At 39.1% G+C, this 72,089-nt stretch overlaps 1 protein-coding gene across 2 annotated transcripts; it reads left to right on the top strand.

The window, feature by feature from the left end:
- Positions 1-30,906: 30,906 nt before the first annotated feature.
- CDC7 (cell division cycle 7) lies at positions 30,907-57,317 on the top strand. Of its 2 annotated transcripts, XM_043460677.1 has the most exons (13): positions 30,931-31,033; positions 31,400-31,600; positions 31,686-31,880; positions 40,329-40,412; positions 42,147-42,282; positions 45,646-45,739; positions 45,825-45,967; positions 46,970-47,222; positions 47,859-47,954; positions 48,734-48,912; positions 49,727-49,809; positions 54,138-54,287; positions 55,556-57,317. In XM_043460677.1, exons 3-13 carry the CDS (start codon positions 31,766-31,768, stop codon positions 55,951-55,953), a joined length of 1,731 nt encoding a protein of 576 aa, XP_043316612.1. In that variant the 5' UTR covers positions 30,931-31,033; positions 31,400-31,600; positions 31,686-31,765; the 3' UTR covers positions 55,954-57,317. The 2 variants fall into 2 exon arrangements, with proteins under 2 accessions (XP_043316613.1, XP_043316612.1); XM_043460678.1 differs by lacking the exon at positions 31,400-31,600 and having other exon boundaries at positions 30,907-31,033.
- Positions 57,318-72,089: the final 14,772 nt, after the last annotated feature.

Genomic DNA, 72,089 nt, shown 5'->3' with positions numbered 1-72,089 from the left:
GAACCAGAGATCAAATTGCCAGCATCCGCTGGATCATCAAAAAAGCAAGAGAGTTCCAGAAAAACATCTATTTCTGCTTTATTGACTACACCAAAGCCTTTGACTGTGTGGATCACAACAAACTGTGGAAAATTCTGAAAGAGATGGGAATGTCAGACCACCTGACCTGCCTCTTGAGAAATCTGTTTGCAGGTCAGGAAGCAACAGTTAGAACTGGACATGGAACAACAGACTGGTTCCAAATTGTGAAAGGAATATGTCAAGGCTGTATATTGTCACCCTGCTTATTTAACTTCTGTGCAGAGTACATCATGAGAAGCGCTGGGCTGGAGGAAGCACAAGCTGAAATCAAGATTGCCAGGGGAAATATCAATAACCTCAGATATGCAGATGACACCACCCTTATGGCAGAAAGTGAAGAAGAACTAAAAAGCTTCTTGATGAAAGTGAAAGAGGAGAGTGAAAAAGTTGGCTTAAAGTTCAACATTCAGAAAACGAAGATCATGACATTCGGTCCTATCACTTCATGGCAAATAGATGGGGAAACAGTGGAAACTGTGACAGACTTTATTTTTGGGGGCTCCAAAATCACTGCAGATGGTGATTGCAGCCATGAAATTAAAAGATGATTACTCCTTGGAAGGAAAGTTATGACCAACCTAGACAGCATATAAAAAAGCAGAGACATTACTTTGCCAACAAAGGTCCATCTAGTCAAGGCTATGGTTTTTCCAGTAGTCATGTATGGATGTGAGAGTTAGACTATAAGGAAAGCTGAGCGCCGAAGAATTGATGCTTTTGAACTGTGGCATTGGAGAACACTCTTGAGAGTCCCTTGGACTGCAAAGAGATCCAACCCGTCCATCCTAAAGGAGATCAGTCCTGGGTGTTCATTGGAAGGACTGATGCTGAAGCTGAAACTCCAATACTTTGGCCACCTGATGCAAAGAGCTGATCATTTGAAAAGCCCTGATGTTGAGAAAGATTGAGGGCAGGAGTAGAAGGGGATGACAGAGGATGAGATAGTTGGATCGCATCACCGACTCAATGGGCATGGGTCTGGGTAGGCTCCGGGAGTTGGTGATGGACAGGGAGGCCTGGCGTGCTGCAGTTCATGGGGTCTCAAAGAGTCAGACACAACTGAGCAACTGACTGAACTGAACTGATCCTAGTAGATTCAACAGAAGACTCAGAGTCAGAGATGGAAATGTAATGGTGGAGGCAGAGATGAGGTAAGGTAAGGTGAGATGAAGGGGAGAGGAGGGGAGGGGCAGGAATGAAGTTCAAGCTGTCTAACCACGACCAGAGAATGTTTGTGTGATATCGACAAGGTTCATGTTTTGTCCTGACATAAGAATAGAGTGGATTTGTTTTTGTCTTGATATATCCTGGTCACAAACTGGCCTCGTCAGATGTTGCTGTTTTGTGAAATTGCTTATGTTGAACAGGAGAACAGAATGGCCTCGCCAACAGTACAAGGCTAGCTCTTGTATGTTAGGGGCTGCTTCTTTCTTCCTCATTTTTTACATAGTTTGTACAATCACCCATTTGATGTTTCATTCTTTATTTAACCATGCCTTTCTGTTGAACATATAGGTTGCTTCCAGATTTTCAGTATGACAAGTAAACCTGTAAATTTAGGCCTCAAACTGTCTTAAATAATAAAGAAGATTTACTGGCTCCTATTACTTATACATCAAGAAAAGGAAAAGACTAGCCACATGCTGGGAGAAAATATCTGCAAATCAAATACCTGATAAAAGCCTTATGTCTGAAATACATGAAAAACTCTCAAAACTCAATAAGAAAACAACCTAATTGTTTTTAATGAACAAAAGGTTTGAACACATTACAAAAAAGATATACATTTGGCATACAAATATAAACATATGAAAATATGCTCAGCACCATAGGTCATTAGGAAAATGGGCAATGAGATACTACTATACACTGATTAGAATGACAAAAATGAAGAAGACTAATCATACCAAGTCCTGGCAAGGATGTAGAGGACCTGGAATCCTTGTAAACTATTGGTGGCATGTAAAATGGTACAATCACTTAGGATAGTGGTTTGGCAGTTTCTTAAAGTTCAACATATACTCACTGCATTATACAAGCCTTTCTACTTCTAGGTATTTATCTTAAGAAAAGGAAATATATGTCCCTAGAAGTGATCATAGCAATTTTACTCATCATAGCCCAAAACTAGAAACAACCCAAATGTTCATCAACAGGTGCATGGATCAACAATTGTGGTACATCCATACAATTGCACACTACTCAGCAATAAAATGGAATGAAATTTTGATATACACTACACGAACAAATTTTTTAAATAACTATGCCAAATGAAAGAAGCCAGATCAAAAAAGTGCACTTATTTATATAAAAAGTACATTCTATTTATATAAAACTCAGAAAACACAGCTAGTCTACAGAGAAAGAAAGTGTATCAGATGTTGCCTGGGGAATGAGACAGGTGGGAGTGAGTGATTACAAAGACACAAGAGAAAACTTTTGGAGGGAGAAGTTCACTGTCTTGTTTGTAATAATGGTTGTACAGGATACACATACACTCATTAAATTATGCAATTAGCTTATTTTATATCACTATACCTCAGTAAAACTTTTTTTAAAGTGGGGGAGGGTAGGGACTTCCTGGTGGTCCAGTGGTTAAGACTTTGCCTTCTAATGCAGGGTGTGCAAGTTCAATTTCTGGTCAAGGAGCTAAGATCCCACAGGCCTCGTGGCCAAAACACGAAAATGTGAAATAGAAACAATACTATAACAAAGCCAATAAAGACCTTAAAAATGGTCCACATCAAAAAAAATCTTAAAAAGTGGGAGGGGAGGGGTAGCATGGGCTTTAATGGAGCCTGTGACTGTCATCACAGATCTCATTTCTTTCCCTTTCCCCACCGTGCCTCCTGTTCTGCAAGACAGAAAGCATCCCCCAATTGACAGGGAATTTCCAAGCTAGTTGACTGAGACCTGAAATTCACCCTGACTGAATATGCTTAGGTCATGTGGCTACTCTCCATTAACTACAGCCAGGGAAAAAAAAACTTGGGGAACTGGGTTCACCACTGGAGGTGGGGTCATGTATCTTTGCAACTCTGAATATTTTCTTGTGAGAATATTAGAAGGAGAATTACTTTGGGGGAAAAAAAAAGTTTTTAAGGGCTAATGTCCTGGAGAAAAAAGGAAAAGAAAAGCACAGTGAAAAGGGGCTACTGAGGGGACTTTAGTGAAGGACTATTTGCAAAGATGGGAGGAAAATTAAAGAGCTAATGAAACTGCTGGGGGCGGGGGGCCAACAGCAGCAGGAAGGATGAGGCGATGGGACAGGGAACCTGCTCCATTTTCCAGACCTGAAGGTGAATGGAGGAGCTGTTCTTTGGAACTGGTGAGAGTGAAAACTGTGGGAGAGGAGTTATGGGTTACTGTGGCACTAGGTAGGGAACACGGTCAGTCAATTTGGAACTCAGCAGGGAGGGAGCTGTGGAAAGAAAACCCCTACCTCTCTTTCCTCTTCACCCCTCCCCGGTAGTTAGACAACCTCATCCAGAGTCTAGAGGGTAAGAGACCCTGGGTGATGTGGTCGAGTCAGTAGGGATTAGCCTCTCAGGATGCAGAATAGAGTGGATATTAAACAAAGAGAATGTCCAACACAGTACTTCTTGCTCGATTGCTTTCCAAAGAGCTACCATTATAATATTGTATTTACCAAATTTATGACATTTTGATTCTATTTGTTTGACTTAGTATGAATAGAATGCTAGATTTCTAATTTACATTCATTCAAAACTTTGATATAGTTCCATGTACTTTAGCATCTAGTATTACTGCTAAAAGTCTAGAAAGTTTATTACCTTAGCAATTTTTTTAAAAAGTTTTTGAATGAGGCTTGAAATTTCTAATCCAGTTCTGAAAATATACAGAGATACTTTTGTAGAAAACTGTATTTTCCTTTCCTGGGACTTCCCTGGAAGTTTAGTGGTTAAGACTTCATGCTTCCATTGCAGTGGGGGCACAGGTTCAATCTCTGATCAAGGAACTAAGATCCTGCATGCAGTGCAGTCAAAAAATAAAGATACAATATAAAATACAAAATTTTGTGTTTTCCTTTCTTAAAATACCGCTGCCAGATGATTAATGAGGGACTTTTGTGGCCTGCTGAGAAACAGCCTTCTGTCTTATCCCAATCACCACACCATTTGCCAAAAATGTTTGATGTTGTCCTAGAAAAACTAAAGTTCTCTGAAAGGCAGGGAAGCTGGGCATCTGGTGTCACAAATGGGAAAGGGCTTTTTAAAGGAGTGTCTTGCTAGCTTCAAAGGCTTAAGTCAAAAGAAAGTTCAGATGATTACTTTCTCTAGGTTTCTACACTCTCCCCAAATTCAGAACAGAATAGTTCTCAGTTCAGTTCAGTTCAGTCGCTCAGTCGTGTCTGACTCTTTGGGACCCCACGGACTGCAGCAAACCAGCCTTCCCCGTCCACCACCAACTCCTGGAGTTTACTCAATCTCATGTTTATCGAGTCGGTGATGCCATCCAACCATCTCATCCTCTGTCGTCCCCTTCTCCTCCTGTCTTCAATCTTTCCCAACATCAGGGTGTTTTCAAATGAGGCAGTTCTTCCCATCAAGCGGCCAAAGTATTGGAGTTTCAGCTTCAGCATCAGTCCTTCCAATGAATATTCAAGACTTATTTCCCTTAGGATGGACTGATTAGATCTCCTTGCAGTCTAAGGGACTCTCAAGAGTCTTCTCCAACACCACAGTTCAAAAGCATCAATTCTTCAGCGCTCAGCTTTCTTTATAGTCCAGCTCTCACATCCACACATGACTACTGAAAAAACCATAGCTTTGACTAGACAGGCCTTTGTTGGCGAAGTAATGTCTCTGCTTTTTAATATGCTGTCTAGGTTGGTCATAGCTTTTCTTCCAAGGGGTAAGTGTCTTAATTTCATGGCTGCAGTCACCATCTGCAGTGATTTTGGAGCCCCCCAAAATAGAGTCTCTCACTGTTTCCACTGTTTCCCCATCTATTTGCCATGAAGTGATGGGACCAGATGCCATGATCTTCGTTTTCTGAATGTTGAGCTTTAAGCCAACTTTTTCACTCTCCTCTTTCACTTTCATCAAGAGGCTCTTTAGTTCTTTGATTTCTGCCATAAAGGTGGTGTCATCTGCATATCTGAGGTTACTGATATTTCTCCTGGCAATCTTGATTTCAGCTTGTGTTTCCTCCAGCCCAGTGTTTCTCATGATGTACTCTGCATAGAAGTTAAATAAGCAGGGTGACAATATACAGCCTTGATGTACTCCTTTCCCGATTTGGAACCAGTCTGTTGTTCCATGTCCAGTTCTAACTGTTGCTTCTAGACCTGCATACAGATTTCTCAGGAGGCAGGTCAGGTGGTCTGGCATTCCCATCTTTTGAAGAATTTTCCACAGTTTGTTGTGATCCACATAGTCAAAGGCTTTGGCATAATCAATAAAGTAGAAATCAATGTTTTTCTGGAACTCTCTTGCTCTTTCAATGATCCAGCAGATGCTGGCAATTTGATCTCTGGTTCCTCTGCCTTTTCTAAATCCAGCTTGAACATTGGAAGTTCATGGTTCACCTACTGTTGAAGCCTGGCTTGGAGAACTTTGAGCATTACTTTGCCAGCAAGTGAGATGAGTGCAATTGTGCAGCAGTTTGAGCATTCTTTGGCATTGTCTTTGGGATTGGAATGAAAACTGACCTTTTCCAGTCCTATGGCCACTGCTGAGTTTTCCAAATTTGCTGACATATTGAGTGCAGCACTGTCATAACATCATCTTTTAGGATTTGAAATAGCCCAACTGGAATTCCATCACCTCCACTAGCTTTGTTCATAGTGATGCTTCCTAAGGCCCGTTTGAGTTCACATTCCAGGGTATCTGCCTCTAGGTGAGTGATCATACCATTGTGATTATCTGCATCATGACTATCTTTTTTGTATAGTTCTGTGTATGCTTGCTACCTCTTCTTATCTTATGCTTCTGTTAGATTCATACCATTTCTGTCCTGTATTGTGCCCATCTTTGCATGAAATGTTCCCTTGGTATCTCTAATTTTCTTGAAGAGTTATCCAGACTTTCCCATTCTATTGTTTCCTAAGTGGATACAAATATAAAATAGCAGTCCTCTCTATTTGTCTTCAAAAAATGTAAACACATGGTAGGTGCCACTAAATGAAAGAAAAAGATGGGACATTCCACCTGAAAACAAGCCATATTAGGAAATCGGAGAGCAACTGAGGAAAGATAGCAACTTACTTTCCATTGTAAAACAGGTTCATGCCTTTACTTTCCAAGGTTTGATATCTGTTTTAAAATGATGTTATTTTCTATGAGCAGCAGTGGGCACAGTATAAACAGTGAGTCCCTCTGCAGACCACCTTGATCTGCAAATCACTTGGGCCAAAACCTATCCAATGAGGGCTATGCTTCAGGTAGACAGCCAAATGCTGTAAGGCAGGGTTTCGCAAACTTCAATGTGCATGGAAATCATTTAAGATCTTTTAAAAATACAGATTCTATTTGAGTAGGCCTGGGGTGATGCCAAGAACCTGACTCTCTAAGCAGTTCCCAGATGATGCTATTGGTCTTTGGAGCACATACTGAATAGCAAGGCTATAAGAGTGCAAACTCAGAGTCCATCCTGATAGCAGATGTGCAAACTCAGAGTCCATCCTGATAGCAGATGTGTGATGCAGGAGGATAAAACTTGTCATGTTGGGAACTGTGGTGAACTAGAGCATGTATGCTCTGCCTTCAAGCATTCAAGCAGCAACCGTGTGCTTTCCCTAAAAAAAAAAAAATAAACTGGTTGAATTCCACCCCTACCAGTTTTCAACTGCTGCACAAAGGAAAAGGATGTCAGGCAACCTTAGCCTAGTAGCAGAACCTGAATAATAAACTAGAGGGCTAATGCTTACTTGTTCAGAATTTTCTCTCAGTTTAGCCCTCCATGGACTCTTGTCTCAATGTTTCAGGGAACATGCACATTAACTAATAATGAAGCAAGCTGTTGCACTTAAAACTTTCTAAAAGATACTTGGGCTCAAGTAGTACATCTCTGCTTTCTCTCTCTAAAACACAAGAGGCTTAGAGAAGTATTCTCCCTTATTTACAGTGAGGTGATATTTTGGCACCTTGAGGGTTCCTCTGAAGTCACGGAGTGGCAAAAGTCACAGAGTGGCAAGATCAATGGAAATAGCTGCCATGGTACCAGGCACGGTGATGCTTAAAGGAAGCAGGGTGAAGCAGAAGGCGGAAAAGAACCACATTGTTACTGAGAGTGATAGTGCACCCAGAAACATCAGGATGGGATAGGATGGGATTTCCCAGGCTCTAGGAACCTACACAGATAGATTGAACAAGAATCAGCCAAACACATGGTACATTAAGATCACTAAGAATTGGTTCATTTGTCTTGTGTGGTCACTTGTGTCCATATTGTTTTATATTCCATCTTCAGTTCCATGTTTTGAAACAGATTAGACCAGAACAATCTGATACAGATATAACATGAGCCACACATACAATTTTAAATGTTCTAGCAGCCATATTTAAAACGTAAAGAAGTGAATTTTATTGTAATAATCTATTTCAATTGAGTATATAAAAATGTATGATTTCAACATGTACCAATATAAAAAATGAGATTTTTCACATTTTTTTATACCAAGTTTTTAAAATAAGTATGTAATTTATCCTTATGGCACATCTTCAGTTCAAACTAGCCATATTTTGAGAGAGTGAAAAAGTTGCTCACGTGTGTCTGACACTTTGCAACCCTATACAGTTCATGGAATTCTCCAGGCCAGAATACTGGAGCGGGTAGCCTTTCCCTCCTCCAGGGGATCTTCCCAACTCAGAGATTGAACCCAGGTCTCCTGCACTGCAAGCGGATTCTTTACCAGCTGAGCCACATTTTGAGTATTCAATAGTTATTTGTGGCTACTATTTTGGACACCATAGGATTAGAGTGTACTACATACATCTTGTAGTTTAAAACTCTCAATTCACACACATATTCTTAGTCCATAGGACTGATTTCCATAAAACATTAAATATTATTTACTATGTCTTAAAGTTTATTCTAAAATGTATTATAATTAATATAATCATTCATTTCATAAAAATGCATCCCAGATAATATATTTATTTACCAGTCTCTCTCCACTTCAAGTGCTTTAGTAGAGGATCTGACTTGGTGGGGTTTTTTTGTTTTTTGTTTTTTTGACTTGGTGTTGACCAGACACAAAGCTATGTACTAACTGCTTTAGTTAATGGAACTTAATGAATGAACAAATTTTTTTCTCGAGTATTGATGCTGTATATCTAATTTAGAGGTTAATCTAAGATTATAAAAATGGAAACAAAGTTATTCATAGTTTTAAAGAGTTTTGGGGGACCAGTGAAGCATGTTAAAATTATGTACTTTGAGAATACTGAAGTAGTGGTTTAAACAAGCTCTAACTAGAGTGATCATCTGTTCCAGTTTGCCAGGAACAATGCCAGTTTATGTCTGTTATCTCATCATAATTATTAATGATTCTCCCTTTTCACTCTCAAAATTATCCTAGCTTAAACAATTTTGGATCAAGTATACAGTCATCTTAGTTATAACAAAATGACCGTTTGTGGTAAAATTTTTACCACTTTTTTGTGGTAAAAATCTGAGCATTAATTGAAGCTTGAATTTAAATTACTAACACATATATAGCTTATACTTAAAAATTCTTTCTCAAGAAAAACAAAAACCTATGTTGAATTTTCCTATGTAAAATCTTGTATTCAGGATAAAGAAAGAATGAAGGATCCATCTATCTTTTTTACTCTTCATTCCAAGACTATATTCAATAGATGTATGTTACTACAAAAATGAATTCTAGAACATTGATCCATGGGCATCATAGAGTTCCTTTATTTTCTATGCCCTACTCTTTAAGATTAATTATTTTGTTCCTACAGGCCAACATAGAACTCTAACCAATATGTTAGTATTCAAAAGGGTTTTGTTTTGTTTTCAAAAAAAAGCTATATAGATGTATTCTTTCTGCCACTAAGGTTATATAACTACTTATTTTTAAAAAATAAGGAAAATATTTTAAGCAGTTTATATTAAATCACAACAGCCCACCTGGAATGGTCTGATATCAGGTAGGATATTCTTAATATACTACCAAGATGGGCTCGCAGTTGACTGGTGGGGAGGGAGTCTGAGCCTGCAGATAATTTGTCTTTAATTCTTGAAGCAGGTTGAAAGGAGCAGACACAGATAAGTGTTGGCATGTAGCCACCCCTCCTGCATGGTTGACTTGAGATGTGAACATAGGTTTTCTAATTCCAAGCAAGGCTTTTCTCACTTCCTTCAATATGTCAGATATTATGATGTAATGAAAAGAGCAAACACTTGGAATTTGGGGGAGTGAAATAGAGAGGGAACACATAGGCAGATATAAATTTGTTAATGTTCTAGTTCTTAGGTTTGTAGGTATTCATTATACTATCTTTAAAAATAAATAAATAAATAAGGAGATTATGCAAGGCCCAGTGATGGCAGCATGTCCACAAACCAAAGATTATACTTAATTAAAATCTGTGCTAATGGAGGTACTTTTTTTTTTGTTCTAGCACTGTTGTTGAAAGCTATATGAACTTACACTCTCCAACATAAATCACAGCAAGATCATCTATGACCCACCTCCCAGAGTAATGGAAATAAAAGCAAAAATAAACAAATGGGACCTAATTAAACTTAAAAGCTTTTGCACAACAAAGGAAACTATAAGCAAGGTGAAAAGACAGCCCTCAGAATGGGAGAAAATAATAGCAAATGAAGAAACAGACAAAGAATTAATCTCAAAAATATACAAGCAACTCCTGCAGCTCAATTCCAGAAAAATAAATGACCCAATCAAAAAATGGGCCAAAGATCTAAACAGACATTTCTCCAAAGAAGACATACAGATGGCTAACAAACACATGAAAAGATGCTCAACATCACTCATTATTGAGATACCATTACACGCCAGTCAGGATGGCTGCTATCCAAAAGTCTACAAGCAAAAATGCTGGAGAGGGTGTGGAGAAAAGGGAACCCTCTTACACTGTTGGTGGGAATGCAAACTAGTACAGCCGCTATGGAGAACAGTGTGGAGATTCCTTAAAAAACTGGAAATAGAACTGCCACATGACCCAGCAATCCCACTCCTGGGCATACACACCGAGGAAACCAGATCTGAAAGAGACACATGTACCCCAATGTTCATTGCAGCACTGTTTATAATAGCCAGGACGTGGAAGCAACCTAGATGCCCATCAGCAGATGAATGGATAAGGAAGCTATGGTACATATACACTATGGAATATTACTCAGCCATTAAAAAGAATTTATTTGAATCAGTTCTAATGAGATGGATGAAACTGGAGCCCATTATACAGAGTGAAGGAAGCCAGAAAGATAAAGACCAATACAGTATACTAATGCACATATATGGAATTTAAAAAGATGGTAACAATAACCCTATATGCAAAACAGAAAAAGAGATACAGATGTATAGAACAGACTTTTGGACTCTGTGGGAGAAGGCAAGGGTGGGATGTTCTGAGAGAACAGCATTGAAACAAATATACTATCAAGGGTGAAACAGATCACCAGCCCAGGTTGGATGCAAGAGTGCTCGGGCTGGTGCACTGGGAGACCAGAGGGGATGGGATGGGGAGGGAGGGGGGAGGGGGGATCGGGATGGGGAACACATGTAAATCCATGGCTGATTCATGTCAATGTATAGCAAAAACCACTACAATATTGTAAAGTAATTAGCCTCCAACTAATAAAAATAAATGGAAAAAATAAAATAAAATTAGCAAGAAAAAAAAAAAAAGAAAGCTATATGAACTTGGCAAGACACATAACCTCTCTGAACTGAACTTTTGTAAATCTATGTGTTTCAGTCAGGGTTCTCCAGAGAAAGAGAACTGATAGGAGACAAAGAATGAGAGAGGGGATTTATTACAGGAATTGGCTCATGTAGTTATGGAAGCCAAAAGTCCCACAGTCTGCCGTCTACAAGCTGGGAAAACAGGTGGTGAAATTCAGTCCAAGTCTGAAGGCTTGAGAATCTGGGGGTGGGAAGCAGGGGAGGAGGGGTGATGGTGGAAGTCCTGATCTGAGTCAGAAAGCCTGAGATTAGGAATACCGATGTGTAAGGACAAGAAAAGGTCCTTGTCCTACTCTCTTTTGTTCAATGGATTGGATCATACCCTCCAGAATTGGTAAAGGTAATCTTTACTCACTCTACTGATTCAAATGCTAGAAATACCTTCACAGACACACCCTCCCAAAAAATGTTTTACCAGCCCTCTGATCACCCCTTAGCCCAGTCAAGCTGACATATAAGATTAACCATCACACTGTTTGAAAAAAAAATAAATAAAAACCTGATTTGCTACCTGCCCAACAGGATTATTGAAATATTACACTAAAAAATTTTATGTGAAAAAAAAAAAATAATAATAGGCATAGTTGGGGGACTTCCCTAGTGATCCAGTGATTACGAGTCTGTCTTGCAATGCAGGGAACTTGGGTTCCATCCCTGATTTGGGAGCTAGGATCCCACATGCTGTGAAGTGACTAAATTTTCGTACTGCAAGTACTGAACCTGGACTCTGCAGTTGGAGAGTCCATGTGCCATAACTAAAACATAGCACAGACAAATAGATATATAATTTTTTAAAAATAGGCATAGTTAGTTTTCTTCTTTTTTATACTACCTGCCTCCCCTCTCAATGTCACTATCCACATAAAACCTCTTTTCATCAGTCATAAGTTGTTTTTAATTACTTTGTTTATTTTCTGTTGTTGAGACTTCAGCTCCCACTCAATCAGGTATAATTTGCTAATATCCTTTTTGACATACTCCGATTTCAGTTATGATAAATGCTGTGTACATTTAAGGAAGGAAGGGAAAATGGGAAAGTAACTATAATGGGTTGAATAGTGCCCCCAAAAGATTTGCCCAACTCCAAATCTCTGCAATCAGTGAATGTGACCTTACTGGGGAGTAAAATGGACTTTGTAGATGTAATTAAGCCAAGGATCTCAAGATAAGATCATTCTGGATAACCTGGGTAGGGCTTTAATCCATTTACAAGTGGCCTTATAAGAGACATATAAGGAAAAACAGGGAGAGAAAACAAGGCCATGTAAAGATGGAGACAGAGATTGGAATTATGCTGCCACAAACCAAGGAATACCTAAGCCCCCAGAAGTTGCCCCAGGCAAGAAAGACCCTGTCTAGAACCTTCAGAGAGAGGCAGCCCTGCTGACACCTTGATTTCAGATGTCTGGCCTCCAAAACAGCAAGAGAATAAATTTCTGTTAATTACAGCAGCCAAAGGAACTGATACAAGAACTAACAACTACTGCATGCTAGTGGTCTTATAGGAGCTTCACAACACCTTGTGTTGTTTAGTCCTCAGAAGAACATGCTCAGGTAGGATTACAGTCAATGCTTACTTTTAGATGAAGTAATTTATCCACAGTAACAGAGCTAGTGAATAATGAGGTGAGATTAAATCTTACTGCATCTGATCATGAAGCTCATACACTATCCATTGTACCATGCTAAACGCTAAGTCGCTTCAGTCATGTCCAACTCTTTGAAACCCCATAGATTGTACCCTGCCAGGCTCCTCTGTCCATGGGACTCTCTAGGCAAGAATACTGGAGTAGGTTGCCATGCCCTCCTCCAGGGGACCTTCCTGACCCAGGGACTGAACTCACATCTCTTTATGTCTCCTGCATTGGCAGGTGGGGTCTTTACCACTAGCGCCACCTGGAAAGCCCATGCTACCTGTCAAATATATTATGGTTATCAAAAGAGAATGTTACACTGAAAAAAAAAATCAAAGTTTTCTTTTTAACCATAAATGTGTGAAGTAGTCTCACCATATAAGTGTTCATAAATATTTTCCGCCTGCTTGATAACTGAACAGGCAAGAATGTTAAAGTAGAGATAAAATGCAATACTCTGTTAAGTACGTCAAGCAGTGCTATACTTCAATATTGGTTCTTATGTTTCTTTCTAATCTTCTATCTTTTCTTTTAGATGACCTTAGTTTTTCACTTATTCATTTAATAATTCATATGTGCCAGGCATTGTGCTAAGTGATAGTGATTTAAAAATAAATATAATTCCTGTCCAAGTTACTCTAAAAGGAAAATTGCAGCTTATAAGTTCTATAAAATAGATTGTTCAAATACTTCAACCATCAATAATGTAATGCTACTAAAATTTTCATACCTTCGGCTCTTTACTGCTACTTAAACAATGAAGATTTTCCACCTTGGTGTGAAATATAAATTTACATAAGCTCAGTTTTATACAGTATGCGTGGAACAAGTTGTCAATATAACATAAGTACATGTAGTTACTGGTCATGACAATAATAGGTAGGAATGGGTAAGGGTCAAAGGAGACCCATACAACTTCTAAGTTTTTTCATAGTTTAGCTCAACTCACTATGTGAATTTTCCCAACCCAGGAACAAGAGGTTTATCAGAGATGATCTCATTTAAGTTAGGTGACCAGTCTCAGAAGACTCTCAACATTTCTGTTACTTAAACCTGTTAAACTGCATTTGTATTGAACACCTCTCACACATGTCAGAAGATAATTTTCTATTTTCTATCCACTTTTCTGCACATCCTGTGATAGAATCACTGATAGCTATTGCTGTAGAGTTTTTAAGGACATCTATCCCTGGTGGCAGATGGTCGATAATTCACCTACAATGCAAGATACCCAAGTTCGATCCCTGGGTAGGGAAGATCCCCTGGAGAAGAGAATGGGCACCCACTCCAGTATTCTTGCCTGGAGAATCCCATGGAGAGAGGAGTCTGGAGGACTACAGTCTGTGAGGTCACCAAGAATCGGACATGACTGAACAACTAACACTTTCACTTCACAAAGCAAAGCTTGGGAGGACTGAAATAGTATTTCTCTCTGGAGAAGAGGGCAGATTTCTTTGTTGACCAGTGAAATAAAGATCATGTCTTTCACCAGAGAAAAGTTTGAGCAAGTTTGCTTGTGACCACTCTGGCATGTGCCACCTGCAAGGGAAGAGGGAGAACAGAAAACAATGGGGAATAGAAAACAGTGGATAAATACTTGTGGCTTCTCTTTCTCTGGGTGAAAATTTCCACAGCACATTTCACAAGCCCACTCAGAGAATTCTGCAAGATTATCCACAGGGGTGGCCAGACCCTTAACACATCCTTGCCTTGGCTTCTCCTCCTTCCTATCTTTTATGCCTGTTCCCTGGAATCACACAGTTTAATAAATGTTACTGGCCTTAAGGGGAACCCACACAAAGACCCCGTCTTATATGTCTAGGTTTTAGCGATTGTTATTTTCCCATAAACTAATGTCTGGATTATTTGAAGAGTTATTATTATCAGTGCTGGGACTAAGCTGCTTAATGCAAAAATCCTGGGTGCTAACGGAATCCAGTGCTTTTCAAATGCCTGAAGAGGAGTGGTTAGTTCTTCTCTTAATTTTGTCATAGGACTTCCTAATTCATATTTAAAAAGAGAAAATATACACTGATGACCAAAAAAAAAGCATGAAAGAGAGAAGTGGACATATTCCATGAATACATTAGTTTCTATAACTGCCTACTCAAGATTAACTTAAAAAAATAAGAAAAAAGACTGGAAAATTTTAGATGCTGGCTGTTAAACCAATCTTATAATAAAGTGTTCACTTTGTTCAAGCAAAGTGTAAAGTTACAGGAACTTATCCTTCATTTTTAATATTCATGATGACTATCCATGGGTAAACTGCAGTGGAAATGTGGTGGAAAGAATGCATTGGCCAGGGGTCTTGCTACAAGGGACTATCCTGTAAAGTTAACTTGCTTTGACAAGTTCCAGATGTGCTTCATCTGACCAGAATTATTAAGATCCCAGAGCTGAGCGCAGATCAAGGAGATGTGATTTCTTATGATATAGAAGATGAGTGTTTATATAATCAATTGTCTGTCTTATAGGATCTAAAAATAGAATTTTAAAAATTTTATCATTTTTGGTAAGACTGTTATTATGCTTTATGTGTGTGTCACATGAAAGAAGGCACTGAGCATTTTCATTTCTGGGTCTGTTTTTTCCTTTCTCCTTTATATTTTGGTTGCCACTCTCAGCCACTTTCTTAGCTACGTGATGGCTTGAGGAGATGGTAGCTATACCTTCTTAAAGTTGATAGCTCACTCCATCCAAGGATGGCTAGTAGGTAAGGGATCCTCTTTAGATCCCTCCAACATATTCTGAGATTAGAGTTACCCTTTTTTGAGGAAGTTTCGGGATTCTAAAGAGGCGCCATAAAAATTCTCCAAAAAAATTTATGGCGTAACTTATGCTGTTGCTGCTAAGTCATTTGCCATGTCTGACTCTTTGTGACCCCATGGACTTTAGCCCACCAGGCTCTTCTGTCCATGGGATTCTCCAGGCAAGAATACTGGAGTGGGTTGCCACGCCCTCATCCAGGGGATCTTCCCAACCCAGGGTTCGAACCCGCATCTCTTACACTGGCAGGCAGGTTCTTTACCACTAGTGCCACCTGGGAAGCTAAGCATTACTTACAATTTGATCCAAATTTTAAGACACATGCTACTCTCTCTTTTTCTCATGGAGAGGGAGAAAGAATGTATTAGAACGTTAGTAACAACATAAGTGTGACTTAAACTGTTAAGAAGGATTAGAATCATTGCTATTGAGAACGCTGAAATAATTTTATGGCTTTATCACAACCCATCACCAGCTATACAAGTCAGGAAGGAAAGGTTCAGTGGATCTTTGCCTTCACTTCAAAGAGGCGCTGAGTATTTGCTAGCTACTCTCTCCTATCAGAATTAAGTACCAAAGTCTTTGTCCATCCAGAGTCACACTGTTAGCAAAGACTTCCAGATATGGATTTATGCCGTATTTCTTCCACTCTGCCTTCTCTATTTTTTTTTTTTTTAACATGGAGAGGATGATTGGGGACACTCTTATCAAGGAAAAGAAACTACAATTAGAAAGTACTAATCACAATTCTTAACTATTTTAATCAATAAATACTAGAGTGTCTTTTCTTTTTCTATATTAAATAGCTGACTTACTGTATGGTAAAAATTTCCTCTGCATGCTTTAGTGGCATTTGTTTAATTTGTAGGTTCATGCCAAAATGCAAGCTGCTTTTGTGATGCTCCAAAAGCTGACAAACTTTTTCCATAAAGAGCCAGATAGTAAATATTTTAGACTTTGTGGGCCACACATCTTTTGGCAGATATTTAACCCTGCCATTGTAGAGCAAAAACAGCCACAGACATTACATAAACAAATGAGCATGGCCATGCCCCAAAGAACTTTATGGCATTGAAATTTGGTTTTTGTATAACTTTCCTAGGTCACAAAATAGTATTCTTTAAAAAAATTGTTTTAATAATTTTCAAATGTGAAATTCATTTTAGCTTGCTGTGTGTACAAAATAGGCAGCAAGCTAGATTTGGCCCAAGATCATTGATGTTCCAATATAACTTATGAGAGTTACAATTTATCATTGTGCTTACAGTTTCAGAGTGAACTGTGCTTATGCTTCCATTTAAATTGTATTTTAGTCTTTGGGGGGAGGGGCAAGGATTTACAACCTTACTGTAAAATTCTCCAAGCCAGGCTTCAACAGTACATGAACTGTGAATTTCCAGATGTTCAAGCTGGATTTAGAAAAGGTAGAGGAACCAGAGATCAAGTTGCCAACATCTATTGGATCATCAAAAAAGCAAGAGAGTTCCATAAAAACATCTACTTCTGCTTTATTGACTATGCCAAAGCATTTGACTATGTGGATCACAACAAACTGTGGAAAATTCTTAAAAGGATGGGAATACCAGACCATCTTACCTGCCTCCTGAGAAATCTGTATGCTAGTCAAGAAGCAACAGTTAGAATGGACATGGAACAACAGACTGGTTCCTAATTGGGAAAGGAGTATGTCAAGGCTATATATTGTCACCCTGTTTATTTAACCTCTATGCAGAGTACATCATGAGAAACGCTGGGCTGGAGGAAGCACCAACTGGAATCAAGATTGCCGGGAGAAATATCAATAGCCTCAGATATGCAGATGACAACACCCTTATTGAAGAAAGTGGAAAAGAACTAAAGAACCTCTTGAAAGTGAAAGAGGAGAGTGAAAAAGTTGGCTTAAAACTCAACATTCAGAAAACTAAGATCATAGCATCTGGTCCCATTACTTCATGGTAAATAGACGGGAAACAGTGAGTGACTTTATTTTTTTGGGCTCCAAAATCACTGCAGATGGTGACTGCAGCCATGAAATTGAAAGACACTTGCTCTTTGGAAGAAAAGCTATGACCAACCTAGACAGCATATTAAGAAGCAGAGATTACTTTGCCAACAAAGGTCCGTCTAGTCAAAGCTATGGTTTTTCCAGTAGTCATGTATGGATGTGAGAGTTCGACCATAAAGAAAGCTGAGTGCCGAAGAACTGATGCTTTTGAACTGTGGTGTTGGAGAAGACTCTTGAGAGTCCCTGGGACTGCAAGGAGATCCAACCAGTCCATTCTAAAGGAAATTAGTCCTGAATATTCACTGGATGAGCTGATGCTGAAGCTGAAACTCCGATACTTTGGCCACCTGATGCGAAGAGTTGACTCACTGAAAAAGACCCTGATGCTGGGAAAGATTGAAGGCAGGAGGAGAAGGGGACAACAGAGGATGAGATGGTTGGATAGCATCACCAACTTAATGCACATGAGTTTGAACAAACTCCAGGAGTTGGTGATGGACAGGGAAGCCTGGCATGCTGCAGTCCATGGGGTCACAAAGAGTCAGACATGACTGAGCAACTGAACTGAACTGAAGCACTATTGATGGGATTGTAAAATGCTATGTGCATGCTCAGTTGCTTCAGTCATATCAGACTCTTTGCAACCCTATAGAGTGTAGCCTGCCAGGCTCTTTGGTCCATCAGATTCTCCAGGGAAGAATACTGGTGTGGGCTACCATGCCCTCCTCCAGGGGATCATCCTGACCAAGGGATTGAACCTGAGTCAGCTGCTGTGGAAAACTGTATGAAAAAATCAAATAATTAAAAATAGAATTGCCACATAAGCCAGCAATTTCTCTTCTCGGTAAATATCCCAAGGAAATGAAAAGTTCTTGAAAACATATTTGTACACCCAAGTTTACAGCAGCATTATTCACAATAGCTAAAATGTGGGAAAAAAAACTTCAGTGTCCACTGATCGATTAATAGATAAAGCCAATGTAAGGTATGCATACAATGGAATATTATTCATCTGCAACAGGAAGGAAATTCTGACATATTCTACAACATGGATGAACATTAAGGATATTAGGCTTAGTGAAATATCAGGCACAAAAAGACTGATGCTGTAGGATTCCTCTTCCATATGGTACCTAGATTAGTCAAATTCATAGAGACAGAAAGTAGAATGATGGTTTCCAGGGGTTAAGAGAAACAAGGAATGGGAAGTAACTATTTGGTGGTTATAGAGTTTCCATTTTGCAAGATAAAAAAGAGTTCTGGAAATGGATGGAGGTGATGCTGCACGATGATGTGGACTTAACACCACTGAATTTGTTTGTTGTTGTTGTTGTGGTTGCTAAGCCGTGTCAGACTCTTTTGTGACCCCACAGGTTATAGCCCTCCAGGCTCCACTACCATGGGATTTCCTGGGCAAAAATTGCATGTTTAAAAATGGTTAAAATGGTTAAGGTTATGTGTATTTTAAATAAAATTTTTTGTTTTAAATATAGTTGAGGTCTAACATAAACCAAGACCTTTGTAATCAAAGAGTCCTAGATTCAAATTCCAGCTCTGCTGCTTACTAACTGGTTGTTGTCAGCAATTTACTTAGTCTTTTCTAAAGCTCATTTTGCTAGGCCATAAAACAGTTTCAGGAATTAATGAGATAGCACATATACAGGTCTTACTACAGGGCCTGATTGAGAGCCTAGTGACAGCCCCTATCCAATATAGCCTTTCTCTTTCTCTTATAGCAATAGTTCAAACATATATCAAATGAGATTAAAAGGGAATTCTTAGAGGTTTTCTCTTATTGAACTGCTATTAAACTTTCTTAATTTCTATTCAGGATGCCTGGATGAGAGGAAAGGCCCCACGTTATGTCACTTGATGCCACTACCATGTTCTTTTACCTATAAATACCCATTTCTCTTACCATTCAGGCTTCCCTGGTGGCTCAGATGGTAAAGAGTCTGCCTGCAGTGCGGGAGACCTGGGTTTGATCCCTGTATCAGGAAGATCCCTTGGAGAAGGAAATGGCAACCCACTCCAGTATTCTTATCTGGAAAATCCCATGGATGGAGGGGCCTGGTCAGCTACAGTCCATGGGGTCACAAAGAGTTGGACACGACTGAGCAACTTCTCTCTCTCTCTCTTACCATTCCAGTTTAAGACTAAGCTTAAACATTATCCACCTACCTCAACTACAGCTGGACCCTGAGGACAGGGTTGGGGTTGGAACCATTAATCCCAATTTTCTCTCAACTATCCACCAGGTTTTTTAAAACAAATTTTGATTTGAGCCACAGCAAGCAAAAAAAAATACAAAAGCCACCAGTTGTCAGCCTCTTTTTGTTATCTAGCACCTGTATACAGGGAGTATCTGTTCTGCTTGTTCATATTCTCCCTCTGCGAACTCCAGAGCAGCACATTCTCTTGTTTTAGGTGTTTTCTCACGGGAGAGATGTGTCTGGAGGCAAGTGCCATGTTAAGTGACCTTTCCTGGACTGTTACTTTGACTGCTCCTAATGCTTATCTTCTGGGAAAAGCAAAAAGCAAAAAAAAAAAAAAAAAAAGACAGAATCAAGTTTCAATCGGACACCCAGACAAGAAGAATATACTTAGGAAGTTCCTCCTGTGAGCGAGAATGAAAACTTGAAATAGGTGATCTAACCCATTACTTCATGGTAAATAGACGGGAAACAGTGACTGACTTTATTTTTTGGGGCTCCAAAATCAGGCTGTCCCCTCTCCAACCCCTTCTCCCCACAGGGCTCCACTCCTCACTAACCACTTCCCTCCAAAACGGCTACACAAGAAGAAGGGATGTCTTCTGCACTGGCTAATTTGTTCCTACATCCACACACTAAAATCACTGACCTAGTTATTCCTGCTTCAGCTCTTTTCTCCTGTAAAGGAGACCACATTTGGCAACACTAGAAATAACATTTTTGTGGTCACATCAACAGTGATGAAAGCAGGGCTGTTACTTTTGCTTTCTTGGAAACTTTTAGTTTATAAACAAACTAGCTGTGTATCTCCTTTCAACATCTCTCAAAGAGGAATAAGCACAAACAAAATAGAAGGGGCTTGAGTGAAGCATAAAGCCTCAAGTAGGAGTAAATCCGTTTTGAAACTTTTTCATAAAAAGACCATTTTAGATCACCTATTTCAAGTTTTCATTCTCGCTCACTCATTCTCTAAACATTTACTGAAAAGGTCACATTGCTTATAGCCTTTTCCTCCTTTAGTTTATCTTCTACTCTCTCTCCTAAGTGATCTTACATAACTCATTTATTTCTCTCCCCACTCCTGCCCATTCTCTTTACTAGCTCTCTATTGCTCTCATTTTGAGAATAGCACACAAGAAACCTCATGATGAGGTTCCTGTTTACTCTTTAGCTTTTCTCCTACCAATAATCTTTCTCTATTTGTGCTGAAATAATACCAAACTACTTACAGCTCCCTTAACAGTCCTCTTAGAAAGCCTAAGAGAATGCCTCTTCTTTCTCCCGTCACTGGGGAACTTCTATCGAATTTTCAAAACCCAGCTTGGACTTCGATTCCCCCTGGAAAAAGTTCTCTGATTCAGAATTAATAACTCCTTCCTCTATGCACTTATTCCATTCTATTCATTCATTTATTTGACAAATTCAATAACATTTGACAAATATTTACTGACCTACTTAATACATGTCAAGTACTATCTAGGGAATTTCATCACCATTGTTGTCATCCTGGCTAATACTAACACACCATGCCAGGCACTGTTCTATATAATATACATTTATTAGTTCATCGACCTGAACAACAACTCTTTGAAGTATTAATAGATACTCTTACTATTGTCATTGTGTAAATAAAGCAACTGAATCCCAGAGAAGTTAAGTAACTTGTCCATGCTCACCCTGTCAGTCCAGTGTGAGAGAGCATGTTCAAGACAAGCCTTGTTCATATTATAACAGAGACAACAAGTCTAATGAGGAAGACTGACATTAGCAAGCAATTATAACACAGTGTGATACAAGAATGAATACAAGATGCTATGGATGCATGCATGTGAGGCTAACCTATTTAATCTGTATATAACGATTTTGCAAGGCAGTTATTTTTCTCTCCCAAATTGCTAACTGAAAAACTAAACTTCAGTTCATTCATGGACCTTTGTGTATTTCAAAATTTCTTTCTGTTCTACTGCAGTTTCAGAGTCAACTCATGGACAGCTCTTTGAGTTTTAAATAATTTATGATTTTATTCATTTAATTTTGGCTGCACCATGTGGCTTGCAGGATCTTAGTTCCCCAACCAGGGACTGACCCTGAGCTCTTGGCAGTGAAATCGTGGTATCCTAACCACTGAACTGCCAGGGAATTCCCTATAATTTTATCTTTGAAATAAACATCTTTTCCCCAGGAAACTCTAAATGTTTTATCCTATGTGTATTTTACAGTGAATATCTAGGATTTTATTTTATAGCATGTAGGCTTATTTCACTTACCTATTTCTTAGTCCACTGGGCTGCTACTAAAAAAAATAATCATAGATTATGTGGCTTAAACAACATTTACTTCTCACAGTTCTGGAGGCTTGGAAAGTCCAAGATCAAGATTCAGACAGATTAAATGTCTGGTGAGAACACGCTTCCTAGTTCACAGACCAGAACTACAGTATCTATGTCTATGACTACTGCTCCGTGCCCCACCGGCAAAAGAGATGAGGCAGCTCTCTGAGGTTTCCGATGTAAGAGCCCTAATCCCACTCATGATGCTCTGTCCTCATTGCCTAATCACTTTCCAAAGGCCCCATCTCCTAATATCACCAATTTTGGGGGTTAGGTTTTAGTATCAACATGTGAAGAGGAGAGAGGCATAAATATTTAGTCCATAACAATTACCCTAAGAGACAATTTTTATTCATATTCAAAAGCTATGTACAGTTGACCTTTAAACAACACAGGGTTAGGGGTGCTAACCCTTTGTGCGATCCAAAATTCTTTACAGTAGGCCCTCTATACCCACAGTTCCTACACAATCATGGTTCTACCTCTGGGCACAGCACATAGCACATCTGAGGATTAAGACAACTTCAGATCCTATAGTACTGTGCATGTTTAATCAGTCAGTCTTGTCTGACTCTTTGCGACCCCATGGACTGTATTCTGCCAGGCTCCTCTGTCCATGGGGATTCTCCAGGCAAGAATACTGGTGTGGGTTGCCATGCCCTCCTCCAGGGGATCATCCCAACCAGGGATCGAACCCAGGTCTCCCACATTGAAGGCAGATTCTTTACCAGCTGAACTAAATAATCCTGATATCAGTGAACTCACACAGTTCAAATCTGTGTTGTTAGAAGGTTAATTGTAACTGCTTTATCTTCATCCTACAATGTTTATCTTTGAGAAGTTTCTAGGAGAGTGCCTCAACTTCTCAGCTTAGTAGAGGACACAAGAAAATAAGTGGGGAGAGGATAAAACTTCCCTTAACTTTTCCTTATACACTAAGCATTTCTTTCCTTTTTTTTTTTTCCTTTTTCTTTTTTCCATTAGTACGTACCTCCATAGAGAGATATGATGAACAGAATTATTTGAAAGTTGTGTTGGGAACTTATTCTGCATCAACTGTACAACTATTCACAGCTCTTCACTCTTCCCAGAAGGAGAGACTCTACTCAACTCAGTTACTAAGTGTCTACTTAAATGATGGGCGCCTGGTTTTCCCCATACTAGTTGTCTATAATCATTTGGAACCTAACCACAGATTGCCTGGTGTCCAAGAAGTTTGAACCCCGCTAATGAGATTATTCACCCTTGCTGCACACTGAAGTCAAATGGGGAGTTTAAAAGGATCTGATGCTTGAACCCTACCCCCAGAAATACTGATGTAAATGGTCTTGGCTTCCAGATTTTTAACGGTTTCTTGGGTGATTCTAATGTGCAGGCAAGGTTGACAACCTGTGTCATAGAACCGTAATAGAACCTCAAACATTACACAAATCATCCAGGATCCCTACAGACCACTGTAGGTTCTGATTGAGGAGGTATGGGATGGGGCTGAGACTCTGCATTTCTTTCTTGCACCTGTGTGCTGCAATGGAGCCCAGAGGCAGAGTTACTACTTATTGCCTGGGGAGAGATTCATTTCAGTTCAGTTCAGTGGCTCAGTTGTGTCCAACTCATTGCGACCCCATGGACTGCAGCACACCAGGCTTCCCTGTCCATCACCAACTCCCGGAGTTCACTCACACTCATACCCATTGAGTCAGTGATGCCATCCAACAATCTCATCCTCTGCCGTCCCCTTCTCCTCCTGCCTTCAATCTTTCCCAGCATCAGGGTCTTATCCAATGAGTCAGTTCTTTACATCAGTTCAGTTCAGTTCAGTGGCTCAGTCATGTCTGACTCTCTGCAACCCCATGGACTGCAGCATGCCAGGCCTCCCTGTCCATGACCAACTCCTGGAGTTTGCTCAAACTCATGTCCAGAGTTGGTGATGCCATCCAACTATCTCATCCTCTGTCGTCCCCTTCCCCTCCTGCCCTCAATCTTTCCCAGCATCAGAGTCTTATCCAATGAGTCAGTTCTTCAAATCAGGTGACCAAAGTATTGGAGTTTCAGCTTCAGCATCAGTCTTTCCAAAGAATATTCAGGACTGATTTCCTTTAGAATGGACTGGTTGGATCTCCTTGTAGTCCAAGGGACTCTCAAGAGTCTTCTCCATCACCACAGTTCAAAGCATCAATTCTTTGGCATTCAGCTTTCTTTATAGTCCAACTCTCACATCCATGCATGACTACTGGAAAAACCATAGCTTTGACTAGACGGAGCTTTGTTGACAAAGTGATGTCTCTGCTTTTTAATATGCTGTCTAGGTTGGTCATAGCTTTTCTTCCAAAGAGCAAGTGTCTTTCAATTTCATGGCTGCAGTCACCATCTGCAGTGATTCTGGAGCCCCAAAAAATAGTCTGTCACTGTTTCCATTGTTTCCCCATCTATTTGCCAAAAACTGATGGGTGGGATGCCATGATCTTAGTTTTCTGAATGTTGAGTTTTAAGTCAACTTTTTCAGTCTCTTCTTTCATTTTCACCAAGAGGTTCTTTAGTTCTTCTTTGCTTTCTGCCACAAGGGTGGTATCATCTGCATATCTGAGGTTATTGATATTTCTCCTGGCAATCTTGATTCCAGCTGGTGCTTCCTCCAGCCCAGCGTTTCTCATGATGTACTCTGCATAGAGGTTAAATAAGCAGGGTGACAATATACAGCCTTGACGTACTCCTTTCCCAATTTGGAACCAGTCTGTTGTTCCATGTCCATTCTAACTGTTGCTTCTTGCCCAGAATACAGATTTCTCAGGAGGCAGGTAAGGTGGTCTGGTATTTCCATCTCTTTAAGAATTTCCCACAGTTTGTTGTGATCCACACAGTCAAAGGCTTTAGCATAGTCAATAAAGCAGAAATGGATGTTTTTTTTTCTGGAACTCTCTTGCTTTTTCGATGAGTCAATGGATGCTGGCAATTTAATCTTTGGTTTCTTTGCCTTTTCTAAATCCAGCTTAGACATCTGCAAATTCACAGTTCACGTACTGTTGAATCCTAGCTTGGAGAATTTTGAGGATTACTTTGCCAGCATGTGAGATGAGTGCAATTGAGCAGTAGTTTGAGCATTCTTTGGCATTTCCTTTCTTTGGGATTGGAATGAAAACTGACCTTTTCCAGTCCTGTGGCCACTGCTGAGTTTTCCAAATTTGCTGGCAAAATCTTTGACTGTGTGGATCACAATAAACTGTGGAAAATTCTGAAAGAGAGGAGAATATCAGACCACCTGACCTGCCTCTTGGGAAGTCTGTATTCAGGTCAGGAAGCAACAGTTAGAACTGGACATGGAACAACAGACTGGTTCCAAATAGGAAAAGGAGTACGTCAAGGCTGTAAATGATCACCCTACTTATTTAACTTATGTGCAGAGTACATCTTGAGAAACACTGGCCTGGATGAAGCACAAGCTGGAATCAAGATTGCCGGGAGAAATATCAATAACCCCAGATATGCAGATGACACCACCCTTATGGAAGAAAGGGAAGAGGAACTAAAGAGCCTCTTGAAAGTGAAAGAGGAGAGTGAAAAAGTTGGCTTAAAACTCAACATTCAGAAAACTAAGATCATGGCACCTGGTCCCATCACTTCATGGCAAATAGATGGGGAAACAGTGGAAACAGTGGCTGACTTTATTTTTCTGGGCTCCAAAATCACTGCAGGTGGTGATTACAGCCATGAAATTAAAAGACGCAGACGCTTACTCCTTGGAAGGAAAGTCATGACCAACCCAGACAGCATATTAAGAAGCAGAGACATCATTTTGTCAACAAAGGTCCATCTAGTCAAAGCTATGGTTTTTCTAGTAGTCATGTATGTATGTGAGAGTTGGACTATAAAGAAAGCTGAGTGCCGAAGAACTGATGCTTCTGAACTGTGGTGTTGGAGAAGACTCTTGAGAGTCCCTTGGACTGCAAAGAGATCCAACCAGTCCATCCTAAAGGAGATCAGCCCTGGGTGTTCATTGGAAGGACAGATGCTGAAGCTGAAACTCTAATACTTCGGCCACCTGATGCAAAGAGCTGACTCATTAGAAAAGGCCCTGATGCCGGGAAAGATTGAGGGCAGGAGGAGAAGGGGACGACAGAGGAAGAAATGGTTGGATGGCATCACCAACTCAATGGACATGGGCTTGGGTGGACTCCGGGAGTTGGTGATGGACAGGGAGGCCTGGTGTCCTGTGGTTCATGGGGTCGCAAAGAGTCGGACACGACTGAGCGACTGTACTGAACTGAACTGACTGCAGCACTGTCACAGAATCATCTTTTAGGATTCGAAAGAGCTCAACTGGAATTCCATCACCTCCACTAGCTTTGCTCATAGTGATGCTTCCTAAGGCCCACTTGACTTCACATTCCAGTATGTCTGGCTTTAGGTGAGTGATCACACCATCATGATTATCTGGGTCATGAAGATCTTTTTTGTATAGTTCTTCTGTATATTCTTGCCACCTCTTCTTAATATCTTCTGCTTCTGTTAGGTCCATACCAGTTCTGTCCTTTATCAGGCCAATCCTTACATGGAATGTTCCCTTGGTATCTTTAATTTTCTTGAAGAGATCTCTAGTCTTTCCCATTCTATTGTTTTCCTCTATTTCTTTGCATTGATCACTGAAGAAGGTTTTCTTATCTCTCCTTGCTATTCTTTGGAACTCTCCATTCAAATGGGTATATCTTTCCTTTTCTCCTTTGCCTTTTATTTCTCTTCTTTTCACAGCTATTTGTAAGGCCTCCTCAGACAACCATTTTGCCTCTTTGCATTTCTTCTTCTTGGGGATGGTCTTGATCACTGCCTCCTGTACAATGTCATGAACCTCTGTCCATAGTTCTTCAGGCACTCTGTCTACCAGCTCTAATCCCTTGAATCTATTTCTCACTTCCACTGTATAATCGTAGGGATTTGATTAAAGTCATACCTGAATGGTCTCATGGTTTTCCCTACTTTCTTCAATTTAAGTCTGAATTTGGCAATAAGGAGTTCATGATCTGAGCCACAGTTGGCTCCCAGTCTTGTTTTTCTGACTGTATAGAGCTTCTCCATCTTTGGCTGCACAGAATATAATCAATCTGATTTCGGTGTTGACCATCTGGTGATGTCCATTTGTAGAGTTTTCTCTTTTGTTGTTGGAAGAGGGTGTTTGCTGTGACCAGTGCGTTCTCTTGGCAAAGCTTTACTAGCCTTTGCCCTGCTTCATTCTGTAGTCCCAGGCCAAATTTGCCTGTTACTCCAGGTATTTCGTGACTTCCTACTTTTGCATTACAGTCCCCTATAATGAAAAGGACTTTGGGTGTTAGTTCTAAACGGTCTTGTAGGTCTTCATAGAACCATTCAACTTCAGCTTCTTCAGCATTACTTTTCGGGGTATAGACTTGGATTAACGTGATATTGAATGGTTTGCCTTGGAAATGAACAGAGATCATTCTGTCATTTGGATAAGAGGCTTATGGACGCTTTCTAATGGGAGAGACTGACTGAGGCAGAAACTGGGTCTTGTTCTGATGGGCAGGACCATGCTCAGTAAATCTTTAAACCAATTTTCTGTTGATGGGACTTCCCTAGTGGCTCAGATGGTAAAGCCTACAATGCGGGAGACCCAGGTTCGATCCCTGGGTTGGGAAGCTCCCCTGGAGAAAGAAATGGCAATCCACTCCAGTACTCTTGCTTGGAAAATCCCATGGATAGAGGAGCCTGGTAGGCTACAGTCCACAGGGTCGCAAAGAGTGGGACATGACTGAGCGGCTTCATTTCACTTCACTGTTGATGGGTGGGGCTGTGTTCCCTCCCTGGGGCCAAACTATGGTGGAGGTAATGAGGTTAGGGGAGAAATTGGATTAGACAAAATAACTGAGCCTGAGCATGGGTTTTGGAATTGGGATAACTTGGTCTTTTCACACCAAAACACAGCTTTTCCTCCAGAAAATTTAATTACCTTCTGGAATGCTCTCATGTCTGAAATCCAAGTGTTCACCATTCCACACACCACATACCATCTCTGTCTTTCTAACTCAACCTTATACCTCCATTATACCAATCCTTACACTACAGAGAGAGTTCCAGTTCATTGTTCCCAGCACTTCTCATCTATCTATTGACTGATTGGCCCATCAATCTATGTATCACTATCTAACATCTTCCTAAAACCTCCCCCCTTCACCTCCCAAAGATTTAGTTGTGCAGCATTACAATCATTTTCTCATAAACACCTTACTCCCTTCTGTGTGATACTCATCCTTACTTAAATCTTTTCCACATCTGCATTCTCTTGACTGAAGTTTACTTGAGAAAATAAACATAATGCTATGCTGTCTGAAATCTAAACTTATGACACAAATTAAAAAACAGGCTTTTAACCCTGCTGGCAGTATCATCATCTTTCCACAGTTCACCTTCTCACCCTCAGAAGGTACCTCTGACTTTCTCACTCTTCTAACCTCTAATAGCCCCTTCTCGATGAAGACCTCATCTAATATTAAGAAAATTGATGTAATCAGGTCAGAGCTATTTTATTCTCCCACCCAAACACAAACCATTGCTTCTGAATTAAATCTTCTATCTTTCCCTCCTATTAAAAGGATGGGAATCTAGGTTCTTTTCAAAGGTCTATCCCCTCTCCTTATGGTTTGGAGCCATTCCTTCATTCTCCTCTAAAATGACATTATCACTTAGATATGTTAACAGTCATCTTAGACTTGATTATTCATTCTTGTAGGTATTTTCTTTTTCTTGAACATCAATTTTTTTTCTTAACTACATCATTCCCACAAAAAATATAAACACTTACCAGCCAACACAACAACAAAAACTTCCCTTGCTCTATTTGACCAACTATAGCCACCATCCTGTTTCTTTGATCTTCCCCTCCAAAAACAATAACAAAACTGACCAACCAACCAACCAACGAAATAAAACCTTAAGACTTGTCCCACTTGTACACCTTTTGCTCTTCATACACTTCAGTCTTTCTGTCTCACTATGCCTCTGAAACTATTCTTGCTAGAGACTAATGACTGCCATTTTGCCAAATTCATTGTCACTTCTGTGTTATCTGTGTTCTTGCTACTTAACTTTTGGGAAGCATTTGTTATAGTAAACCACTCTTGTTCAATTGTAAAACTTTCTCCCCTTGATTACTATGACATCACCTTCTTACCTCACAGGTTATTCCTTCTCAATCTCTTGCTGGTTCTTCTTCCTCTGTGGCACAACTTTTAAATGTTGGAGATTCCCATAGCCCAGTTCTCTATCTATAGTCTGTTTGGATAACCTCATCTAGTCCCAAAATTTTAAGTTTCATATATAAACTTATAACTGACATATTTATCTCTAGCCTTGACTCCATTCCAGATCAATATATTCATCTGTTTACTTGACATTATAACTTAAATATCTTAACAGGCATCTTAGACTTGTTATCAATGCCTTCCACCAAAAGACCACTAGGAACACAACTGTAATGAATAAGTTAGGTTTATTACTTGTTTCAGTGAGAATGTACAGCATGGACAATCATATGACATCTCAGTAACAGGGTGTTAGAAATTTGGATTTGTGTGAACTCTAGTGTTGGAGAAGACTCTTGAGAGTCCCTTGGACTGCAAGGAGATCCAAACTGGTCCATCCTAAAGGAAATCAGTCCTGAATATTCATTGGAAAGACTGATGCTGAAGCTGAAACTCCAATACTTTGGCCACCCAATGCAAAGAACTGACTCACTGGGAAAGACCCTGATGCTGGGAAAGATTGAAGGTGGGAGGAGAAGAGGACAACAGAGTATGAGATGGCATCACTGACTCAATGGACATGAATTTGAGTGTGCTCCGGGAATTGGTGATGGACAGGGAAGCCTGGTGTGCTACAGTCCATGGGGTTGCAGGGAGGTGGACACGACTGAGCAACTGAACTGAACTCAAATATTGTGATTTAGGGAAGGGCTCAGGGAGAGGGACTTTGCTCTGGATTGGAGGCTGTAGGAAGGCAGAAGTAATTCTATAATTGTGTATTTTAGTTGTACTACCCAGAATGATTTGAGTATCAGCCACTGGAAAGAGGCAAAAATTATAATTAGCAAAGAAGCAGCAGTCATTCATATCAACAAGGATAAGGAAATGTTTGCTCATTTTTGTGGCTTGGACAATAGTTATATTTAGTCTATATTCCGATATGATTACGGAGTAATCTTTTTCTTGCTCTTGATCCATCATGGTCAGAGTGGCCTTGTCTGATGTTGATGTTCTGCGAAATTCTCCCCCCTCGAATTTACCAAGCTCATTCCTATCTTGACACTTACTCGCTCCTTCGCCAAGTAGTCTTTTTCCCATTTGGCTCCCATCATGGTGCCTCATTCTGGGTCACTATCACTTCCTTCCACTTTACTTCCTTCTTTGGAGCCCTTACCGACATCTGAAAGGATGTTGTTCATTTGTTTGTTTATTGCTCCTGCCTCACTAGAATTTGGTTCCATTAAGGGATGGAGGTTTTTCCCATCACATATTCACCTCTGTAAGCACAGCCTAAAGAAACCAGCCACAAAGCCAAAAGCTCAAATGTATACTGACTGATTGACTGTCACTAGGTTCATTTCCTCGAATACAGCCATAAACAATTGGCAATTGCCTTTTTTGTTTGTTTATTTTAACGGATAACTAAGGCACTCAACAAAAAGAAGTGAATATGGGAGTCAAGAAAGTTAATGTCTTTTTTTTTCCAGAGTGCCCAACGTCTCCGTAGTCAGGATGTGTTAGGACTACAGTACCTGAGACTTTTGAATTATCCCTTTTCCTGAAAATCTATTAAAGCCCTAACCTTAAGTTTCATTCTATTCTTTATTAAAGGATTATTCCCGGACTTTACATCTGTAACAGTTCTTTCAAACAGCCAGAGCCTCAGGGAAGAAACCCAACCCCCTTGCGCAATCTCCTAGAAGCAGAGGCCCTAGCGCCGAGGGCCTTACAGTGCGCATGTGTAACTAAAAGCGGCGAGGCGGGAAGTGTTGCGCAGGCGCGTTTGGCGGACTCGGAGGCGGCGACCCAAGCATCTGGGAAGCCCCAGAAGTCGTATTCCCTTAAACCGTGAGTTTCCGACGGTTTGTTCCATGGCGCGGGATTGTGAGGGATTAGGAACGAATTCTAGATTGTGATTTCCCTCTCAGTAACCCCCCTAAACCCTTGCGGATCCCACTGACCCGCGGCGGGAATGTCCTGCGCCTGCGCACTAAGCATCCAGTTCGGTCTCGGGTCTCAGGGATTAGGTCCTTCCCCGCGGAGCTCGCGGGCCGGGCTCCGGCAGGGATCTCATTCATGTCCCCCTTCCCTTCCTCCCGGCGCTGCTAAGCCGTGACGTTATTATTTCTCCACCACGTTGCACTGGGCCTTGGACAAACCTCCCGGGGCTCCCTTTCGGTAGTCAAAAGTTCTCCTCCAACCCTCTTCCTCCAGGTCAAACCGTTCTCCACACTAAGGCCTCCCCCACCCGATTCGCTACCTCTGCAGTTCCCACCGCCGTCTGCTACCGGGAGACTCCCCGGGTAGGCAGTTTTCCCTTTAGCTCCTGCCGGTTTGTCTGGGAGGTGAAAGTGAAGCCCATGGAATCTTTAGAAATGGTTCACGGTTTTCCTTCCTTTGGGGATTTGGACAAAGGTGCGTTTTTAAGTATTTGCTTTGGGGACAGTAGCATTTTTAGTGGTTAGTTCACTAAATGATTTAAACTTCTCATCTTCTCCAGTATTCTGATTTTCATAGCTGCTTTGGTCCCCCTGCGGACATGACCCTGTAGCTGGCATTTTGCACCCCACTTGCTTTGTGATGGAGCCTGCTTTGGGGATTCAGATGGATAAGCCAATGGTTTTTTCTCCCCTTGGTGGCCGGTTTCAGGCGGATGGCTCATTAAAAAAACAAGAGCAGAATTTTAAACCACCAGGTATGTGTTTATTTCCAAAGACATGTAGGCAACAATTTTGTAATTTCCATTATTAAAAAAACAACCAAAACACTAAAGCTTAAAGTGAGTTGTATGTTTATATAGGAGTATTTTACGAATCGGTAAAACATAAGATCTAGATTTAGGATTACATTGCATTTTAGAAGGATTGTAGTCCAGCCATGTTTTACAGGTGAAGTTGCTAAAATCTAAATATTAGTGCTTGTCTAAGATCACAGTTTGTTGATAGCCAAACTAGAATTTCTCTTCTAGACCTGTGTTCTTATTTCTACTCACCATATTGCGTTAAGCTTGAATTTAGAAATGGACGTTGGAGGGACTTTCACTTAAGTATTCAAAGGTAGAATTCATTGACAAAAGTAAATGAAGTGTCTATAGCAGTAATAAAGGATTGTATCTCAGTGTACATCATGAAATGTTTGACTCTCACCCAGACCTTGAAATGAGGAGAGTATCAAACAGTGCCTGATCTTGTACACTATAATGTGCACCTTTATTCCTGCTGTAGCACTGTGTCTGCAACATAGTAGACATTCAATAAATATTGATTAAATAGGAGTTCCAATTAACTGTTGATTTTTTTTCACTTAAAATGTGGCTAAGTCTTCTTGTTCCATCTTTGTCTTAAGCATATTTAGTGCTTTTTCAAAAATATTAATTTTGACTTTTTGTTCATGAGATATACCTATATAAACTCAAACACTACAAAATAGACTTTAACTTGAACCCTGGAAAAATATGACATCTCCTGCTTTTGCTTTCTGACTAAAGCTTAACTCATCTTTGATGTTAAAGTACCATATTTGATAAAAGTACCCTTTGATGTCCCTATTTGATGAAAGCCACTATTATTCCAGTTAAAGTATCTGCACTTAAAACTTTACACTTAAAAGTTATTTTTGACTTTGTCTTTGTATTTGCTGCCCTCATCCAGTCCCCCAGTTTTATCTTCCCATTCCCACTTTCATTCTCTTACACTTTGCTTCTGAATTACAGTGAAGTTTCTTACTTACACTGCCACTTTTCATTTCCTTTTTCATCTTCCAGTTCATTTTGTACACTGCCACTAGAATAATCTTAAAATGCCACTCTCACCCAGTTTCATGGATACTCTCCCTCTTCCCATCCATTTTTTTACAATTATCTGTTTTTCAAGGTTCAGCTTTCCCTATGTCATCAGACACATACAGTAACAGTCATTATATTATTATTCTTGTATTATTAAGCAGTCTGTATATCTTGCCTCTTCAGTAATACTATAAGCTCCTTGAAGGCAGTATCTTGTATAGCTCTTGATGTACATTGTGCATTAGGCAGAGTATATGAATAAATGAATCTGACTTGGCTCTAGCAAATGTTCAGGTAAAAGCTATTATTCTAATATTCTTCTGAAAATCTGCTAGGAAATAAAGAGTGGGGTGGATTTATTCCACATTTCTAAAATTTTGTAGCTTTTATGTTGCAGAACATTGAACATTATAAACAGTGCTTTTTATAATTTATAAAGCATGCTGAAATTGTATTCATATGATTCATATGGTTCTTTTTTATTTGACCCTTAATAAAAACCTAATGTTATATCAAAAACATGACTTGAATAAGGAATAAAACTGATGAAGTCCAGGCACATAACTGTTTCGTGTTCTAGTATGATTTGCCTTGATAGAATAACTTTTGAATGGTGGGATTTCTGTATATCTTTGTATTCCCAGAGCCTTACTCTGTTCAGCACATAGTAGGTGCTTGAAAATATTTGAATGCATGTTTTAATGCAAAGATATAAAGTAAAAATCTTAGTATAATGGATACATTGTATGACCCTTTGTTTTGGGATATCTGTCAGCTTTTTATGTAGTAACTTTTTTTCTGATAAAAATTGTACATGCTTAGAGAAGAAAATATAGAAAGAGAATATGCCACTATCCAGATGTTGCCACTGTTGACATTTTGTTACCTTTCTTTAGTCTTCCTGTGCATATAGAGATACATTTTTAAAAAAAAATTGGAGTCAGCCAATTTATTTCTAATCTCCATTTTTAACTTAGCAATATGTATCTTGAATATTTCTAAATGTAATTATTCTGTAGCTTAGACCACCTAATGTTCCATTGCATGGTATGCTATAATTTATTTAATTGCCTTTTCTTATTGAACCTTTAGATTGTTTGCCATTTTTCCTGTTACAAAAAATACTGCAATGAATGAAGTACCTGGCATAGTTTATTCTATAATAGATATTATCTATAAACAGTAGATATATTTATAAATGATATTTATAAACAATAGATATTATTTAAACTATCAAAAGTTTATTCTTTCATATTTTCAGCAAGCTTTTATTTTTTTTTTTTTTTTGAGTGTCTACCATATGCCAAGTTTAGTAAGTGATGAAGATCTTTTCAGCTAAAGAAGACACTCTATGTTCTCCTAATGTCTCCTGTATACTGTTGAACTTTATTGGAAGGCTTGCCTTTGGTGTGTTATGTGAATAGCTGTTAGCCCACACTTCTAAAGTGGGTTATAGGTAACATCCTGGTTGCCTGAAACAGTTTCAGTTTATGCCTGTTATCACAGTGTAATTATGAGCGCCCCCTTTCACTCTCAAGAGTGTCTAGTTTAGGTGATCTCCCTAAATTATGTGATCTTCATTTACATTTAATTATGTATAAAACAAGTTACAGGAAGCATAATTTCAGGCAGTACATGAAGCCCCAGAATAAGCAAGACTTATATTCCTGGAGTATCAGTGTTACTCCATTGTAAGTAATTGAAAGCATTTCATTTATATGATAGATATTTCTTAAACCCCTGTTACATTTAACATAACACCTTGCTAGGTGCTAGTAATAAATCAGTTCATAAAACAGACAAATAAATCAATGCCCTCAATCTAGTGGATAGAGACAGAAAATAGATAAATAGTATATTCAAAAGTGATTAGTGCAGTGAAAAAAAATGTAGCAGGGGAGGGGAGATAGGCATTGGGGAGGAGATTGTGATTTTAGTAAGTGTAACTGGTCAGAGAAGACTTCAGTGTGGTAACATTTTTTAAAAAATAATGTTGTTTATTTATTTGTTTTTGCCTGTGCTGGGTGTTCGTTGCTGTGCAGGCTTCTGTCTAGCTGCCGTGAGCCAGGCCTACTCTTCCCTGCCGTGTGCCAGCTTCCCATTGCGATGGCTTCACCTGGTGCAGAGCTCAGGCTCTAGGTTGCTTGGGCTTCAGTAGTTGCTGCTCCCAGGCTCTAGAACACAGGCTCAGTAGTTGTGGCGCACAGTTTTAGTTGCTCCGTGGCATGTGGGGTCTTCCCAGACTGAACCCCTGTTTTCTGCATTGGTAGGCGGATTCTTTACCACTGAGCTACCAGGGAAGCTCTAGTATGGTAACATTTGAACTAGGACTTGAAGGTGGTGAAGGAGGGAGCTTTGCATATATCTGGGGAGGGGCATTCCAGGCAGAGCAGTCAGCAAGTGTGAAGGCCCTAAGCTGGGAGTATGCTCGCATCTAGAAATAGCTAGGAGGTCCTGTCGGGAGAAGGCAATGGCACCCCACTCCAGTATTCTTGTCTGGAAAATCCCATGGATGGAGGAGCCTGGTGGGCTGCTTTCTATGGGGTCGCACAGAGTCGGACATGACTGAAGCGACTTAGCAGCAGCAGCAGCAGCAAGAGGTCATGTGACTGCAAGGAGGTGAGTGATGAGAGTGAAGTCAGAGAGGTGAGGAAAGGAGGTAGTTCTTTGGCTTTTATGTGGAGCAAGATGTGAAACCGTTAGTGGGTTTGTGCAAAATAGTGATATGGTGACTTATGGTCACTCTGGCTGCTGTTACAAATAGATTATAGGTCCTTGTGGGTGAAAGCAGAGAGTATAGTTAAGGAGGCTGTTGCTATAACCATTTTAGATATATTACGAAACAGGAAAAAATTAATTTAAAATTTCAAAACAGAAGCCTAGATCTTCGTTTAAATAATATTTAATAATTTAAATAATATTTTATTTTGTGGACTTTTCAGGGTCTTTCCCCAATCCTCAAAGTGTATTTTCATTGGTCTCTGATATTCATTGGTCTCTGCCCTTAGTAGTATTTTCTAGCTTTTGACATGAATACTGTCTTCCAAGATCAACTCTCATCTTCCACTTCAGAATCTGGGGGTTTTTCCACACTGGGGATTTTTCATTCACTTTGATTGTCAGGAAGTTTTTCCGTTCAGAAACATCAAAGTTGTTCTGCAAGCAGAAAACCTTCATATAATCATAACTAGAATTTTGTACAGATGGGTAACTGCATAGTAAGTGCTGGTGGTATGGAAGCACATTGAGCTTGCATAATCATACACATGGCTTGTGCATTACAGTATTTTACTACTTATCTTTTCTTTCTAGTTATTTCTAACAGCTAACCAGCGTCTCTACTACTAACTGCCAGCTCATGTTTATGCAAAGGGAGGTTCCGAACGTGGAACTCATAGGAAAGTGATAGAATATTATAGTTGGAAGGTGAAGTTCATCTAATCCAACTCCTTTGTTTTACAGGTTAAAAACCTGAGCACTAATGTGGTTTAATGATAGGAGTTGACTCCAGACTCTAGATTTCAGAGTGTCTATATCAGCACTGTCCAGTAGAACTTTCTGCAATAACGGAGATGTTTGTATGTGGCTAGTGTGACCGAGGAAGTTAATTTTTAATTTAAATTTATTTAATTTTGATTACACTTAAATAGCCATATGAAACTGTATCATCCTACTGCAAAGCTATTGGTGTTATTAATCATGTGCATACAACAAAGCATACATACAAACACATACATTTAGTAATAAAAAGACCACAAAAGGTTGTTAAAATATTTCACTGTACCTGAACACTGTTGATTGTTAAGAGATACCATTATTTTATGTACTGCTCAGAAATGCTGCCAGTTATACTGTGACACAAGGCTTATCACTAGAAATGTTTTTATATACCTACTGAAAGAGTTCTTTTAGATGTAACTAGACAAATAATTACATATCTCTAGTACACACATGAAAAGGAAAATAAACATTTTGGATCTATCTCTTCTGAATCACTTTTTATATTCAGAGTTATTGATACCCTATTTTTTCCCTCCTAGTATTGTTCTCATATATTAGCGATGCAGAATTTCTTTGAAGAATTCATTAAAAAAAAAAAAAAGCCATTGTTAATGAGTTTTTAAGAAAAGCCCAGTTTTGTGGAGCTAACCTGTTTGATTTGTACTTCGTCACCTCTATAATTCCTCCCTATAGTCATTTGACTCTTGAGGGTTAAATGTGAATGTTTCTTTGATTTTTTTAAATTTTCTTCAGGTTATTGACTCCTATTCTGTAAGTTTTGATGCTGACCAATCACAGTTGTAAGTTGCATCCCAGTTGGAGAGTTGTTAAAAGTGTGTCTTAGAATCAAAGAAATGTTACAGCAAATTGAACATATTTTAGTGCCCTTTCATAATGCCTTTTCTGTGACACTGGAACTTGAAGTTGGTTGGATTTGACACTCATTAGACATGATTATAATTGACTGTGGCAACTATGACTGCTGGAAAGCCAACTTTCCCCCCAGGCCTTGGTTTTGGTTTCCAGAGTGACGGAGTGTGGTAGCTAATAGTGAAGGGATTTCTGTTGTCTTTGGCTTCACTCTGTTGTAACTTATAAACTTTTGCTTTTTTTTTTTTGCAGCTGTCTGAGTGACCATAATGATAGTAAACATTCATTCATTCAACGAACGTGCCAGACAGTGTTCTAAGAGCTCAGTGCTTTGTGAATTATACAGACAGGGAGCCTGTACTGATGGAGCTTATATTCTAGTGGGAGGAAGCAGACAGCAAACAAATAAACAGCATAATTTTGTAGTGGATAAGAACACCAAAAGACAATTAACAGGGTAAAGTGGATAATGGGGAGGAGTGTTAATTTAAGTAGGATGTCAGAGGAAACTGAAAATTGGTTTAGGCAATGTAAAGTTATAAGGGAAGAGGATTTCAAGCAAGGGGAACAGAAAGAGCAAAAGCCCTAAAGAAGTAATGTTACTAATCATAACTACAACAATAAGAATCACCAGTATAATTTATTTAATATTTACCATGTGTCAGACATTGTGTTAAAAGCTGTGCTTGTGTTTTATATGTTGTTTCATTTAATCCTCATAGTCTTTCAACAGCATGGGTACTATTATTACCCCATTTTCTATAAATAGGGAAACTAAGGCTTACAGATGTAAGCTGTGTGCTTTAGAAAGGTCATACCAACTGGAGCCAGAATTTTGATTTAGACCTCTCATCTCTAAAACTGGCTCACATAATTACTGTTATATTACCTCTTGTTGTATTGAAATCCACAAAGCTTTCCAGTTCACCTGCTTGGTAAATGGGAAGGTGTTTTAGTTGTTTAGTCACCAAGTTGTGTCTGACTGTTTGTGAGGGTAATTTAAATAATTTAAGTAAGTTCTTTTTGTTACTTAGATGGAGTGATAAGAGTAGAAAGACTTCTGAATTAGGTCTTCTTGGCCTCTTATTTAATTTTCACCTCTTAGTATTCTTCCCCTCAAATTTATCTTCTGCTTGTCATCTTCCTGCTTAATAACTTTACACGGCTCTTACTTACATCCTCTGCTTTTTCTTTGCGACCCCATGGACTGTAGCCTACCAGGCTCCTGCCTCCATGGGATTCTCCAGGCAAGAATACTGGAGTGTGTTGCCATTTCCTTCTCCAGGGGATCTTCCCGACTCAGGGATCGAACCCAGGTGTCCTGCACTGCAGGCAGAGGCTTTAACCTCTGAGCCACCAGGGAAACCTGAATTTTATCAACCACATTCAATTTTATCTTCTCTCCTACTCTCGCCTCTCTCCACAGTAATCCTTGCCTTTTTCCTTTTGCTTGTCTTTGCATACATAGTAGTTCCTTCCTGAAATGCCTTCTTGTACAGTTCTCTGTTTGGTAAATGCTTCAAAAACACTGGTTGACTGTCTCCTGAAGGTGACTGGAAGTTACCTTCAGAGATGTTATTATTTCTTTCTAGTGACTGGAAGTCACCTTCATAGATGTTCATTCCCCTCCCCTTCTACCTAGTAATATATATGAGTAGGTGTATGCTCAGTGACTCAGTCGTGTCAGACTCTGCAACTCTTCTAATATTACAATTAAAATCTTGTATTAAAAGTGAGGTTTTAACCTCTGTCTTTTCCAATAGAGGAAGCTCCTAGACGCCTGCAATGCAGGATCCCTGGGTCAGGAGGATCCCTTGGAGAAGGAAATGGCAACCCACTCCAGTAATCTTGCCTGGAGAATTCCGTGAACCGAGGAGCCTGACAGGCTACAGTCCATGGGGTTGCAAAGAATCAAGCATGACTGAGCAACCATCAAGCTCCTAGAGAACAGGATCTTCACCAACTTTGTTCATTTGTTTTTTAATACAATTGCTGGGTGTTTTTCAAAAGACAGTGTTTGTTAAATGAGTGGGTTGTTAGACTTGTCAGCAATACCTCTGTGAAATTGGGCAAGTGACTTAACTTCCCTGAATATGGTTTCCTTATCTGAAAGACCAGGATCATTATGTCTGTTCTCCCAATATCACAGTGCTGTTATGTAGATCTGAGAAAATGCTGTATCTGAAAAGATAATACATGTGTAGTTACTTTGAAAATATCTTAAACTGTTGCAGATGCAGAGTGTTGTTATAACTTTAAAAGTAGCTAATGCTTGGCTTAGATATTGTAATAAAATCTGAGAACTCTTAAGTATGTAAATATCCTTTGTATCCAGTAGTTTATCACATTTTGAATTATTGCCTTTCTGTATTTTAACCATGCAGGCTTTTGCAAAGAGCTTATATTTATTTAAAAGTAATGATTTATCTGCTTTCAGGATATAGGATACTACTGGTAATTGGGACAATTTTTAAAGAATATTTTTTTAACATTCCTGAGACCTTAAGTAGAGCTTCTTTCTAGGTTGTACTGTGAATATTCAATATATAAAACTTTTCCAAGCCTGTAAGATTTTGCATCTTTGGAGGAAGGAAATAGTTTTCAAGAAAATTGCGTTGTGTCCTTGTCATGCCATCTAGTGATCGCAGCTCAGATTGTTTAGTTATTTTTTAAACAGCTTCTTCATTGTGTTGTACTCTATGCAGTGACAGTGTGTCTGTCAGAATGTAGTTTTAGAGTAGCAGCAATTGGGTGTGAGTGATTCAGTTACTTTTCAGTTTTGTCTGTTTCTTCAAGAGGTGTATGAGTTAGAGCAACTTGATGGGGTTTTAGTATTATAATTTTAAGGTTTATTGTAGCTATTTTTGTTTGTAATTAATGTAATGTAACATATTACTTATGTTTTAGAAATTATTTTGAGACATTTTAACCTAAGAAAATATAAAATATACTCATTAATTGTAACTGAATTCTTTTTTGCCTTGATAGGTGTTAAAAAAGATATTGAGAAGCTTTATGAAGCTGTACCACAGCTTGGCAATCTGTTTAAGATTAAGGACAAAATTGGAGAAGGTAATTTGGGTATATACTTCATTATTTTTATAAGCTCTTTTTCCCTCCTTTTTTCCTTTGTATAATCTTGATTTTCATTATTATTTCTTATTAGATAAATACCCCTTTTAAAATACAAAGACCATGGTTATATTATTAATTGGCATAACAACTTTTCTCTTTTCCTTGGAAAGAAAGGAAGAATGAATAAATACATACAGTAAAATGAACAGTCCTATTTGAAACTTTATAATTTTATACTGTTAAAAGTATTGATATCAATATGTAAATAATTATTAATGATAATTATCTATAAAAAGTTTAAGATTTAAGTGGGGGGGTTTGATCAGGGAAAGCCAAATCTTTTTTTCTCTTTTTCCACTGCAGTTAGGTAGAATTAAACATATATGAAACCTAAGATGGCAAATTGATGAAAATAAACTGGTACAATATTTATAGGATGGTCAGTGTTTACATAAATATCATTCAGAGACACAATCATATTGACTGAATGAAGGGCAAATTTAGCAGACAAATGTGAAGGGAATGAGAAGATAAAAGATAATAGAACTTTTTGGTGACTATATTGAGAGATAGAAAATAAAAACTTAGTAAAAAGAAAAAAAAGCAACTTCCATTTGTTCATTGTTTGCTTTTCACAGTTGTGTCAGATGAGAAAAGGCTGAATCAGTGAGTGCAGAGAAATAAGATGATGAGATGATTTGCGATATAAAAATCAAATCTTTACATCTTTTTTCTTACCTGTTTTTGACACTTAAGTCAATTTTCTTACCTTTTTTCTAGCACTGACTTAGTATTCAAAACCTTTGTTTTGAACAACTCTGGTGTCCTCTTTGTTCTTACAGTTTACTTGCTAATTCATGTCCGACTCTTTGGGACCTCGTGGACTGTAGCCCGCCAGGCTCCTCTGTGTGGGATTTCCCAGGCAAGAGTACTGGAATGGCTTGTCATTTCCTCCTCCAGGGGATCTTCCCGACCCACAGATTGAACCCATGTCTCCTGCATTGGCAGGGTTCTTTACCACTGAGCCACCAGGGAAGCCCTTCTGGTGTCCTCCTAACAAATAGCTAACTACTCTTGGGGAGGCAGAGGGATGAAGAGGCTAATAAGTTTGAAAATTATAGCATGTATACCACCTTTTTGGTTATTTATGATGTACTTCAGTACATTAAAGGTCTAGAAAATTTTGTAATGAGAAATCTATCAATTTATTTTAACTCAATATTTCTCAAATTTAATTGACCACCCAGTCTTTTTTTTTTTTTTTTCTGTTTAGTTTCATGGTAAAGTTTAAAGTTTAAAAAACTTTTTAAAATGAAAAGTGTTGTAGGTTTTCCTCTCCTAAGATTATTATAATTTTTATTTCTAACAAACTGGAATCCAAGCCTTAAGATAGTAATTTCAAATGGTAATATTGTAGAAAGATACTTACTAGAATGGGTCATACCATAGAAATACCAATATTTTATGCTGACCCAATCAAACAGATGTACTGTATAGCTTTACTGAACTAATATACCACCTAAAGAAGTGACGACAGTTAAGAATGTATTAAAAATTGAAAATAAGTTCTAATTATTAATACAAATGTATTTGCTTTTTGTGTTCAGTATCATTAGAATATTAATGATTAAATTATGATCATTTTAGTTTCCAGTTTTTAAGAATTATTTTAGCATTGTCTCATAAACATTTTAAAAAATAAAATATTAAAAGATTCTAATTGTTTTACAGGCACTTTCAGCTCTGTTTATTTGGCTACAGCACAGTTACAAGTCGGACCTGAAGAGAAAATTGCTCTAAAACACTTAATTCCAACAAGTCACCCCATAAGAATTGCAGCTGAACTTCAGTGCTTAACAGTGGCTGGGTAGGCAACTGCTGTATATGATGTTTAAGATTTTTAGATATTAATAGGTACCCCATAGGGATGATGAGATTGTCTGTGAATTAAACATATTCTTCAGTCAGGTATTTACAGTTTGCTGGCACTTTTTCTCTAATCTTGGAATGGCTAGTGAAGTTTATATTAGTTTTTAGGGTGGAATTCCCTTGAGGCTCAGCTTGACTTCTGTTCTCTTATGACTTCTTTTTCTAATCTTCCTACCAAATCATAGACCTTGTCTTCCATGGTATAAAATGTGGGGAACTCTTATTTCACATCTCTAGATATTAACAGCTTCATCTCTGTTTTTATTTTGAACAACAGAATCTTCTAGCATGTCTTTGTCATTGGTCTCTCTCTACTAGGTCATTCCTGTCAACATAGACACATAATGTCATATCTCTTACCCTCCCTGTACCTCTGTCCCTCTTGCAGCTACTCCATCATTTCTTTGCTCCCCTTCACAACTAGACATCTCAAAACTTAACCTGCACAAACCTATTTTCACTTTCACACCTCCCTTTTACCCACACAGACAAACACACACAGAGTGAGGCTACTCTCTGTGCTAAATGGAAACTATTAATATTTTAGAGTCAACCCTGACTTCATTTTGCCAGTTCCTTTTTCTGTTCACCTGAATTCCTGGCAGTGTTTAGCATAATTGATTTGAACTGTTGTCTTTTGACTTCTCTGCTGCTATCTATTCCTTGATTTCTTCCTGCTTTATTTGGCCTTCATTTTCGGTATCCTTTGTCAGTTCCTCCTCTTCTACCTGACCCCTAAATGTTGGAGTTCTTCAGTTCTTGATCCTGGGCTTTCTTTCTCTAGACTTTCTTAAGTGGTGTCATGTATTCCACATGGGTTTAAATACATAGTAGTGATTCCCATAAGTGTTATAACCTCAGAACTTGTAACTGCAGATTTAATATATATATATATCTCCACCTGCCTATTTGACATTTCCATTTGGGTACCTAATAAACATCTCAAACCTAGTACGCCAGAAAGTAAATTTTACTCCACCTTCATTGGCCCCCAGAATTACCTATTGCCACAGTCTGTTTTCATCTGTCCGTCTCAGCAAATGGCACCATAGTCTACCTAGATACTGAAGCCAGAAATTATCACACTCAGTTTCTCCGTATCTCTCCTAGTCTACATCCATCATCATGTCCTGGCAGTTTTGCCTCCCAAATACATCTAAAATCTCTTCCATATCTGTCTATCTTCTCAATTGCTGTCTTAGTCCAAGCCTCGATTACTACATAGCCTGCTTCTTCTCTTCCTCTCTTAAACCCACAGTCAAAGTACAGCCAGACTGATCCTTAAAATATAAAAATATGTATGTATGTAATTCAAATTGGATACTGTTAGTTCCACTAATTGTTCAATGTTTTCTCAGTGTTCTTTGAAAAATATCCAGCTTTATCTCATGTCAGTCTTTCTACTTTCTTCACTGTGCTCTAGTTTCTTTAGCTCCTCAAATTTGAGTCAGGAGCTTTCTCACTTCAGGGCCACTCCTCATACTGCTTCCCCAGCCAGGAAGACCCCTGCCAGTCTGCATGCTGACTCCTTATCTTTCTGCCCTGAGCAACAACACTATCACTTCAAAGCCATCTTTGATTTAAATGAGATCTTTTTTTTTTCATTGTTATAACACCCTTTGATCTCTTTTAAAACCCTTATATTTTGTCTCTTTTAAAACCCCAAATATAATAATATGGTTTATTATCCATAGTGTCCACTAGATAGTAAAGTTCATGAGGGCAGAAATCATGTTAATTTTAATTCACCATCACATCTTTAAATGTCTAACATAGTGTCTGTTGATTAACAGGGCGCACTAAGTATCTGTTGAATGAATGAACATGCTGTCTGTTTATTATGGAAGACAGGAGCATAAGGTCCTACTGTAAGGCACCTACCTTCTAGTACCCTGAATAAGATTATTCCTTTTTCTATACTGTAAACAACTCCTACAACTTTTTCTTTCCTAGTTCTTCAGCAGTGTACATGCTAAAGAAGTCTACCTGATCTTGTTTCCTTTCTAGCTCCCATACTGGTTTTTACTTTTTATTTGACAGATACTTCAGGAAAACTGTCTTTATATTCTGATTCCATTGTATTCTGTTTTTCCTCCTTAAATCCTATTTGGCCTCTTTCTTTCCACTTAAATTACTTTCTGAAAATTAGTTAATTCCACTTTGCTGTTAATTCCCCTTCACCAGAATGAAAGCCTTTCCTTAGTCCTTATTTTTGTTGACCTCTTTACTGATCACCGCTTGCTTCACAACTCCTTACTTGTGGACCTTCCTGCCTGGGCTTTCTGCCTTATTTTCCCCTCCAACTTGAGATTTCTCCAAGGCTCAGTTTTCTCTTTCGGAGAAGGCAATGGCAACCTTCTCCAGTACTCTTGCCTGGAGAATCCCAGGGATGGCGGAGCCTGGTGGGCTGCCGTCTATGGGGTTGCACAGAGTCGGACACGACTGAAGCGACTTAGCAGCAGCAGCAGCAGTTTTCTCTTTAATAATTTCACAACTTAATCACTTACCTATAATACAGTCACTGACTTACACTTGACTTCTCACTTAAGATGTAGTCTTGTATCTAGATATCTTTGTCAAATTGATGAGGTTTTAGTTTTAATGCTTTTTTTCCCCCTGTTTTCTCTACATGCTTTGTTGGTATCTATGTTGTTTTACTCAGACTCAAAACCATGGAAATCAGTTTACCCTGTTTCCCTCATTTTGCTCTGAAGAGTCTAGGTCTGGAGCACACTTGCCTGAATTCAAATCCTGGCTCCATGACCTGCTAGTTTAGGTACCTTGGGGAAATTCCTTAGCCTCTCTGGTCCTGAGTGTCCTTATCTGTTAAAAAAAAAGGGGGTGGGGCAGGAAATAATAGTACCATCCTTATATGGTTGTTGTGAAGGTTATGTGAATTATTGATCGCTATGATTGATCGATTAGATCAGAGTTTGGCATGTAGTGAATGTTCAATAATTATTAGCTATTTTTAATTGATTTATTTATTACTGTTACCATCCTATCTCTAAGTCTTGTTAACTCATTTTTATTAGTCATCTTTTCCTTCTCATTCTGTCACTTCCTCATTTAAAGCTATAATTATCTTTGTTTTTGAATTATAACCTCATAACTGGTGCTGTTTTTGTTTAAAAAAAAAAAAATCTCAGTTAAGTGAGCATACTATCCTATATGATGATGGCTTTAAGTTAGCTTCCTTGTGTTATTTATGTAATGCTAAAATTGCATTTTTTAAAAAACTGCATAAAGTTTCAGTTCATTTGACCTTTCCTCCATGGTTCATTGTGCATTTTTCCACTAGGGGGCAAGACAATGTCATGGGAGTTAAATACTGCTTTAGGAAGAATGATCATGTGGTTATTGCTATGCCATATCTGGAGCATGAGTCCTTTTTGGTAGGTTTTAATATTTCTTGAATTTTTATCGGCTAAATATTTCATTGAAAACAATCTTATAACCTTATTCATAACTTTATTTTAGGACATTTTGAATTCTCTTTCTTTTCAAGAAGTACGGGAATATATGTTTAATCTGTTCAAAGCTTTGAAACGCATTCATCAGTTTGGTATTGTTCACCGTGATGTTAAGCCCAGCAATTTTTTATATAATAGGCGCTTGAAAAAGTAAGTATGGAAAGTTACCAGAAAATATTTATACTTAAATGAATTTGTTCTGTGGGGTCCATCTCTTTGACTTAAAACATACCACAACAACCATGCACAGATTTTTCTGTTTCGGATTTTCATTGTGGTTCGGGAAGGGAAATACCCTCAAGGAGAAGATAAAATTGTGTTAGTAAGACAGTATACATCATTAATGGAGAAGGCAATGGCAACCCAGTCCAGTACTCTTGCCTGGAGAATCCCGGGGACGGGGGAGCCTGGTGGGCTGCCATCTCTGGGGTCGCACAGAGTGCGATGTGCCATGGCTCAGTGGAAATAGCTAAGAGACTTACAAAGGGTCTAGCTTTTTTTTTTTAAACCTTATACATTTCTCTGGACTTCATTTTAGTAAATGAGGGGATTGGGCCACATGATAGCCAGTTTCCTATTTCAACACTAAAAGTTTTGAGTTTTTTATTTTTTCTCGTGATGATATACATAGAGGCATTGTAAGCTGACAACTTAAAAACTGCTGTTTATACAGAGGATCATATTGAGTATAGTAAGGAAAATAGAACCATAGCCTCTTTTCTTGGGTTTCTGTACTCCTGACTTGGAAATTTAAACCATGGTTTTTAATTTATTTTTATTTTATTTTTATTTTAAACTTGTTTAGTTAAAAATTATCTGCTATGATGCCATCTCCGCCACCATCAGAGAACAAAGGGTTGTGTTTACATCTGCATTCCTTTTCTGAACAAGCCATTGGAAGAAGGAGAGAAAAGATGTTTCCTGTGTGTGGGAGACATCTTTCCTTAATTTTCAGAGTTAGCTATTAAATTGTCTAAGACAAGTTTTACCTTGTCTATAAAACTTAACTTTTCTTTCTTCAAGAATATTTTAAATCCTTAATTTATCACCAAAAGATTTACAGTTTCTGTGTGAATATGGTTTGAGCATATTATGATGTTACTAAGCTTTCAATGTTACAGAGAAATAAAAATGCTTATTTTTGTTTCATAGGTATGCCTTGGTAGACTTTGGTTTGGCCCAAGGAACCCATGATACTAAAATAGAGCTTCTCAAATTTGTCCAGTCTGAAGCTCACCAGGAAAGCTGTTCACAAAATAAATCCTATGTAATCACCGGCAACAAGATTTCATTGAGTGGCCCAGCAGCACCTAAAGAGCTGGATCAGCAGTCTACCCCAAAAACTTCTGTTAAAAGGCCCTACACAAATGCACAAGTTCAGACTAAACATGGAAAAGATGGAAAGGTTCTACCTCTCATTTCTTAAGTACCAATACAGTTTTAGAAATGTACTCTGTCCAACAGAGGGAGTTCTAATTCTAGGATGATACTTGCAACTGAAAAATACATATATACATATATATATGTTGTTTATGCTTGTTATATATTCAGTTTGTTAGATTTCACTGAGATTTATGATGGATTGTTTGATGATTTGAAAACTGAACATTTTGCTTGTAGATTTATAATGTCTTTGTCACTACAATTCTATTATATAAGAAAAATGGAAAATCATAAAATTTTCCCTGCATGTATGAAGCTTATATTATCCTTTTTAAAAGAAAAACATTAGTTATAGAGGAAAAAAACTCCAAAGTGTCTATCTCCATTTTAGCTGCACAGCAACATGTAACATCCATGCAGGTGGTTTTATAATTTTTCAGTTATGTGTATTTGTGGACTGTGATAACACTCTGTGGCGGTTAAGAGCTCTGTCTAGACTGTTTTCTCCTTTCACAGAAGTGCTTTGGTGCCTGAGGATGACTTGGATGCAGCTGCTTTTGTTTTATGTCACTTAACTCTCAAAACTATGGCAGAGTACAGCTGGCAGAAAGTGTTACAGATATAATCCTTCTTTTCCTTGTTTTTGTTGGTATTGTAGGAGGGGTCTGTAGGCCTTTCTGTCCAGCGCTCTGTTTTTGGAGAAAGAAATTTCAATATACACAGCTCCATTTCACATGAGAGCCCTGCAGTGAAAGTAAGTAATGTAGCTTCATAGTACAATCATCAGTCAGTGTCACACTGGAGAGAATTTAGGGAATGACCAGATTAGGTTTTATTATCAGTGAGTTATTAAGGTTTTTTTCTTTAGCAGAAGGTGTTACTGCTTTGAGCATCTATCTAGTCAGTGCTTTCATTTTCTCCAGGTATGAACTTTTCTAGTGGAATTTTTCATCATTTTTGATTACCTGCCTCATTGTTGCTCTTTCTCTAAGGGAACATTTAGACCTTGTCTGAATGGCCTTATCTCTCATTGGCTGGAGTTGTGAGCTCCCAACAACTAACACATTTCTGACACACAGTTGATGGCGTAAAGATGTTTGTAAAGTTTACAAAATTGTCATCAATGTTAAATGGTCTTACATGGACTTATGATATCCTGTAGCAGCTAGATAGCATGAGCAACAAATTAAAACTGATTTTAGCTGATGTAATTGTGCAGTTTACAGTTCTGAAATGGAGTTAGACACTAGAACATAACTGGTTTATACTTTTGTAACATTACAGGGAAAGTTCTAATAAAGTGCAATTCAAATATTCACCAGACTAGGACCAGTTAGTAAATTTTTATGTTTACTCAACACAGAAACCTAAAAAGACCTTAAGTGTTTTGATAGGCAAGTGTTTGTTTACATTCCAAAAGCCTGTTCAGCAGTTTTGAAAGTTACACTTCCCCTATTGCTTTTACTGTTACTAGCATATACTAGCATCATGTTAAATGTCATGAAAATAGAGACTATGACTTTTCTTTTACAGTTCATGAAGCAGTCAAAGACTGTGGATTTACTGTCTAGAAAATTAGGAACCAAAAAGAAGACCATTTCTACAAAAGTCATGAATAGTGGTGTGATGAGGAAAACTGCCAGTTCTTGCCCAGCTAGCCTGACCTGTGACTGTTATGCAACAGATAAAGTTTGCAGTATTTGCCTTTCAAGGTAATGTGTTTGGATGGTGCTGTGAAACCACGAGTATGCTGCCAGACAAGATGAGAAATTGCATTGATTTTGGTAGACAATTGGGATAAGTGAGTGAAAAGGAAAAAGGCGGTCCTGTGAATGGCACAGGCACTAATACAGATAAGTACCTTGAAGAGTAGATGACAGCTGTTGTCGTGTTTGTCCCCTTAGACACATGTGCTCTTTGGGAAGCACACTTGCTTTTACATGAAATGGTTTTGTAGCAGTAGGGATAGCTCTTTTGAAACTTCAAAATTGCATGCTTTACTTGGTGATTTAAGCTTACCTTCTTTTCTTTATTCCTGCCTGTGTAGAGTAACCTAAACCAAATACTAGAACGCTTCTCTCATACCTCCCACCTCTTTTGCCACACATGAATTCCTTTCTTCCCTTCAGAACTTTCAGAAGCTTTCATGAGCCTTTCCTGATTAACTCAAGTGTATAAGTGAACAAGTATCTCTGTAATTAATCACTCCAAACAGAAATAAATTTTTATATCCCAGAGTTCCTGTTGTATTCTATTTTTCCATTATGACTCGTATCCTACACTACCTCTTTTTATGTATAGAAGTACCTTGAAGCCCCTCTGAAATAAGGCCTGGGAACTGGTGTGTGGGGTGAGGCCTGTAGAAGCAAAATCCAGGATTTTCATCCCACTGGGTTATCATTTGCTTTGTAATAACTTTTATTTATATAGATGTCAAAGTAGAATTTACTGTGAACTAAACTGACGAGTGTTATTTTTTTGGTCTTAAATAATTAAACTGGAAAAATCTTATTTTATCATCATAAGGCGGCAGCAGGTTGCACCCAGGGCAGGTACACCAGGATTCAGAGCACCAGAGGTCTTGACCAAGTGCCCCAATCAAACTACAGGTATGTTGCACCAGAAATACAGAATCCAGTTAAATTGGTTGCCATAAATTTCATTTTATGATTTTTGTCTACTTATGACTAAATTTGAGCTCTTCTGCTTTTAACTAAATTATATAAGTGGTTCTAGCAGTGTGACATTCCCTTTTTGAGATAGTATTATTAATGAAATCTAGTGTTGCCTTTTTTTTCCCCCAATAGATTGCATTTTGCTTATCTATTTACGAGATGATTTAGGAATACTTTTAACATTACCTTTGTTGTGGGGGGGGATTGTATTTAGTAGTCTTTGCTAACTTAAGACTTGTAACTTTTTATGTTTGCCTAATACCTCAAAATTCTCCTGGGACACACATGATTGTGTGTTTGATTAAAAAATTTTTTTGTTATTATGAAAACAGTATAATAGCGTTAAAGAGATTTTTAAAATTTATTTATTTTTTATTGAAGGATAATTACTTTACAGAATTTTGTTGTTTTCTGTCAAAATTCAACATGAATCAGCCATAGGTATACATATATCCCCTCCCTTTTGAACCTCCCTCCCATCTCCCTCCCATCCCACCCCTCTAGGTTGATACAGAGCCCCTGTTTGAGTTTCCTGAGCCATACAGCAAATTCCCCTTGGCTATCTATTTTACATGTGGTAATGCAAGTTTCCATGTTACTCTTTCCATACATTTCACCCTCTCCACCCCTCTCCCCATGTCCATAAGTCTGTTTTCTATGTCTGTTTATCCTTTGTTGGCCTTTAAATAAATTCTTCAGTACCATTTTTCTAGATTTTGTATATATTCATTAGAATACTATATTTATCTTTCTCTTTCTCACTTACTTCACTCTGTATAATAGGTTCTAGGTTCATCCACCTCATTAGAACTGATTCAAATGTGTGCCTTTCTATGGCTGAGTAATATTCCATTCTGTATATGTAAACTTCTTTATCCATTCATCTGTCGATGGACATCTAGGTTGCTTCCATGTTCTAGCTATTGTAAATAGTGCTGCATTGAACAATGGGATACGTGTATCTTTTTCAATTTTGGTTTCCTCAGGGTATATGCCAAGGACTGGGATTGCTGGGTCATATGGTGGTTTTTTTTTTTAAGGAATCTGCATACTATCTTTCATAGTGGCTGTATCAATTTACATTCCCACCAACAGTGCAAGAGCATTCCCTTTTCTTCACACCCTCTCCAGCATTTATTATTTGTAGACTTCTTGATGATGGCCATTTTGACCCGTGTGAGGTGGTGACTCATTGTAGTTTTGATTTGCATTTCTCTAATAATGAGTGATGTTGAGCGTCTTTTCATGTGTTTGTTAGCCATCTGTAGGTCTTCTTTGGAGAAATATCTGTTTAGGTCTTTTTCCCACTTTTTGATTGGGTTGTTTGTTTTTCTGGTATTGAGTTGTATGAGCTGCTTGTATATTTTGGAAATGAATCCTCTGTCAGTTGTTTCATTTGCTATTATTTTCTCCCATTCTAAGGGTTGTCTTTTCACCTTGCTTATAGTTTCCTTTGCTGTTCAAAAGCTTTTAAATTTAATCAGGTCCCACTTGTTTCCTTTTGTTTTTATTTCCATTTCTCTAGGAGGTGGGTCATAGAGGATCTTGCTTTGATTTATGTCATTGAGTGTTCTGCCTCTGTTTTCCTCTGAGAGTTTTATAGTTTCAGGTCTTACATTTAGGTCTTTAATTCATTGAGTTTATCTTTGTGTATGGTGTTAGGAAGTGTTCTAATTTCATTCTTTTACATGTAGCTGTCCAGTTTTCCCAGCACCATTTATTGAAGAGGCTGTCTTTGCCCCATTGTATATTCTTGCCTCCTTTGTCAAAAATAAGGTACCCATAGGTGCATGAGTTTATTTTTGGGCTTTCTATCTTGTTCCATTGGTCTATATTTCTGTTTCTGTGCCAGTACCATACTGTCTTGATGACTGTCACTTTGTGGTATAATCTGAAGTCAGGAAGGTTGATTCCTCCAACTGCATTCTTCTTTCTCAAGATTGCTTTGGCTATTTGGGATCTTTTATGTTTCCATATGAGTTGTGAAATTTTTTGTTCTGGTTCTGTGAAAAATGCCATTGGTAATTTGACAGGGATCACATTGAATCTGTAGATTGCATTTGGTAGTATAGTCATTTTCACAATATTGATTCTTCTTACCCAGGATCACATAATATCTCTCCATCTGTTTTATGTTCATCTTTGATTTCTTTCATTAGTGTCTTATAATTTTCTGTGTACAGTTCTTTTGTCTCCTTAGGTAAGTTTATTCCTAGATATTTAATTCTTTTTGTTTCAATAGTGAATGGGATTGATTCCTTAATTTCTCTCTCTGATTTTTCATTGTTGGTATATAAAAATGCAAGTGATTTCCGTGTATTGATTTTGTATCCTGCAACTTTGCTAAATTCACTGATTAGCTCTAGTAATTTTCTGATACTATGTTTAGGGTTTTCTATGTACAGCATCATATCATCTGCAAACAGTGAGAGCTTTACTTCTTCTTTTCTGATCTGGATTCCTTTTATTTCTTTTTCTTCTCTGATTGCTGTAGCTAGGACCGCCAAAACTATGTTGAAAAAGAAAAAAGTCTGTAACTTGAAAGAGTTGTCCTGATGCAGGAACCCAGAAAACATCTTATTGAATAGATGAATCCTGTTATATTCACTTATATCATGGACTTTACAGAAAAGTATTCATTGATTGTGGGTTTATTCTGTACTTGCTAATGATCTAAAAAAATGAATAAAACTATCTGCTTCCACTCTAGTCAGGACACACGCGCAAATAATTATAAAGTAATTGTTAAGTATGGTTATAAAACTTTATACAGAGTATTTTAGGGATATTTAACTTTTCTTATCTGAAGGGATTATGGAGGGAAGTTCATGGAAGAGAGGACATCTGAAAAGAGAATGAATTGGAATTGGGGATTTCGTGGGCAGAGGAACTCAAGAAACAACATGGTCATATTGGAATCAATAAAAGTTTAGTGTTGGTAGAATGTATGGTGAAAGTCAAGGAGTGGTGAGAAACCAACCTGGAGAGAGGTAGACAAGTTTGGATCACAGTTGTTACATGGCTTAGACTATATCCTGTAGGTTTTGGAAAGTTATTCTAGGGAAAAATATGGTAATAATTGTATTCTAGATGGGTCATTCTGGCAGGTATACAGAGAGGAGGTGTGTGCAGGTCCAGATGAGAGATGATGAAAACCTGAACGAGGACGTTAATAAAAACAGAAAAGTGAAGAATTGGAAAGGCAGCCGAGTTTGCTGGATAATTGGATGTGGGACTTGGGTATGAACTGGTGGGGAAAAGGCATCCAGGATGTTGATCAGATTTCTAGCTTGGGCGATTCGAATGGGTACCAGTAACCAAGGGGAGAATAAAGAAGTAACATGTACAGGGAAAGGTAAAGATGAGTGGGGTCATCATTGATTTGAGATGTTTGTAGAAATCCACATAGAGATGTCCAACAGAAAAAAAGTAAGTGAAGTTCAGGGAGGTCTGGACTGTGTTAAAGGTATTAATAGTTGAAGCTGTGAAGTGGATGAAGGGCCAGTCAGGGAGCGTATACAGGATAGAAGTTGGAACTCTGGGGAGACTTAGCCCTTAAGGCTTGGAGAAAACACTGAAGGAGCAGGCAGAGGTATAGAGGGAACCAAGAATGTCAGATGATGCAGTGGTCAAGGGGCTGGTGATACTGGGAGTTCAACCATTAGGAGAGAAGAGATCCCTAAATATGTATTTTTTTAATGAGTTTCTTCACATGAGGCTGAGCTGGTCTTAGTCATAACTGCAAGAACTTTGGAGATTAAAGTTTCCACAATAAAAGTTAGGGTTAGCATCTAGCTGAAGATGAGCTTCTAATGTTTAATACTTTTCACTAAAGTGAAACACTCTCAATACTATGCTGTGTAACTCATGGGGTGCATTCAATTTTTCTTTCTTACATAGCTACTTTGGATGTATTTTGATGTTATAAAATGTGCATTCACTTAGTGGTGAAATGTCCTTTTAAACTTAACCAACTTTCATATTGCTCAAGAAAGGTAACACTGTATTTTGCATTAAGGATGTTAGACCAGGGATTCTCAACCTTGAAATTACGTAAAAACACCTGAGGAACTTAAGAAACTGATGCCTAAGCCCTGCTTCAGCACAATTAAGTCAGAGCCTCTGAGGGGATTGGGGCAGGGCATCAGAATTATTCTAAGGTTCTTAAGAGGGTTTGAATACACAGTGAAGATTGAGAGCTACTGATGTAGAAGTATCATAGATTGGGGATTTTTTTTTTTTAAGTGTGTTTTCTGTTACAGCAATTGACATGTGGTCTGCAGGCGTCATATTCCTTTCTTTGCTTAGTGGAAGATATCCATTTTATAAAGCAAGTGATGATTTAACTGCTTTGGCTCAAATTATGACAATTCGTGGATCCAGGGAAACTATCCAGGCTGCTAAAACTTTTGGTAAGCAGTTTTATATTATAGAATGAAACACATACCTTTGCTAATCTCCTGCAGATCACTTAATAAATTATTACAAAATTCTCTACAAATAAACATGTTGTGTGTTCATAAAGTTCTCTGTTGTTGTAACTACAAACTATGGGACACTCCTTTGGGACAAAATTTCAGTCAGCCTACCTCAAAAGTAACTGGGCTGCCTCATGCCCAGCCCCAGAATCAGTGTACCTTAATCAAAGTTGCATATCGAAATTATCAGAGGAACCTCAGGAAATACATATACTGGTCTCACCCCACCTTTTCCTGGAAAATATGATTCAGAAAAATGTTATACATAGAAAGGGTTGACATTTGTTAGTTTGAGAAAACAAGTAATTTTAATCAAAAGCTATTTCTGAGTAAGAACTACTGCAAAAATGATTATCCATCCCAGTGCCACGGTCTAATCTACCAGGAAAAGTCAGTGGCAGTCAGTCTACAACCTTGTACCTTATTGGAAACTATTGGGTTGGCCGAAAAGTTCGTTCGGAGTTTTTAACACGAAAGAACCTTTCGACCAGCCCAATGTTATAAGAAAATTTTATCTGAGGGTAATAGGATGAAGTACCGCATACAAGGAAAGCAAGATTGTTACATCAGAAATTGTGTTCTTGCATGAGTATGTTTTTCAGTTGAGAAAAGGATAGCTTGTATCTTCAAAGAATTTGTTGTCTAGTAGGTGAGACAGATATTATAATACAGGTTACAATACAGAACTGCAAAAGTAATAATAGAAGTTGTCACAGGATACAGCAGAGGCTTAGAATGATCAACTCTGAGAGTGTCAGGCCTCACAGAGGTAATAATGCTTGAACTGAGTGGTGATGTAAGTGGGAGTATTCTGGGCATGGGGGTGGAGGGGGTGCAGGGCATCCTCTTCAAAGACAGGAAACATGTGGTCAGAAACATGTAGAAGCTTGGAAGGGGAAGAGGGAATGGGAACTGCAGCTGATTAAAGATTACAGAATATGATGAAGCTGAAGATTTTGGCAGAGTCAAGAGTCCTTTATATTACTTATTAAGGCACTGCTTTCTACTTACCATCTCCCACTTTATGATTTGACCTTCAACTACATGATGTAAAACACAACTAAAATATGGCACATGGTGCTCTATCTCCCATTCAGCGTAAATATATGCACAAAGCAAACAGTTGGACTTGCATGTTTCTCATGGGAGAGACTTCTGATATATTCAAATAATATAATATATGTATATTTTTTCTCTTTTAGGCAAGTCAATATTGTGTAGCAAAGAAGTTCCAGCACAAGACTTGAGAAAACTCTGTGAGAAACTCAGAGGTATAAATTCTAACACTTCTAAATTAACAAGTGATATACAAGAGTGCAGTTCTCATGACCCAGCTTTTTCAGAGAAGACAGAAAACCGTAAACTTGCTCACTTCATACAAACACCTCAAGCGCAACCCTCAGGGAATTCATCATATAAAGGCGACAGTAATGGCTGTGGGGGCAATTTTGAGGAGTCTACTACCAATCTAGAAGGCTGGGATGAGGTGCCTGATGAAGCTTATGACCTGCTTGATAAACTCCTAGATCTGAATCCAGCTTCAAGAATAACAGCAGAGGAAGCTTTGTTGCATCCATTTTTTAAAGATATGAGTTTATGATTATTCTTTAATGTTTATTATTGTGTATTGTGAGGTAAAGTGAAAAAGAGTTATTTGTAATAGCCATAAATTCTTGATTAGAGGCCAGGTCAGGGTGAATAATTTATTTAATATTTGCTCTCCTAGCAGATTCTAAAATATGGATTAAGATTACTTAAGTTGCCTAGGGTAGTTCTTGGACTAACAGAATGATCTTTGACTTAGATCTACCCAAGTAGAATCAGATCTTTCATTTACCTAATTGTTTGTAAACTGCCATCTGCAGAAATAGGAGCAGTCTTAGCCTGGTACATAGGGCTTCAAGGTATGAGTCTTGAAATTGAGGGTTGTGACAGGGATTAAAGACTTCAGTGAGTCAAAAGACTTCAGGTTTACTGGGTTTTTTGAGCTATGTGTGTTTCTGGAAAACTCAACCTGATGCTGGTCCTCTGATTATTCTGGAGGTAGAGAAGATAATTTCCTTTTTTAGAGGCATGTATTATACCTTTTATGAACACTAAAGCAATGAGAAAAATATCGGGATATTACTTAAAATTGAGTTTTATTTATTCATTTTTTAATACTTTTTTTGTGTGAATTGCCATGTTTTTCTTAATGGTTTCTCTCTTGATTTTTCTGCCATCTCTACCCACATCTAAAACACATTCTCCTTGGAAGTTTTATGGTGCTTTCCAAGGCTTCTGGGTACTTTGTTAAATACCGCCTGTGTTCATAGTTGGGAAGTTAAAATAATGTGTTGATAAAGGGAAGCTGTGGGATCAAAGTAAAGATTGTTAGTTCAAAGTGCTTTTCTTTTTCTCTGAATATACATGGTTTGCATTCTATCTTAGATATAATTAGGTTGCTGCTAAAAGGATAGTGAACACGGAATTGACAGTGTTAATTGGAGATTCCTCCTCTGCCTAGAGCCATTCAGATCTCTATATCCTATTTTGAGTAAGTCAGTCCTGGTCAGAGAAAGATGCTTCCTAGAGTCTTGGGTGCATTGGGAAGAGTGCTAATGAAGTAGGCAAAGTAGAAAAGGAACTAAGATAGTTTATGTATTATGACATACAAAATTTTATATATATATATAAATGACAGCATATCAGATTTACTAAAGGATTGAGTCTAGAGGTGTAGGTCTGCCAAGAAGTTTCCCACTTGGTAGTCACAGAGTATAATACAACTTAGGGAGATTTAACATTCATTTTGTTGTTTTGAGCATTGAAGTTAGTTTGCCGTAATCCATATTCCATTTGGCAAGTATTATACTTGTATACCAGGGTCATTGATCTGCTGTCTTCTAATGCTGTTGTTTTTTCTCTTAAAAAAAAAATGTTCTTGAATTTGTATGTTTAATAAAGTCATCCTCATATTTTTTATGTCAGTGTCAGACTACTCATTTGAAAAATGCATTTTTTTTAAAATAGTATTGACCACTAGGTACATTTTCCTTCTGGCATTAATGCGTTCTCTCTCAAACAAATAATCGGTAATAGATTAGCAGATGTAGACCTGACTCAAGTAATTTATGAAAGATTGATGTATTTTTTATAGAAATGTGGTTCACAATCAACATGTTCTCAGAAAATTAACAGGAAGAAAAATTTACTAAAAATGCAAGTAAGGAGACATTCTCTAGGAAGTTTAATATTCAGGGCTATTGTTTCAACTTTCCATTAATGTCTTTGAATAGAAAAGTTGGAACATTTGACTTTAAGAATAGAATTTGGTTGTTATGCAAGGGAAGGAAAAGGGAGCTAGTCTTCTGAAAGATATGCAGTGTTACAAATTAGTTCTCAGGGAATTTCAATCCAGCTAGATAATGTTGCCTCAACTTTGGCTGTTTTGTGGATAAGATTAGCAAAGAGCTTCTCATATTCTTCAGGTTTTTCAGCCTTCTGAAGACTATCTCAGATATCTCCCTAAAAGATATTAGACAGAATAGACATTTCTAGGGAAAGATTTAGAAGATAACTAGTTAATGCTGTTTCCTATTATTTTGTAAGTTCCCAGAATATTCAGCTATTTTTCATTGTCAACTTTTTAAAATTCTTATTGCTCAGACTCTTGAGATAAAACTGTTACGGGTATTTTCATCTACTAAGCCATAGACATCTAGAACTATTAATGTAACAGGCTACAAGTATTGGTTTTCGAAACAGGCTGCAGCTCTCCAGCATTTTTAATGAAACTTTTCCTTATATGGAGATGCTTATGGTTGTCTTAATGACCTAAATGAAAATGTGGCTCAAGAATGGTTATTCCAAAGAATTAAACTTAGTTTGTTTCAAAATCAGAACAAAAGTCATCAAGTGATGTTATTAATCTGTTTCTGGCATCAGCATTTTAGCAACAAAATGGTGTTACAGATGTCAGAATATTGATTGCATGAAATCTTGAAAACCACAAAACTCATAGGCTTAGGTTTTAGTAATTTCTGCTGTTTATGTAATTTCAGCCCTTCGCGTCACCGAAAAGTTATTTATCTTAAGAAACTGTGGCCAAATTTGGCGGGTAATGCTGTCTGCCAGTGTCTGCAGATGGATTGTTTCCGCCTACAACTGTGCGTGCTGTCTGTGGTCTTTAAAGAACACTATCTAACACCAGGCAGAAATGTCAGTTCTCTGTTCAGGTTTTTTTCCTATATTCTTAGAACTGATGTTGCCGTTTCCTAATTTTGTCAAATTGTGTGTGTGAACTATCTTCCTTTCTTGAAAGGTGGGTATTATCACCCATGTACTAGATAACTAATCAGAAGTAGTTAATGCCATGTCAAATTACAGCAAGAGTTTCAGCAAAGTAACCACAAAGGTCAGTGTTAAGGCAAGTATATAGTAAATAGTGACATTTTGGAGATCTGAAGTGAAAAGCCATGATCTTTGAGATGCAGTTTCAAGTCGGGTGAGAAAATTATAAAAGTGAAGTTCAGAACAAAGTGACTGCAAAATAGTTTGTGCTTAATCTGACCTGCTGATTTTTTTTTCTCAATAGAAGAAAATGAACTAAAAGAATAAAATTTTCCGGATCTCTGTTTTGAGTACTTTAAAAAATTATCAATGTATGTAAAAGAATTCAAAAGGATGAGCATAAAAATTTGTAAAGTGTGTACAAATCTTTTATAGGGCAAGAGAGATGACTACAAAATAGACATAAATGGTTTATTTAAAAAATTTTTGTCATCATGCCAGGGCTTACAGGATGTTAGTTCCCCAACCAAGGATCAAACCCGGGCCTCCCAGTATGAAAGTGCCGAGTCCTAGCCACTGGACCTCCAGGGGATACCCAAAATGTGAATTGCTTAGGATCCCGATGCACCATGGACAAAAATGCTCTTTTAAATTGAACGTGTATGATGCTGTGCTATCCCTTAGGCAGATTCCATCTTGGACCCTACTGAAGCAATTCTTTGAGGAAGGTAAGGATTTAGCACTAGAAAATTAAGTCCTATCTTATGAAGGGATGTCAAGAATAAAATAGCTTCTAGAATCATCTCTAGTACTCGATTTAGAAAAGGCCAAAGTCACTCTAGCAGGAACCAAGAAGATGAATCAAGGGATGGGGCTTCTGACATCCTGAAATCAGAACAGTAATAACACTGTCAGCTGCGGGGGTGAGTGGCACACATCAGAAATTGAAAGAGCCATCTGACAGTTCTTCTAATCAGAACTTTTGCATGCATTTCCTATCTATGTTCTATTCATGGTGTGTTTTTTATATATGTACTTAATTATGTATTCACCCTTAGTATAAATTCCTTCTGTAACTTCTCTGAAGACTAGCATATGATCTAGAAATGACTCCAACTAGGACAAGACTAAGACAGTAAATCAGAAACAGATGTATGGCTCCGTAGCCTCACATTGTTATTTCAACCCTGTCTGTAAGCAAAAGATCAGGGGTCTGGGGAATCCAGCCACCTTCTTATTTCTCTAGACACTCATCTTACCGCTTCTTTACCCGATAGAAGTTTCTCTGTTTCTTCTGGCATGTTGCTGGTCTTCCTACACACTAATGTTCTGACTGAAATAAAAACCAGCCCCACTGTATGTATACGTATATGAGTAATCTTTAGACAAGTATTAGCAATGCTCCTTTACACTTATCCCCACGGTTAGTGAAATGAATGTCTGGTGTTTTGTGAGTGTCCGTTCTGTCATTTTAACTTTTTTTTTAAAACTCCATAAATGGCCATGTTAAATGTGTACTCCTCTTAAAAAACTTTAAAAGATCTCATTATTACTCTCTATGTGTTAAATATCAGCATCTTTACATCTCTATATTGTGTATTATGAAGAAGCATCTTTTTGGTTTGCCCCTGTACAGTGTAACCAGGCATTTATTGAGCAAGTGTTCAGTGAATGTTTGTTTAGTGAATGCATTTAAGTGTTAGGGGCTTCCCTGGTGGCTCAGACGCAAGATCCTGCCTGCAACGTGGGAGACCTGGGTTCAGTCCCTGGGTCAGGAGGAGGATCCCCTGGAGAAGGGAATGGCTATGCTCCAGAGTATTCCTGCCTGGAAAATTCCATGGAGAGAGGAACCTGGCCACAGTTCATAGGGTCACAAAGAGTTGGACATGACTGAGGCATTTATTGAGCAAGTATTCAATGAATATTTGTTGAGTGAATACATTTAAGTTACATTTAATTGATTTACTTTTGGGGGGAAAATATAAGCTAAAGTCTCTCTTAATAAGGGTGCCTGTTTTATACGATTTATTTGGTAGGGAGTGACACCAAATTGTAAGAAATGCCTCATCTCTCCTTGCATATGAAATTTAAATGAAGGCAAGATTTTAATGCCAGGCTTTAGGTTCAGAATAACCCTAAAGCGGTCTTTGGACTTCTAGTTGCCTTTCCCTCCCTTGGCCAGATTATCCACTGTTACTAGGCTCTCAGCAATCCCATCCCATCCCATTTCAAATGATCATTTTCTCAGTTCCCTATACTCAAATCACAGAAAGGTAGAAACTGTTTTATGTTCTCCCCAATCCACACATACATTTTGTATCAACACTTTAGAGACAAGTACTCAGTCAAAACTGGGGTTGACTAAGGACCTGACTGACACCAGGGGTTATTTCCAAACCCCACCAACATAATCTCAGCCCTTATATTCTTAAAAATCTACAGGATTATAATTTTTCCTGTGGTCATCTGTCCTAAAATTTCCCAGCTTCTCACCCCCTTCCCATCCATATCAGTTCTAATTTTTCTCCACTCCAATTCCCATTGCACTGACCTCAGAGACAGAGAACAGCTGGTGGACATTCTGTTTGTAATAACCCTTAATATCCTTGTATAAGAGGCAAGTGAGCAAAAATTTTATAATTATTATAGTCATGGTTTTAGCGCCTACTGTGTGCCAAGCACAACAACAAAATCAGTTTGTTTTTTAAGGACTTACAAGCATGTGTAAATTCTTGTGGGAAATCATTATATACATGATTATACTTTGCTAACGCGATTCATCTTCATACATGCAGAACCCTATTCATCTTGGATTTTTCTGAGGCAGCTTCTATTACAAAAACGTCAGTGCTCATTGATGTGTTCTGAGAATTCCAACATTTTCTGCATCCAAATTGTATGGAATGTCTTTTTAACTAGAAGTAGTGTGAAATTGTTAGAAACACATTCTAGTTTTTTAGCTTTCAAAATATGTCCGTTTTATTCACAACATGTGGTATTTGAGGTTCTCTTTGGGAACCAGCTGATGTATATATTACTGAGTAAAATGCAGAATCTTTTAAGGCCATTTGAGCACCAAATGGGGCCGTAAGTATTTTCATTGAGGTCTCACACTTAAAAGTTTAGATGTAACAACTGGGGGACTAATGACCCCTTACTTACCCTTTGTCAATTAAAAATAAATCCTAGGAAATCCCCTGGCTGTCCAATGGTTAGAACTCCCTGCTCTCACTACCAAGGGCATGGGTTCAATCCCTGGTTGGGCAACTAAGATCCCACAAGCTGTGAGGCACAGCCAAATGAAAAAAACAACAAAACCCCTATGTCTGAGTATTCCTCCCCTGCAAGCAGGTTCATCAGACTTAAGGACAGAGTGGGGGAAGGAGAGTGGGATGAGCTGAGAGAGTAGCACTGACATATGTACATTGCCATGTGTAAAATAGCTATCTAATGGGAATCTGCTGCATGATGCAGGGAGCTCAAATCCAGTGCTCTGTGACAAACTAAAAGGGTGGGATGGGCTGGAAGGTGGGAGAGAGGTTCAAGAGGGAGGAGGCTGTATACCTATGGCTGATTCATGCTGATGTATGGCAGAAACCAATCATGCTGATATGTGGCAGAAACCAACCCAACATTGTAAAGCACTTATCCTTCAATTAAAAACAAAAACAAACAAACAAACCCTGACTAGAGGCAGCATGACGTAAAGGAATCAGCCAAGTCTTTGACCTTTACTGTGAGTCTTGGTTTCCTCAGCTGCGAAATGGGGTTGATAGGCCTGCCTATTGTTTGGAGGCATAAGTGAGAGCATGAGCCCTAGGATAATCACACAGTACACAGTTGTTTTTTCTACCCCAATTTTCCCTTCATCTCCCCCATACAGGGGCATAGGGCCTGAGAATATTTGCATATATTTCTTCCTTAACCTTTTAATGTTTTTAAAGCACATCAGGGCTTTTATACCTTTGAGTGGAAAATTGCCCTAATCTGGGATGCTGTGAGCCTGACCCTGAGTAACATCATATTTACGTAGGGCGATGTTCTGTCTGTCCACCAGATGGCAGGATTTCCTCTGGCACGTTCCGTCAGCCGTCTAGACAAATTTGGACTGGTGTATCAGTAAGGCTACTAAAACAGGCAAGAAGGTACACAAAACTACTGGCCCTTACACAGTCAAAACATAATGATCATCTACCACACACTCATCTTTCACAGCCACAAACTTCTCAGATGTTCCACTCCTCTCCTGGGCTTTTGCATATCCTGCTTCCTCTGCCTGGAACACTTTTCCACCAAACCCCAGCCACCATCACGTGGATAATTCCTGTCCATCCTTCAGGGCTCAGTTCAGACATCACCTCCAGAAAAGCTTCCTGGATCTTTCATCCTGCGTTTGGTGCATGATATCCTTCTTCCCCAGTTCCTAGATCCTGTCACCATTTAGCACCATCCTCAAATGTTGCCTCCTCAAACAGCCCTCCCAGTTTACTTATTTATCCTCTCTTCCTCTAGATCTAGATTTTGGGACAAGTAGAATCCAGTGTTTGCGACAAGTAGACACTCAGACCTCTATGCTAAGGAATGACTGTGCTCCCATAGTACGCTAGACCCTCCAGTACATGGCTTTTAGAGCTTATATCATCAGTCTTGCCTATATCACCTACTAGACTGTAAACTTCCTGATAACAAGAATCATGTCAATCTTCTGCACCATTGAATCTTCAGTACCAAGACAATCAGGTCTTGGTAAATACCTGTTGAAAAATGAGCACATGTAACTATACTATACACATAGGCACACAGTATGACCACAGTGAAGCAAATGATTTTGTTTTCCTTTTTGAAGAACTCAATGAAGCAGAGTAAGAGGATTGGAAGCAGGGACCTCTACTGGGCCTTTTCCCACCTCTATAGCAACATCTGTACATCGAGTCCGCCAGGTGGGCCTTTGATAGCAGCTGCTCTAAATGGATAGATTTTATGTTGGTCTGAATTCTTGTGTGGATTTAGAATTCATATCAAACTTTGTAGGAAGTTGAACATGGTTTATAAAGCAAGAGTTTGGGAGGCTGCAGAAGATTTGAAGAGATAGAAGGGATGTCTGTAAGCAGTCATTTGGTGACCAAACAGATATGATGATATAAAAATATGTAACAGGAGAAGTTAGATTTAGACAGTTAAAGAAAGGCTGAGGTGTAGCGTTCAGACAAAGGCTCAGACTTGAGCACAAGAAGCGTTTCTAAAGATGTGCTCTGGGTCTTGACCAGCACACGATGCACGTGTCCATATGTGTCAGAGGGTCTCAAGGTAGAAGCAGCTTTAGCCAGAGTCAAGAAGGCCCTAAATCTTTCCTTAAAGGTCCCGATATGTTATTTTTAAGAGAATGACAAGATGACAAAGTAGGTTTACAAAAATGACAATTTTTAAATATTTCATCTAACAAATTAACATCTTTAACATATATATAATTTACAATGTATGTTATATGTTAAGCCTGTTGAAACTGTTGATATTCAACCTTTTTTTTTTTATCTTGAAAAACAAAATGTTTCCATACAGTTCCATAAAACAACCTCATCTGGAGATAAATGTCAGAAGTCTAAATGTGAGGCTCTGCTCATCTCACGACTATAAGCGGTGCATTAAATCCACCCCTGCCCACCCTGACATTCAATACCAGCTGGAGTCTTAAGATTGAGGCATCTCATCCATGCGTGAGCGTGAACTCTTAACCTCCAAACAAAAGCATTCTAAGCTTTCTGACCCAGGGCTGGAGGCTGATCACCTGGCTAAAAGAAAGCTGCGTTCTAGAGATGAAACCCATGTATTCATTAAAGGGTGAGGAAATGTCTGCCACATCTTTGTAAGTTCCCAGGTGCAAATGTGGGAGCATGCTCTGTCTCTAATTTGCCAGGTTAAAAAAAAAAACAAACAAACAGCAACAGTACCTGACACAAAGTGGGCCTGCAGAAATATTAATTGACTGACTCATTTTCTCCCTCAGCAGATCACCTCCTGGCTCTCTCCTGCTAAGAGACTGATTGTTTACTTGGTCTCCCCTGCTTCCATAGTGAAAACCAAGCTAATGACTCCTGGTTTTCCTTTCTCCTCCTGCCCTGCTTCCAGGCATATGTACACTTTCTTTTTGTTGTTGTTTAGTTGATAAGTCCTTTCTGATTCTTTGAGATCCCATGGACTGACTATTGCCAGCCAGAATCCTCTGTCCATGGGATTTTCCAGGCAAGAATCCTGAGTGGTTTGCCATTTCCTTCTCCAGGGGATCTTCCCAACCCAGGCATCGAACTCATGTCTCCTGCACTGCAGAGGAATTCTTTACTGCTGAGCCACCAGGGAATACTCCCTCCTAAATGTTCCAGATCTCTCATGCTTCTTCAGCCTTCCCTTCCTTTGCATTCCCTCGAGCCCTGCCTCCTCCTGTAACCACTGATTAAAGATAAGCCAAATGACTGGCAGTAATTGAAGAAGCCCTGGCATGCCCAGCCCCCAGATCAGATCCTAGACTGACCTTTCCTGACCCCTGGAAGTCATGAGGTACACCTGGTGCTCTCAATAAAGAGACTGCTTGAATAATCCCAATGGGCCCAACATGTTTAAATTCTCATTCTCACTACCATAAAGTGAGATGGATCCAAATATGTTGCAATAGCCCAGGCTTGAGCCTGTGGCTCTTGAGTTATGAAAAGTTTCAGAAACTCCTTGTATGGTGATGTTATCGGCAAAGGACCCTGCCTGTCCTTAACCCTAGATGCAAGAATTCCATGTAACTTTCTTCTTATCTGTGCCCATACATTTTCAGAAGTGTCTCCCTGAATATCTGAACTCCTCGCCAGAGTCTAGGCATGACTCCCCTTTGGCAATTCCCTTTTTCCCTTCCCATATACCATGTTGACACAGTCCACTGAAGCAGGGGCTTGGAAGTGGCACACGAGCCCCCTGCACCTGATGCTTCCCCAAGTGCACATTGAAGGGGTGACAGATGTTTGAATTGGCAGCTGGGCTGCAGTAGGTGGAAATAAGAACACTGTGTTCCATTCCACAAGGAGCCATGTATAATCTCTCCAGCATATGATGAAGTTGCAGTAAGAAGGAAAATATGGACTTTAGCTTTTTTAGTTTTCCACCATATATGAATTTTATGGAATCCCTCCATATTTTGAAATCTCACAGCACTTTGTGCCTCTTGGGGCATCGCTTCCTTTATCCTGATGTGCATTACTGTGGTTTATATGCCTGTCTTCTCCTTGAGCCAGGTCTCACTGCTGTTCACTTCCCAGCCATATTTCTCCTCCCACCCAGTGTCTAGCATAGTACTTTGCACAGAATAAGCATTCAATGACTATTTGTGGAACTGTTAAAGATGCTTTGCTTTGGAGCTGTTTTAATCCAACCCTTCCATTATCCAATTTTATCTGGAGAACATAGTATTTAAAACATTAGAAAGATGGCTATAGACAACTCAAATTAGGGTATGTGCCCCGGTCTCAACAGTTCTCTTTTTATTTGGGAAAAGTCTCTCATTCACAGGAGTGATGATCACATTAGTGTTTGGTCACCTTGTCCCCTCCCAAACACCCTACCACAGCCAAATGATACAGGGCTTATTGTATCTGATGAGGTAGGTTCTCTCAAATTTTCACCTTCAGCTATTTGAAACTTTAATGGAGTGGACTTGAGCTAGGTCCTATTAAAGACTAGGATTTTGAGTGGAGATGCAAGTACTCATCTCACTGGGACTGCGAGCCTTTGTTCCCACTTCATCTGGGGTCTGGTCCTTTAGCTCCTCCAATGACTTGAACTGCCCCACATCCTTCCGGGAAATCCTTTTCATACTCAAGTTGGCTAGTGTCAGTTTCTGTTGCACATATTCAAAGGACCTGAGCCAATACAATGGCTGAAAAGGACATGAAGAAAGCCTACTAAGCTTTGAGGCCTGACCTTGCCTTCTACCTAGTTGTGATAGCGTACCAGTCATGAACCACTCGGAACCTCACACACTCATGTTTGTCACTGGTGATTCAAGCCGGTGCTGATAAGAGTACGTTGAAGTACAGGTAGAATTGTAAGATGCAGAAATGGCAGGGGGAGTTCATTTTGAGAATGAAAAATTGCACAGACAAAGACATGGGTTCAGGAGAACAGGTCTTATTTGGGAAAGAGAGGGCTACTCAAGAGCATGAAGTTCCTTTATAGGTTTTATTATTATTTAGGTCTGGCAAGAACAACTGATTAGGAGGGGACTGCCGTTGAAAGTATACTCATGGGTCCCAGGAGAAGGGGGCATGCCATACCACGGGGACCACTCAGGGGAGACTCAGGTCAGGGATCAGGGAAAACATGGGCAAGAGGTTTTATTGTGATTTCTGGGGAAAGAAGTGGGCAAGACAGGATGAGCAGGTTTGGGACTGGCAAATTTGAATAATTTCAGAGGGCTTGGGGCACAGAGATCATTCCCAGTTGTTTGGTATTTGGCCCTGGGGTGTTTTGGACAGGGGAATAGTAGTCCTGGTGTGAGAGTCCAGTAGAGCAGATGGCGGGGATGTGGGCTCTGAATTGATTGCTCTGCCTTTGAAAGGTACACTGAGCGGTTAGTCATTTACTAACTCTAGGAACTGGCCAACCCTGGGAGAAGCAGCCCTCCCGGGGTCAGCAAGCCTCGGATGTCAAAGAACCAAGGAACCAAATAAATAAAAGACACAGTTGATAGATAGGAAAGTAGCAGAACCTAAGAGAGGAAGTAGGAACTGGGAGTAGATTATGAGAAACCACAGATGTTCAGCTAAGGAGTTTGGGTTTCATTCTACAAATTCCTCTGTAGCGCCCTGAAGGATTTTGAGCAGGGGGATGATGTAAGAGCTGTGTATTAAGAATACCACTTGGTGTCTTTGGACAGGATGAGGTAGAATTTAAGGATCAGATCAACAGGACCTAGTGACTTACTGGATGTGGGGACGAGGAACAGACAGGAATATATTATTTTACATCTTTGTGATGGAAGATATTATTACTATTAATAGATACAGACCTCTGAGAAAAAGGTACCTCCAGTAGGAGACTGGGGAGAAAAGTGGACAGAAATGATGAGATGGGTTTCAGAGACATTGAGAGGGAAATGGTACCAGTGCATCTCTGTAACCATGACCAATGAGCAGTTCTCATGTACCATTGCTTTGTGTGATTATATGGCGTGGTGTGTGTCTCAGCTTCCCAGCTATGTCAGGACTCTAAAGATGCTATCTTTGTCCCTCCCCAGTACCTAGCACAGAGCCTCATTCCCTTGGTCCCTGACCTTCGAGAGGTTAACCTAGACCTATTTTTCAGGAGGCATATCCATCAGGATTTGTCTATATGAAAAAGGAACCAGGCTGGGCTCTCTTACTGCTTAGCAGAGGTCTAAACATGTCACAGGTGACATACCCAGGATAGATAAGAGACATCATTCCAGTGAACTTTGGCTTCCCATCTGCAAATGAAAGAGCTTCCTAAATGTCCTCTGAAGTATTTTCTGGTGCTAACATTGGGTACGTCATTTTTGAGACTTTGTGATACTAGAAAGGTACCTAGTAGATCAAGGAATTTGCATGCTCTTGTTTTGTCAGTATCAACTTTAGGCAAGCATCTTCCATCTTGACTCCTACTGAACTTTATCAGCCTGAGAAGCAGTCAACTCTGAAGGTGTGGGACTTCCCTGGCAGGCCAGTGGTTGAGATTCAGCACTTCCACTGCAGGGGGCACAGATTCAATCCCTGGTCAGGGAACTAAAATCCTGCATGCTGTACGATGCGGTCAAAAAAAACAAAGAAAAAAAATTTTTAATTTGCTTTCCCTGTTTAAAAAAAAAAAAAATCTGAAGGTGTTAGTACCTTCCTTTTCTCTTCATCATTTAAATTTTGGCCCCCCTCTATCTTGGGGTAAGGACTCCCCACCAAGTTGTCCCGTCTGTTGGGATGAGTGGTTTCCAACTTCTGTGTTTAACACAATAGGGAAATCTTCAGTCACTGGATCAAGTCAGGATTTCTCTGGAGTGTCCTTCTACTGCAAGAACACGAGTATGAGGGGACTGTTCCGTGGTAAGAACCACGATGAGGGAAACAGCCCGGAGAAGGAAAGGGAAAAGAAAGTCACATTTGCTAACGGCCTTCCTTGTGCGGCTCTCTGTTGAATTCCTGGATCCCCTTATTAACCATACCCACAGTGCCTTGAAGTATTATAACATCACCAGATTTGTAAACATTAAGTTTAGTGACTCTCTTCCCAGTAGAGTATGTGCTCCATGAAGACAAGGACTATGCTATGTCTGTCTTATCACTTCTCTGGTTCCTTGGAGTACCAAGAAAATAATGGCTGCTAGATAGACAGTAAATAGATGAATAAATTAATGCATTTAATCCTAATTCTAATGAATTAAATTAGTTCTGCAAAGTAACAGTATTTCCATTTTATAGAAGTTGAGGCCTGGAGGGATTTAATGACTTGCCTGTGGTCACATGGTTAGAAGGTGGAGGCTCTTCTGCCCCCTCATGTGTCCTCCACAAAAACTACCCCAGGCAAGAGTGCCAGAGCCAGGTTCTTGTCTGTCCTTGGAAACAGAAATGGATCACAGCTAACCTAAGCAAAATGGAACCTCTGGGAATGATATCAGGGGCTCGAAAAATAGATGGAGAGTTGAGAAACAGGGGCAGAGCTGGGTTTCAAGTAGTGGATACAAGTAAAGGTTGAGTGAGGGCCTGGTGTCAGTTACTCCCCAGCAGTTTTGTTGTGTTGTTGTTGCTATTTTCCCCCCCAATCTTTATCCATCACTCATCTCAACTCAGAGTAGAGGAGGGAGAGTTTAATTGGCCAGAGGAGGGCAGAATGCCTGTACTGATAGCTTCACCTAGACTGTACATACTGGGGAGAGAAAATTTCCCCCTAAAGAATCCAAGTAACCTTATTAGAAAAAGAAGTAGGGGCACATGCTAGGCATCTAGAAGTATAGCGAGTATCCACTCCACACTGTCCCATGGAGGGCTGCCAGGGTCCTGAGCCAGAAGTGGGTCATCCCCACCAGCCACCACTTTTCCCTCTTCTCCCCCAGGACAGATGGCTGGAGGAAGGGAAGGGAGGTGGAGGAATCTATCACAAAACCATCTTTGAATACCAGCTGGGCTCTTCCTCTGAAATTCCTAAAGTGTTGAAGAAAGTGAGAACTCACGCATCTCTCAACCCAATGCACCCCCCCTCCCCGCCCACCCCCCCAACTCCGCCCCAGTCAGACCTGGCCTGGCTGCCTTTGTTTGTTGCTTCTGTTGTTATTCACACCTTCCTGTGGGATCATTTAAAATCCCTGTTTCCTGATGATCCAACATCCTTCAATCAACTGGCAGGGGGTGAAGCCTGCCAAAACCTCAGGTAGCAGCCTGGCCCCAGCCCCCGTTTGCACTAACATCCTGTGTTCACAGCTTTCCAGCTCAGCTCCAAATGCCAATTTGGTCTGTGAAAATTTCCATGGCCTCCTGCTAAGCTGACATTCACATATCCCAGCCCATAGGCACAGTGACCTTGGTCAGATTATATTTCTTTCATGCTGGGCTCCAGCCCCCACTGTGTGCTCTCTACCATCACTACCTTTACAGGACCCTTAATGTTGGCAATGAGATCTGACTTCTGAAGCATCCCAGCCACCCTATTTGGGAGGCAGGATACATCTTAGGAACCTAGAGAGTTTAAGGAATCCTGCTATAGTCATATAGTACAATTGTGGTAGAAGCAGCACTGGACCCCAAAGCTTTTGGCCCATGCTCCCAGGCTTCTTCATTAATAAAGGTGCTAAATCAGGTCAGTGAGAGGCTTGTCATTCTGCTATAAAACCCATAATTCTATAGTTACTACCAAGCCCTGAATCTTATGCAGAAGTATTTGGTCCAGAATGTTCCTCAGCAAGTACCTACTGTGGCGTCAGGCTCTGGGTCACATCCTTGGTATTTATCATGAGTCCCATTTCATAGAGGCTCTAAGATGTTAAGTCATTTGTCTCAAGCTCATACAGGTAATAGAACCAAGATTCAGACCCATAACCTGGTACAGAGCTCCTGTGTTTTTCCACTGCACTTAAATTCATAACTATCTCTCATAGGTGTTTACTCTCTTCGTGTGACAACTACACACACACACACACACATATACCACACCCCACCACACCTTCTCTCCAAAAGTCTCTCTAGGATTCTCCCTGTACTTTGTGTTAAACAGATTTATTAAAGTATAATTTACATACTATAAAATTCACCATCATTGGTGTACAATTTGATAATTAAAGTAACTTTAAACAGTTGTACAATCATCACAATTATCATAAAATCCAGTTTTAGAACACTCTTTGCACCTAAAAGTTCCCTCCTATTTTATACAATCAATTCCCATTCCCACTTTCATTCCTCTGACTTGCTTTCTGTCTCTATTCCTTTGCCTTTTCTAAAAACTTTACATAAATGAGAAAACATGTAGTTTACTGTCTGTCTCTTTCTGCTTTGCAAGTTTTTGAAGTTCATCCATGTTGTTGCATGTATCAGTAGCTTATTTCTTTTTACTGTTAAGTAGTATTCCATTATGGACATGAGTTTGAGTAAGCTCCAGGAGTTGGTGATGGACAGGGAGGCCTGGAGTCGCAAGGAGTCAGACACAACTGAGCGACGGAACTGAACTGAACTGAGTATTCCATTGTATGGATGTACTAGATTTTATTTATCTATTATATAAAAGTTCATGGACATTTGGATTTATTCCCAGCTTGGGGTGTAGGGGAAGGAAAACAGTTTTCCTTCTACCCTTCTGAGTTCTTGGTTGAGACCCCTGTAATAAAAGATATATAGGGGCTTCCCTGATGGCTCAGTGGTAAAGAATTCACCTGCCAATGCAGTAGACATAGGTTTGATCCCTGCTCTGGGAAGATCACACATGCTGCACAACAACTAAGCCCGTGTACCACAACTACTGATCCTGAGCTCTGGAACCCAGGGACTATCGAGCCCACATGCTGCAACTACTGAAGCCCAAGCACCCTAGAGCCTGTGCTCCACAAGAAGAGAAGCCGCAGCAATGAGAAGCCCGCACACTGCAACAAAGAGTAGCCTGCCACTCACCGCAACTAGGGAAAAGCCTGCACAGAGCAATGAAAACGCAGCATAGCCATAAACAAATAAATAAAATCTAAAAAACACATTAATTTTTTTTTAAAAAAAGAAAGTGAACATGTATACCTTCAAGTATATATGGGAGATACCCAGGAAAAAATGATTAACTCTCTGAGGTGGCCGAAGCTACTAACTTAATTATCATCTTCAGCTAAGGACAGAAGAAAGTTGTGTGTGGAGGGGCTGATGGTGGAGTTATGAGGTTACCAGGAAAAAGCATGGTAAACAAGGATAAGGTTTAATATGAAGCTTTAAGTCTGTTGTTTAGATTCAA

This window comes from Cervus canadensis, chromosome 2 (assembly GCF_019320065.1).
Source record: "Cervus canadensis isolate Bull #8, Minnesota chromosome 2, ASM1932006v1, whole genome shotgun sequence".
NCBI classification, from domain to species: Eukaryota; Metazoa; Chordata; class Mammalia; order Artiodactyla; family Cervidae; genus Cervus; species Cervus canadensis.
This window is presented reverse-complemented; position numbering and strand designations above follow the sequence as displayed.

Coding starts and splice junctions, on each gene's coding strand:
- CDC7 (XM_043460678.1), top strand. CDS start 31,766: ATGGAGCCTGCTTTGGGGATTCAGATGGATAAGCCAATGGTTTTTTCT. Junction 47,223..47,858: donor AACATGGAAAAGATGGAAAG/GTTCTACCTCTC, acceptor TTGGTATTGTAG/GAGGGGTCTGTAGGCCTTTC. Junction 48,913..49,726: donor TGCAGTATTTGCCTTTCAAG/GTAATGTGTTTG, acceptor TATCATCATAAG/GCGGCAGCAGGTTGCACCCA.